This window comes from Dipodomys merriami, unplaced genomic scaffold, assembly GCF_024711535.1.
Source record: "Dipodomys merriami isolate MVZ:Mamm:240054 unplaced genomic scaffold, mDipMer1.0.p SCAF_12, whole genome shotgun sequence".
NCBI classification, from domain to species: domain Eukaryota; kingdom Metazoa; phylum Chordata; class Mammalia; order Rodentia; family Heteromyidae; genus Dipodomys; species Dipodomys merriami.
Genome location: NW_027202493.1, coordinates 22353938 through 22426026, shown reverse-complemented (window position 1 = coordinate 22426026; position 72089 = coordinate 22353938). Strand labels below are relative to the sequence as shown.

The following is a 72089-nucleotide window of genomic DNA, read 5'->3' as shown; positions in this document are numbered from 1 at the left end:
GTGGCTCAAGCAGTAGAACACTCACCTTAAACTGAGGAGCTGAGGGATAGTGCCCAAGCCCAGAGTTCAAGCCCCACAACCAACCGAAGGAAAAAAAAAAAAAAAAGAATGAAACCTGATTGAGTCAAATGTGCAATCACCTGTCATCTTAGCCACTTGGGAGGCTGCGATAGAGAGAATGGTGGGTGAGGGAAGCCTGGGGAGAAAAAAAAAAAAGTTCTCTAGAGCCCCATCTCAACTAATGAAAAGCTTGATTCTATAGTTTCCTATCATCCAGCTATTCAGCTATTCTGAATAGGAGGATCAAGTTCCAGGCTACCAAGTGCATAAACCCAAGAGAGGGTTCGAGGCTAACATAAGGCCTTAAGTTCAAATCTCAGTAGTGCCAAGAAGATGACAGAGGAAATGGAGGATGAAGAGGAGAGGGAGGAGGAGAAGGAGGAGGAAGAGGAGAAAAGGGAAAAGAAACTGTTCTACTAATTACCATGATACTCTGATTTGATCTTGTATAGTATGTACATGTGCTGAAGATATCACACTGTACTCCATGAATAAGTAAAATTACCATATGCCAATTTACAATTGTGCAACAGACATAAAATAAAAATTAAAGGTGTCACACTGTATCCATAAATATACATACTCACCATGTGCCCATTGAATTGTTTTAAAATAACTGAATAAAAATTTTTAAAAGAGTCCAAAGCCTGTATCAGAGGTCAAATTGCTAAACTTGAACTCCTGATTTAACCCATTCACTTCCCACTGGACCAGACTACCCTCAAGTCTTTAGTTCTAGTCAACTAATCCCTTTATTCTAAGGCTCAGAGGGTAACCCAAAGCTACAGGAGAGAAAACTCTCCTTTTCCAGAACTGATGCTCTGGGAGCATCAGAGAGGGAGCTGTAAAGATGAAGGGGCAGTTTCTTCCCATAGAGTGTTCACTACAAGTGGCTTTTCTGAAGTCTTTTGTGCTTACCCACCTCCCATAGCTCCTCCCATCCACAGGCCCCAAGCTGCAGCCTGAGGCCTCACCCAGGCTGCTGTCCCAGCAGGAAGTCCAGGCCTCACAGCTGGAGAGATCACTTCAGTGTTCAAGAGTGCCATCTTGGTTGAGGTCCACATCTGTTTGCTGGAGAATGACCTGCATGGTGTGGACTTCTATGAATTTCCAGGTTCTTATCAGGAGGTTCATGGTTTTATGATCAAGACACATTGTTGTCATAAGATACATTGTATTCATAAACCTCTCGAATGGCAACTCCTTTGTACAATTACTTAATGATAATAAAAATAAAATACTAAAAAAAACGAGAGAGATGAGCTCCGTGTGAGATTGGACATGAATTACCTGTGGTCCAGCTCTCCCAGGGCTTCTCCCTGCTTGGAAATGCTCCTTCCTTGGGCTATGGAGACATTTTTAAGCTTATTTTGCTTCTGTTGCTGGTTATGATTATTTCCTACCTCTCCTCTTACCCAACTATCCTCCCTCACACACAGATGAAGATGACACGGTGGCTGGGTAGAGAGTGGAGCTCTGCAGAATGGCCCACTTTGCTCTGGCCCCAGTTCTCATAGTAATGGCCTCTACTTCCTCTTTTCTTCATCCCTTGTCTCCGGACTTCCTCGCCCCACTCCCTGTCAAATTGCTTGCACTTCTCCCTTGGCTTCTCATAGCCATGGCTTGCCACACAGTCAGATTTAATGAGAGTGTCAAAATTTACTGTGCATTGTGCTTCCCTACACATTAGCTTTCTTGCCCCGAATGCATTTTGAGTTCATTCTCCTCCTTTAGGGTCTTTTGGAGAAGACTCTATGAACACACTTACACCTGACTGGTAGCATATTAATATATCACTCCTCCTAGAGATCACTGAAAGGGTGCCTAGTCAGCTGTTACGATAGGAGGGCAAATGCTGAAGGGTCTCTCCTGTTGGAGACAGTTTGTATATATTTGGTGAGGCTCTAGGTTAGGCTGAGATTCACAAATCAAGTTATACAATACAGTAGAAAACTAATTTCTCTATTTGGAGCTCCAAGAATGAGAAAGAGACACGGAATGAAAAAGGAAGAGTTTAAGGAGAAACTCTTGCCTTAAAAGGGGGTGTGGGGTGGGAGGGAGAGGAGAGCATGGACAAGAGGGAGAGCAAGTATGAGGCCTTTGTGATAGGATTCTCGCTCTCATATTTGAAGTTGTAAGGTCCATTCCTGCATGGCGAGCAGACCCGGCCCAGTACCTGCGTTACCTAGGCAACTGGGACACCTGGAAGAGGTCACATCTGCATCCGCTGAGGTCACATCTTAATCTGATGTGGCCACACCTTTCTCCCACCTGGTCCCACCACTTACCTGGTCCCACTTCCCTTTACCTGGACACACCTTTACCTGCCCCTACCCTATATAAGGCCTAACCCAGGGCCAGACACTCTCTTTTGCCAGCCGCATGGAGTGCCAACCTTGCCTGGTCCCAGCAGGTCTACTAAATAAACCTACACCTTACCTGAATACCACATGCGTGGTGCTGTTCTTACTCGGCTACCTCTTTTTAAAAACCTAACAGAAGTCATAGTAACAAAATCCTACTTGCAAAGTAGGTATTCTGACAGGTTAATGAAATTTTTTGCATGTAAACCTTTCCCAGGGACCTGAGAGAAGACATAGGTACTGCTAAGTCTACCCACAAGTAAAGCTGCTCCTGTTCCTGGGTCATAATCCTGTTTTGATGGTGAAGACTCCTTGCCAGGACATCGAGTACTTGGGGGAAGAGGAGGTTAAGCTACACAGTTCCATAGGTCATAGAATTTCCAAGTATAAAGACATGGCCAAATTTTGTAGAGTACCATTCCTCCTAGGAGACTTAACATTCCTGCTGACAGGGAAGCAAAAGCCACCACAGTATGCTTTGTTGTAAAAAGCAGCAGATCAAAGCTAAGTGCTAACCTGGGGCAGAGTGGCAGGTCACAGGATAGAAGAAGCAATCTGACTTTGGGTGAAAGGAGACAAGAAGAAGGAGAGGGGCAGCTGGAAACAGGGGAAACAATGCTTGGGAGGAGGAGATTATTCCTGAAAGCAACAGGAGGAATTCTAGACAATTAAGCACTTATGCAAAGTAAGCAAATCTGTAACATAAGCATGTGGTGTGTCCTTTCAGGATCTCTAGGGCAAAGTGAAGAAGAATGAAATCCACGAGGGTTGGAGGGGTTGAAGAGAACTTTCTGGGCAAAAGAAAGTTTCAGCTGGCCTCCAAACACGTGGCTAGAGGTGTTCTTGAAGTTGGTGATGAAGACCAGATTAAGATGGTGTAAGTTGCTTACCACCTGGGTGAAGGAAGAAAATCATGATCACAGCACCATAAGCATAACCAAAACATGGGCATAACAAATACACATGTATGTGAATATCATGTGCAACCCTTTGTACAGGTGATTTATGTTAATAAACATCTAAGTCTGTACCAGTGGCTCACTCCTGCAGTACTAGCTATTCAGTAGGCTGAGATCTGAGGATCACAGTTTGAAGCCAACCTTTGGCAGGAAATTCTGGGAGACTCTTATCTCCAGTTAACCACCAAAAGCTGAAAGTGGAGCTGTGGCTCTGGTGGTAAAGTGCTAGTCTTGAACAGAACAGCTCAGGGATAGAACCCAGGCCCGGAGTTCAAGCCCCAGGATTGGCACATATATATATACACAAAGGTTTTTTGGGGTTTTTTTGTTTTTGTTTTTTAAAAAAGCAATAAAAATAAAGTGTTTGAAGTTGGAGTGAACAATAAGAGTCAGACATGAGTTATCTTATGGCCTTAATGATAGAAAGGCTTTATGAGAGAAAACTTGAGAATGTCTGTCCGCATTCTGGACAAGTTGCAGAGAGAAGGGAGGGGGGAGCATCTTACACTGACCTAGGGGTAATTTGGGAGAGTGAACAAAGGTGAGGGACGGGGCTGTTGCAGATTGGTACGTCTGAAAGTCATCAGTCAGTCCAGGAGACGGAAACTTGGGTCTGGCTATGATGACTGAAATCTCAAGCAGTGCTAGCTAGGGTGGTGAGGTCTGGTGGCAAAAGTTGTCTCTTTGTTCCCATCAGAGAGGAAGTGGTACCTGTCATCTTTCTGTTCTTAAACATCTGTGGTGAGAAAGTGATGTCAGACACATAGATGAATATGTGAGTATCTTTCCACAATGGTAAAATTAATAACAACAAATTCACAAGTTGCATCACTTTCCTTGGCTTTAAATGATCAAGTACTACAGGTTTCCTGTGGAGTTGTGACAGCAGTTTTTTTTCTTGGAATATTAGTATTCATATCACTTTCGATCACATATTATGCTTTCTACAATATTATAATATACTAAAAAATAAAATAAAAATACTATAATATACTTGTATACATGTATGTGTGGATACATACACAGTGTGCTTGGAGATGGTTGTTGTTTAGCTGTGTAAGCAAGAGATAAAGTCATTCTATTTTGGTGACTCAAAATGGGGTAACTTGGGTCAAAACCATTACTATGTAAGATGGAGAAACTCAAAGGCAGTCACAGTCCTAAAGTCCTATGTTCAAGATAACATAGTGCAAACCCAGCATGCTTGCCTCTGAACTTTCACCTGAACTAAGATGCTGAAATGTAAAGTTTTCTGTGAGTGGCTCATGGAAAAATGGTGATCTTTCTATTACTCAAAGACTTCCCAAACCTTGAGATATTTGATCATCCAAAGGAAAGAAAGGCAAAGCCAAAATCAACCAGAAAGCAGTGCTGGTAGTTAACAGTTTAGAACCTGAGAACTAGTGTTGCCAGTAACAACTTATTCTAGCTTTTCCTGGAATCCTGTTATCAGATTGTTAATGTATTAATGGTTAATTAATGTCAAAATATTAGTAGTTCCACAACTGACCTACATAGGTAAGAGCAAATGGAGGTTAAATATTTGGGTTTGGTTTTCTTTCTCTAATGACAGACTTTTTCCAACAGCAAAGGCTGTCAGGGACCCACCTAAGTCGGTTTCTTTTGGAACCACAGGTTGAAGGACTTGCCTTCCTGGTAAGCAAGGAGTGGCCATGCCCCAGGGACAGGGCAGGTTCTGGGAACAAGGGAATAGGTTATTACAGGGTAATGAAGAGCAATTATTGAAACAAGTCTTGGCACTAGTAGCTGCCAAGTATGTACAAGTGAAGGTGGTCTCCAGGTAATGGGGAAAAGGGTTGTTCTGGCTTACAATTTCAGAATAGGGTTTAATGTTCCATTGTATGAGTCTATCACTAAATGTTTATTTTTGTATTTCCAAGAATGTTTGCAGCTATTACCAAAGACTTCCTTGAGATCACCAGAGCAAAGATGTCAGATCTAGTTCCTGCCCTATGAGCAAGGTCAGCTTTCAGCCCTCTCTCCTACTGTGCAGTCTTGAGCACATAAGTACCTTCCTGTATTCCTTGGAGTATGTTTACAGGCCTGAGTGAATCTGGCATCAACAATCTGATCAAGTATCTCTGGCCAATGACTCAGGAGTATTACTACAAAAAGGAGATTTCTGAATCCATGTACTATATATCTTCTGCAGGTGGTTATGAGTTTGCCCTCTGCCCCCAACAAAGAGAAGAATCAAGGAAACTAAACATTCTGCCTGTGACAGAATTAAAGCTAACAACAGATTGCCCTTTTTTCTAATTTGACCTTGAGCCATATCCATTTCCAGCTAAGTAACTGAAGTCAAACCATACATTCTTTTTACGTTCTTCTCCTTCTCATTTATTAGTAATAACATTGCTCTTGTCCTCAGTTAATAGAGGACGAATATTGGATTGTACATCGCTTTTGTCCTGAGTTAATAGAGGAGAATATTGGATTGTCTTAGTCAGAGTTAACAAAGTATAAGTATTTAAATCTCAGTGGCTTGATTCAACAAAAGATTATGTCTTGCTCTTGTAGGTCAAGTAGCACTCCTTCATGATACTCTTTCTAAAGTCATTCAAGGTCATTTTCTTTCCTATGGTTCCTCCATATAATCCTGTGTGTAGAAGAGCCAGAAAGCGAAGAAGTACCTGGATATATAAATGTCCCTGGATTGGAAACAGTATTTCACTTCTGTTCACATTCCATTGGTGAGAACTGGCCATGAAACACTGAGATGCAAAGGGAAAGGACTAGGAAATGTGTTCTTCCCTGTGTTCCCAGGGGAAAAAAAATGATTTGATGATCACATAGTCTCTTTGCTAACGTAACAGCATAGATAGCTTTCTCTTAGTCATCCAACTAGTGAGGTCTTCAGTCAGTTCCTTGTCTAGAGCCAGGTGTGGTGCTGTACTCTTGGAATCCCAGCAGATGGAAAGCGAAGGCAGGAGAATCTCAAGTTTGAAGCGAGCACAGACTTCATCAGGAAACCTATATCAAGGTAACAACATTCTCAATTTAAAAGGGTGGAAAGCTTATTTTGGTTCACAGTTTCACAACTTTCAGTCCACGATTTGCTGGCTCCATCATTTCTGGATCTGTACTGAAAAAAAAAGAGCATGTTGGCAGAAGGACACGGCAGAGCAGAGCTGTTCAACTCATGGTGGACAGGAAGTAGAGAGGAAGAGACTGGGACCAGGTGTAACATTTAAAGCTATACCTCCAGGGACCTATTTCTTCTAGATAGGCCTCACTCTCCAATATTTCCACCACCTCCTGAAATAATGTCACCAGCTGGGGACCAGGCCTTCGGTGCCTGAGCCTATGGGAGACATTTCATACAAACCCACCAACTGCGGGTTGTCTGAGTACTTTAGATGTATCATTTCACTTAATTATCTAAATACTTTCACATATGATCATAATTACTTTACATGTGGGAAAAATGTTTTTGAATCCGTGAGTTGGTTTTCTAGGATTGCCATTTAAGAAGTACCACAGACTTGGGGTTTTACACAACAACAATTGTTTTCTCACAGTGCTGGAGGCTACATGTCTGAGCTCAGGACAGCTGCAGGATTTCTTCTAAGACTTGTTTCCTTAACCTGTAGGTGGCTGCCTTATTTCTGTGCTTCTACACAGTGTGTAAGCAGACCTGTGTCTAAGGTCTCCTTCCCCCCTGAAAAGGGATCCAGGAGCCAGGTTAGGTTAGGGCTACCCTGAAGACTGCATTTTAACCTTTTTTTTTTTAAGTCAGTTATGGGGCTTGAATTGAGGACCGGGAAGCACTGTCCCAGGGATTTTGTGCTCAAGGCTAGCTATCACTCTACTGCTTTGAGCCACAGTGCCACTTCTGGGGGGTTTTGGTGGTTAATTGGAGATAAGAGCCTCACATACTTTCCTGCCCAGGCTGGCTTTAAACTGCAAGCCTCAGATCTCAGCCTCCTGAGTAGCTAGGATTAGAGGCATGAGCCACCAGAGCCCAGCCTTAGTTACTTGTTGAAAGATTCCCCAACTCTAGTTGCAGTCTAAAATACTAGAGGGTTAAGATTTCAACATGCAAACTTAGTGGGGGTATAATTCAGTCTCTTACATGTCCTAATTTGTCTTATGTGAATGTATCTAATAAAAGTGATGAAAGATATGTACAAATATTTCATCATAAGTTATGTATTGTAATAATAATAATAATAATAATAATGATAATGGTTAAGAATAGGTTCAGCTCTAATGAGCCAAAAACTCAAACATAACAGGATGTTTGATATAGGTGGTTATGGATACTGGCTCAATGACCCTCTGAAAGTCTCTTTCTTGTTGTCCCATGCCTCTCACCTCATAGGTATAAAGTAGCTGCTGCAGCTCCAGACATCATATCACGTTTAAGGTAGGTGAAAGGAGAAAGAACAATTGCATCTTCTTTTTATCAAGAAAGGAAAAACTTCCCCAAAGCTTTCCACAGAAAACCTTTTCTAAGTCTCATGGCTAACAATTGAATTCTATTCAGCTCCAGTTTTACAACTTAGTTGAACAAAATAGTAAAACTTAGGGTGTATTTTAGGGTGTCGAAAGCTCTGGAAAATGGTGTGGTAGAGAGGGAAAATCTGTATAGGGGGCATTGATGCTATTCTAAGGAATAACATTATTAGAACTTCTGGGTAAATCAAGCTTGGCCCATTTAAAGGGAGAAGTCAGAAGGTGTGATGTGGAATTAGCAAATGAATCCAAGATCCACATCTACCTTCCAGGCTTTCTGCTCCTAGAAGAAGGTTAATTTCCCCTAAATTGAACCCCCAAAAAGCTCACACTTTTCAGGGAATACCAACTTTCCACCCACTTCTGTGACATCACCTCATTGCTTGAGAATGCACCTATCACCTCAAAAGATGGGCCATGCCCAAGTCAGGGGTGGATGGGCATGGTCAAGGACTGTTTTCTACGTTACCTCGGTTTTCCACCCTGCCTCTCTACACTTTGGCATTGCTGTTCTGCCTTCTCAGACATCAGCTGAGCTGAGTGAAAATGACATACATACATATCCAGGAATTTTGAGTTCTCTGATGGACAGGAACATAACTGGGGCAGGAAAAGGAACAAGACATTTGTTCTTCCCGAGTACATTCTCCCAAAATGGTAATCCTAGAGATAATATGCTTCCAGCTGAAATGGAGAAAGGTATTACCAGGATCCAGACTAGGGGCATGACACGTGTTTTAGAGTACTTGTGCATGAGATCCTGAGCTCAATCCCCAGTTACCCAAAATAGTAATATAATAATAATAATAACTTCAGTTTAGCTACATTTATCTCTTAAAAGAGAGAGACAACTGATTTTCCAGTTACAGGAGACTCCAGGATGTTCATGGGGAAACTGAGATGTGGAAGTTTCTAGGACACTGCTCAGCCTTCCTCTGATGATTCAGAGTTTGGGCCACCTGTTGAGCCTCAGTCCTCATAGCCCCAGATGTCACCAGCAGCCCCTTGATTTTGCCATGAGGTACTCTAGAAACGAGTTCTGTTCACTTCAGTTCCATGGGAATGGATCCAATACAAGTCAAATGTGAAGTTCTCTGAACTGTAAGGTCTAAATTGGGGTTGAATAGCAATGTTTGAGATCAGTTGAAGGACGTCCATCAGCCACGTAAAGCAGATGGTTCATCTTGTTCTGTGGATCATCTGGTGTCCTTTATTACACCTTGCCAAGAAGAGTGAAGATCTGGTGGGCAGTTCAGACTTTAATTAACTCACCCAGTACCCCAAAGCCCTGAGTGGTTAGGCTCTTTTAAGTTATCACAAGAGCTCCAGCAACTTTCCAGCTTCCCTACCCCTTCCCTCCCAGAGCCTGTCTGCATTCCACCTCTGCATTGCCACAACAGTCTGGATAGCCCACATGGATTTTCCACATGCACCTCCACTCAGCTGCTTCAGCAGAGACTCCCAGCTCCCCGAGGAACACATGCTTTTGTTCAAGCTGATAAACCGGAAGGCATCCTCTCTCCTTGGCTCCCCTTCCTGTCCAGCCAAATTGTTCTTTGAGGTCTAGGTCAGAAATTCTACTCAAGTGTAATCCTGAGTTTACCTGAGATTTCTGCCTACTTGCCTGATTTACTACAACAGTCTACCAACTGGTCTCCCTAGTGATATCCAGTCTCCATCCCTCCCACCCTCAACTCTGCCCCAGGGTCACTTGCTTGTGACCAGTCTGTTTGAAAGTCTGCCACAGATTAAATTCCAACTTTCCAGCTGGGCAAGCAAAGCATTTCAGTGTTTGATCTCATGTTAACTCTGCAATGTGTTCTCCCACCTGCCTACCTGTTGCCAACTTTTAGCCACACAGAGAACATCTTCAAACCAGACCACATGTACACTGCACCCTCTGTGCCTTTGTACATCCTGCTCTTTCTGTCTCTCATATCAAGTTCCTTACCCAGTGGGTAAACTCACCCTTCCTTGGTGACTCACCTACTCTGCCAAGTCTTAAAGTTCTTGACCAATGCTTGTTTCTGCAAGTGTGTGTGTGTGTGTGTGTGTGTGTGTGTGTGTGTGTGTGTGTGTGTGTGTGTGTGTGTGTGTGCCTTCCACCTGCCTCTGAGCTTCTAGAAGGCAGGAAGCTGTTCCTAAGGAAGGAAGTCATACACATAGATAGATGACCGGGACCTGATCTGACACTCTCTGCTCTCATCCAGGCAAATCTGGACAGTTCCATTGAACAGGTACAAAGGAAATGCCCCCCTTCCTAGGCCAAAGAACTCACTACAGTAGATAGCATGGACCAAGCATAGTAGTGGTCGTGCATTTGCCAAATCCTCGCTCAGCGTGGTACAGCAGTAGTATTATCCAGAGCTCATGGGAAACCTGACTTTATAGCAGACTGATCCTCACAGAGGCTAAGTCACTTACCCAGGCCCCAAAGCCTGGACTCTGATCTACTGTACTGCCAGAGGAAAGGGTCAAGATGGTGTCCTTTTATACCCAACAGTGGTAGCTAAGGGCTGTGCTCCACACAAGGTATTCCTGGGGAACTTGCTATGGTTTAGGGTTGGCTGTGGGAAGGGGAAAGATATTGTCAGGTAAAGACATTCAATTTTCATTTTAGTTGGTTGAATGTGGAATCTTTCCACCGTGGGCTTGATCTTCTGATGTCATGTACATTCTGAGTGCCCTCAGAATCCACCAACAAAGCAGCAACTCCAAGATCCTGGTGATCCAGCAGCTGAATAGTAATGAAGTAAAGCTGGTATCCTTGGTCATGGCACCCATAAATTCCTGCTTAGGCAGGAACTCACCCAAAGTGAGAGGTACTACCCGACCTCTGCCATCACCTAACCAGGGCATCTTTCCCATGTTTGCTCCTCGCAGGACCTGTTTCAGCTCATCCTTCCTTCACAGACAGGCCCTGTCTGCAGTTTAATCATGTTCTCTGTCTATTCTGAGCCACACTCATTTCCTGGGGGAGGGGAGAATTGGATGTTGACAGCATTCCTCTCACATTTCATCTCCTCATTCTAATTACCATCAGGCCACAGCTCAGTGAGTACTCCTTGAGGACTCCTTCTGGATGTTAGACTAATGTTTCTGCCAAGCCCAAGGTCCCATCTTCATTCTTCCTGTTTGTGGTTGACTAGTCCTTTTACTTCCACTCCAATAAAGCCTGGCCAGATAGAATTTGCTAAACAAAGGGACTCTTGGTAACAAAAGTGATTAACAAAGAGACTGGGAAAATGTTGTCACTCCTTTTCCTTCCTTCCTTTTCTATGGTTTGTTGGATGAAGAGAATACTGCATATAATATTTCACTTAACTCTGTGTGTGTGTGTGTGTGTGTGTGTGTGTGTGTGTGTGTGTGTGTCTGTCTGTCTGTCTGTCTGTCTGTCTGTGTGTGTCTGTGTGTCTATCTATCTGTACTGGGGCATAAACTCAGAGCCTGAGTGCTGTCCCTTAGCTTATTTGCTCAAAGCTGGCACTCTGTCACTTGAACAACAGATCCTCTTCCAGCTTTTGGTTAATTGGAGATAAGAGTCTCCCAGACCTTTCTGCCCTTTCCGGCTTCAAACCCAGATCCTCAGATCTCAGCTTCCTGGGTAGTTAGCCACTAGTGCCTGGCTTTACATTACATTTTTGATTTGTCATTTTCATGAACTTAGCTTTGATCATCCTTTCTCCTGCATTGGGTCTGGAATGTGTAGTAAAATGAATAATAACTGGAGACTATTGTGTTCAATGGAATAAGGCCGTCCCACAAAGATAGGAACTGCATGTTTTCACTTATTTGTAGAAGCTACAAGACAAAGTAAAATACCCAGGTTATGAAAGCAAGTTGCAAAGGACTACTAGTGAAAGGGAAAGGGAAAAAAGCTAGGGAGAAGGGGGTAACAGAGAATAATGGATGGATGAGTATGATCAAAGTGCATTAGATGCATTGTGGAAGTGTCATGAAATCCTCTACTATATGTTATTTAATATATGCCAATAAACAACAACAATAAGAATAAAATTCTTACTTTCAAAGTTCTCTGTTATCATCCCCCAAAGTATTTTCAGGCACAGTAATCATCTGGCAAAATAGAAGCCACAAGAAGTAGGAGAAGAGTCTCAATCATCAGTCACTGGATTTCCAGTCCTGCTTTGTCCACAGTGAGCCTGCTCCGTGGTCTTGGGAAAGTCATTGACCCCCCCGAGCCTCAGTTTCCTTAGTTGTCAGATGAGGATATTAAACTACAGAAGCTAAGATTGTATAAATTATGATGTATAAGCATGAAATTGGTTGACATTTAGACTTCCTAAGGTCTGGTAGAGGGACCAAACATGGAAGAAAACCAGTCTGTCCTTGGAAGGCTTTCTGGAATGTGAGCCCTAGGCATGTAAGGCTCCAGAGACTGGGCTCAAGGACACTCTGTTCCCACCTGTAAATTATTCATGTCTTACATTCAGGCATAAAGGATGGATAATGGCTAGTTTGACCTCTGAGAGAAGATACACTGGGTTCTTTGCTAGAGGGGGTAGAATATGAGCTTTTCAGATGGAAAGGGACTTCAGAGATTGTTTACCAGATCTATGAGATTGGTTTCAGTGGTTGGCCAAGAACATATGGGTAGTCAACTGTGCAGTCAGAAACATCCATTGAGAGGAAAAGTCATTTTAAAGAGCAAGAAAAAGTTATATTTATAATCCAAATTATCCAATGGAGGAGTGTAACTAATGGGTACTAATTTTTAAAAAGGCATCCTAAAAGTAATTAAGCAGGAATTATGACTTCCTCAGGGCTCCTAACAATGAATATTTCCTGGTTTGCTCATCAGTATATTTTCACACTTTTAAATAGGAATGTTCTATGATTTTATGTGTGTGCGTGTGTATGCTGGTCCTGGGGCTTGAACTCAGGACCTGTGTGCTATCTCTGAACATTTTTGTTCAAGGTTACTACTCTACCACTTAAGCCACAGCTCCAATTTTGGCTTTTTGGGGGGGCAGTTAATTGGAGATAAGCATCTCATGGGCTTTCCTGCCTAGGCTGGCTTTGAACTCCAATCCTCAAATCTCAGCCTCCTGAGTAGCTAGGATTAAAGGCATTAGCCACTGGAGCTTGGCATATATCCTGTGATTTTAAAAGAATTCACAGAATAGTAGGTTAAATGTAACCCAACACACAGCTGCAGAACTATGCAAACCTTCTGTTAGGCCTACCTGAACCATGGCTCCCAAATAGGGATGAAGGGGGTACACACACTGAAATGTTTTTCCAACGTATTATCCTTTTGTTCATTGAAAGGCTCTTACTCTGAGTACTTCACATAGCACATCTTGGGGGGAAGATATTTCTGACAAACTTAATCATGTTAGAGCTACAAAGCTGAGCCCAGAGAGAGGCTAGGTAGCCTAGCCAAGGTCACCTAGCTAGTTGATGGCAGAACCAGGGCTATGATCCAGCATTCTGTTGTTTCTCTCCATACAACATTAAGGTCAACAGAAGCCGTCCAATCAGACCAGCTGTACTGAGAAATCCTGCTGCAAACTGGAAGTAAACTGACATGCAATATATTAAATAATATGCTTTCTAGAGATCAAAACAAAAGTGTGTGTGTATGTGTGTGTGTGTGTGTGTGTGTGTGTGTGTGTGTGTGTGTGTGTGTGTGTGTTCTAGTCACAATACCATTGAAAGACAAATTCCTACCAAAGATAGTTGAATGAATCTTGCAAGTCCCATGTCAACCAGTGATGGTCTCCAAGCTCTCCTCTGGCTCCTGGGAATGTGTTCTTTTCAACACATTGAGCTTTCATCACACTCTGGCCTGGGATGTCCCCAAACCTGGGGATGTTACTTTACATGAAAAAAAAAAACTTTGCCACCATAAGGCTTTTGCAATAGAAAGATTGTCCAGATGGGCAAGGTAATCCTAAGTCCATACTAACAGGAAGGCAGAATGAAGTTGATTGTAAGACAAGAAATATATTGTGATGATGGTGAGGATGATAATAGTGATGAAGATGATGGAGGAGGAGGAGGAAGGAGGAGGGGGGAGGAGAAGGAGGAGGAGGGAGAAGAGATGATGATGATGATAGTGATGATAATGATGTGCTCTGAGGATGAGAATAGGGCCCTAGTAAACACTAGAACTGGCTGGTAGAATTTGAAAAAGGGGCAAAGACATGAATTCCCAGGTGCCTTCAGAGGAAATCAGCTCTGGAGATGTTGCAACATAGCCCAATGAAACAGATTTTGGATTTCTGAGTAAACTGGCATTCTTTGAAACCATTGTGTTTATAATCATCTTCCACAGAAGCAATGGCAACTTAAGGTTTCTAGTGTGCTGAGATCATCCCAATTCAATCTTCGCAGGTTGGGCCACCAGATAAGGTGAGAGTGGTATGACTGGTTGGCATGAGCAGCTAGGTCACCCCACACTGCCTGGAACCACCCAGAGGTCTCTAAGTACCATTTCATACTGAAGGAGTTGGGCCACGCCAGGTCTCCCGCTCAGAGATAAGGGTAGCTGTCTCTTCTGCAGAGCTGCACGAAGCAGGCAGTGATGGATTTATGACACCACACCTTACCCATATGCTTTTCAATGATTGTTTTCTTTGGCAACATCACAAGTGTACCAGTGCTGGAATTCGAGTCAAGCAGGTTAGGGCTGCTTGGAACTCATAGGTATACTTATTATAAAACATTGCCGCATTTCCAAGGGTGTCTTTTTCTCCTACAAGTCTGAAACAATTTATGTCAATTTCATTAGCATGCCTATCTGGTGTTTGGGCAACTTGACCAGAGCCTGACTATCTCTTTTCATGTTACATCCTCCTCAAACACCTACCTTGGGCTGGCACAGGACAGAACATCATATAACAGTGGAATAACAGAGCAGTGGTGCATAAGAGTTTGAATCAAATGTCACCCCATAATCTTCAACAAATGAAAGAGCCACTAAGCCAGAGACACTGTATTCAGAACCTCTAGCCTGTAAGATCTTTATTTGGACTTAAGACATGGTTTGTAATTTTAGGGGAAATACCTATCAGGGTCTCGGAATTGGTAGTGAGGTATTATGGACTACCTGATGAAGTGGCAGGGCAACACACATAGAAATGATAATGAATTGATACACTGGACTTCTCTCTTCCAACAAGCTATTTTTAACTTAACCTATTGCCTTTTGATACCTACTTCACAAATTTGTTAATACACCAGCAAATGAATTTTGCTTATGAATCTTACTTAGTGAATTGCTTAATGAATTTTGTTTATGTTTTAGGAAAAAGAAGAGAACTTAGAGTGGAAATGAGGAAAGGGAGAAAATGATTCTCAGGGGCTGGGAAGGTGGCTCAGTGGTAGAGTGCTTGCCTTGCATGCATGAGACCCTGGGTTTGATTCCTCAGCACCACATAAGCAGAAAATGCTGATGCTGTGGCTCAAGTGATAGAGCGCTAGCCTTGAGCTGAAGTGCTGAGGGACAGCGCCTAGGCCCAGAGTTCAGGTCTCACGACCAGCAAAAAGAAAAAAAGAAAAGGAAAGAAAGAAAGAAAGAAAGAAAGAAAGAAAGAAAGAAAGAAAGAAAGAAAGAAAGAAAGAAAGAAAGAAAGAAAAGGAGGAAGGAAGGAAGGAAGGAAGGAAGGAAGGAAGGAAGGAAGGAAGGAAGGAAGGAAGGAAGGAAGGAAGGAGAAAAAAATGATTCTCAGTGAACAGGCTAAACATGTCTGATACAAAACAGTTCTAAATGACACCAGAATTACCATGACTGAAACTATACAATAACCTCATAATTGTTGAAAATGTCAAAAACAGCACAATTCATTGTTAGCCTAGTAAACAACTGTATCTATTCTACATTTTGTGGAAATGTCTGTCTTCAGAAGTGCTAGCATGTTGGGTTTTGCTTTGCAGAAAGATTCAATGTGAACAGGTAAGCCCTTCCAGAGAGGTGATGCCCTGATCTATTACTGCAAAATATGGCATGATTAGTGTTTCACATTTAATATATCTATTCCATAATTACCAATAAATTAATTTTAAAAAAGAGGATAAAAAGCAACATAGCAAACACTTTTAGAAGTTAAAATGCACAAATAAAGATAGAAGTGACAGGGGAAAAAAAACTATGTCATACTAAAATTTGCAATACTAGTGGTTAGAAATTGCCCATGTGGGATAGTTTGGAAATTCAAAAACATGTCCTACAAATGCTATCCAAGTGAGTCAAATTCTTGGATATTCTGTCAAAGTTTTCCATATAAAACACCAAGTTGTAGATTCTTAATATACTCATTCATAAGAGACCAATAACACCCTAAGACTGGTAGCTTTCAAGAAATAGAAGCTTACAGGGAAAAAAAAGCTTAAGTGAAAACATCTAAACAGAGGGAAGAGATAGTAGGATAAAAACAAAGGAGGGGGTAACAATGCTCAATAAGAAATGTACTCGTTACCTTACTCACATAATTGTACAACATCATTACAATAAAATAATTTTTTTGTCGGTTGTGGAGTTGAACTCTGGGCTTGGGCACTGTCCCTGCACTCTTCAGCTCAAGGCAAGCACTCTACCACTTGAGCTACAGTGCTACTTCCGGTTTTCTGGTGGTTTATTAGAAATAAGAGTCTCATAGACTTTCCTGCCCGGGCTGGCTTTGAACTGTGATCCTCAGATCTCAGCCTCCTGAGTAGCTAGGATTACAGGCTGAGCCACCCAGCTATAAAATAAAATTTTTTTTAAATCTAAATAGTTTTTTTTTGGTGCTGGTACTGGGGCTTGGACTCAGGGCCTCTTGGATTTTTCTGCTCAAGGTTGGCATTCTATCACTTGAGCCAGGCATCTAGTTCCTTAAAGCCATCTTATTGATCATGAATGATCAATTCAATAAATCATACAATGTGTGATCATGTCAGTTAATCTTATTACTGAACATGTAATTTTAGTAAATTGGCTTTAATCAAATTGACTTAAAATTAACTAAAATTCACCACGTCTTTGTGCACACGATCAATGCTCAATTATACGGTGGCATCAGAAAAAAATTTTTTTCATGCACTGACCACAATTTTCAAGCAACGCCAATTCTCCCATCTCAGTCTTGAGCTCTTGTGTATCAGTGGTTACTGTTTTGGTTTGGTTTGGTTTGGTTTTGGTGTGTGTCGGGGTGGGAGGGACTACTGGATTGTGAGCAAAACCACAAACAAGAATAAGCCTCAAGGTTTATCCTTACTAGAAAAAGCACATGGCCTTGGACAATGTTAGTTTCTTGTGATTTCCATAACAAATTGAGTAAAACAATGGAAATCCATTCTCTCCAGTTCTGGAGGCTGAGAGTGAAGTCCAGCAGGGGGGCAAGCCAGTCTCTGGTCCACTCCTTGATCTTCCCTGCTGGCCTTGATGTTTCTTCTTGCCTTCATTGCCTCACTCCAGCCCCTCTCTTTGTTTGTCATATGGTGTCCTGTCTCTCCCTTCACATGGCCTTTAAAAAGCCTCAGCCGTACTGGATTTGTGGCTCACCTACTCCAGTACGATCTCATGTGACCTAGCTCCCTCTGCAATAGCCTACTTTCAATTAACCTAGCACTGGGAAGGACTGCAGTGTATCATTTTGGGGGACACAATTCAACATGGCCCTTAACTTACAATGCTCTTATGGTTAGTAAATGCTATTTGGGCCAATTCCCTCTCAGGTCTTACACCATTTCTCTTTTTCTAAGTTGCTTTAATGTTATTTTTATTTTACAGTGCTAGGGATGAAACCTAGGGCCCCCAAGAATGCCAGGCAAGTACCACTGAGCTATATCTCCAGGCCTTAAAAGCTGTTTTTAACGGATAGATCATGCTATTTACACCACTCAATGAATGTAAAAACAGTTTGAGCTGGATTTATCTTTGGAAAGTTTCTTGCTGAAAAATCGGGCTAAAATCAGGTATACCATTCCCTTCCTTGTCTTTTTAATCCTCTTTGAATCTGATCTTTGAATCCACATTTCAAAAATAAAATTGAGGGCTGGGAAGGTGGCTCAGTGGTAGAGCACTTGCCTTGCATGCATGAGGCCCTGGGTTCGATTCCTCAGCACCACATAAGCAAGGGGGGGAAAAGCCAGAAGTGGCGCTGTGGCTCAGGTGGTAGAGCATTAGCCTTGAGGTGAAGAGCTAAGGGACAGTGCCCAGGCCCAGAGTTCAGGCCCATGACTAGACCCAAAAGATAATAAATAAATAAATAAAATCGAATATAGTGTCACTTTATTTCTTTTCAATGAAATTCATATAACAATCCCATAAATGCAATGTAAATATGTTTTTCAAGGCTTATTACACAGCTAATTCACAAGAAAGAAAACCTCCCGAGTGTTTCAATTTTTGGATCAGAATGTTTTCAGTACTGGAGACAAGAAGGAAGAGGCCCCATACACAGCTGGGCAGAGGGAGGTGGGACTCTGCCACTGGCAGACATCTGGTAGGAGGGGAAAACAGGAATGGGCAGAAGGAACCTCCAATCTGTGTTCCAGGAGCTGCCATCCTGCCGGCAGGAAGGACAGATTCACGAAATTCACAGGAAATTGAGACATTTCTTCATAGAAAAGAAACAATGAAAATAGATCTTTCTATGACAATATGTTCTCCCTTCTTTTCTTCCTGGTAATTTAATGTCAGAAGACACCTACAGCCAAGACTAGCAAAGGAAATAGGCCAGTTGTTGGCACTGGCAAAGCAAAAGGCCCGTTAACTGGGCTGAAGCCATAGAAGAGGGTGGAAGCAGGCCAGGGAATTTACCCAATTGCGTACCAGCTTCTCTTCTGCCCTGTTATCAGAGCAGGGACCTGGATTCAGGATTCCAGAATCCATTTTTGCAGAACAAGCTAAGTGCTGACACAACTGAAAGCTAAGAAAAATGCAAGCTATAACATGAGCAAGGAGAATTTTCTCTCAAATTCTCAGTACTGAAGAATAGAGAAGAGCAATGAACCATCCCCCACCCCCACCCCCAGGGACTCTGAGAGGAAAGGAGAGTGTGGAACAGAAAAAAAAAAGACAGAACAGCTAATAACAAGTTGGGGTATCAGTATTCCTCTAGGAAACATCAACTGGGCATGAGCAAGGTACTGCATTAGCACCTGTATTGGGATTATGAAAAGATACTATCAGAGTATAAATTAATGACATTACTGTCATCTTAGAGTGATCACCAAAGGGCCTGGGCTTGTCTGAGCTGTGTTTCTTTTCTTTCTTTCCTGGGGCTACACTGTGACTTGAACATGGGGCCTCAGGCTTCTTGTACAGCTCTACTGCTGAGCCACCACACGTCCAGCCCATTTTTGTACTGGTTATTTCTTTTTCAAGATAATAGCTCACTTCCTGCTCAGGGCTGCTTGGAGCATACTTTGCCTGTTTTAGGCTTTCTTTCCTAGCTGGGATGATGGGCTCACACAATGCCCAGCAGCTTTCTGTTGAGATGGAGCTTCATAGGCTTTTCTTCTCAGGCTGACCTGGAAGCTCAATCCTCCTGATCTCAACCTCCCCACAAAGCGTAGGATGCTGAGCATGTGCTACCATACCTGGTTGAGAAGTGCTGTTGTGAACTTCTCTGCCCAAGCTGGCTTTGAACCACAATCGTCCTGTTCTGGTACTAGTAGCTGGGTTGAGTCTTCATGGAAGAGGAAACATTGCCAGAACAGAGGAAAGCATTATCCACTGAAGGCAATCGCCCTGGGCAGAGATGGTGGAATTAAGAGCAACCAAGCAGCCATGTCAAGGAGAATTTGCAGCACAGAAAAAGGATTTTAAACTTGTTCTACTTTGGCATAGAAGAGGAGAGAATAGCCACAGCAGGCTTGGAATAAGCCCACTGCCTCACTACCTCTGGATTGAGGTTTTGGCAGTAGTGGGACCAGGGCAGGGAGAGAAGTCAGTTAGTAAACAAAGGTAAAGTCATTTAAGAAAAATAGTATAGTAGTACACACCTGTTCTCCCAGCATTCAGGAGGAAGAGATGGGGAATCATGAGGCAAGTGGAGGAAAGGAAGCCCCTTATTGTCACTGTCTCTGGGCAGCTGCAGGCAGTATTGCAATCACTGAGATGTGAACTACAGGATGTGATTGTGGAGCAGAGCTATGTATAGAGAGAAGGTTGCTGGGTCCTCTCCCATATGCACAGTGTGACTAATCTGCCTAAGGCCCAACCAAGGAGAAATCTCTGTCCAGCAGTGGGGAGGAAGGGATGGAGAGAGTTAGCTTAGTATAAGGAGCATGTAGATGACAATTGAAAATAGGTTGTGAACAAGACATTCACGCTGATGCAATATCTGGGAACAGAACCCTGGGAGCACAAATTTAAGAGATAAGCAAACTGGGCATGGGTGGCTGAGCTGAGGCAGGGAAGTCCAAGAGACTCAATTCACTATTTCACTATAAAAAAAGCTAGGCTAGTGGGGCTGGGAAGGTGACTCAGTGGTAACGCTTGCCTTGCATGCCTGAGGCCCTGGGTCCGATTCCTCAGCACCACATAAGCAAAAAGAAAAAAGCCAGAAATGGCGCTGTGGCTCAAGTGGTAGAGCACTAGCCTTGAGCTGAAGAGCTGAGGGTCAGCATCAAAGCCCTGAGTTCAAGCCCCACAACTGACAAAAAAAAAAAAAAGAGCTGGGCGCTGGTGGCTCATGCCTGTAATCCTAGCTACTCAGGAGGCTGAGATCTGAGGATTGCAGTTCAAAGCCAGCCTGAGGAGGAAAGTCCATGAGACCCTTATCTCCAATAAACCACCAGAAAACCGGAAGTGCGCTGTAGCTCAAGTGGTAGAGCGCTCTCCTTGAGCTTAAGAGCTGAGGGACAGCGCCCAGGCCCAGAGTTTAAGCCCCACGACTGACAAAAAAAAAAAAAGAAAGAAAGAGAGAGAGAGAGAGAGAGAGAGAGAGAGAGAGAGAGAGAGAAAGAGAGAGAGAGAGAGAGAGAAAGACAGAAAGAAAGAAAGAAAGACAGACAGAAAGAAAGAAAGAAAGAAAGAAAGAAAGAAAGAAAGAAAGAAAGAAAGAAAGAAAAAAAGAAAGAAAGTGAAAGAGAGAGAGAGAGAAAGAAAGGTGAATGAGGGTAAGAGGCCCTGAATTAAATATCCCGTACACAAACACACACACACACACACACACACACACACACACACACACACACACACACACACACACACACATACAAAATAAGCAGAGGTTGGAAGCAGCAACTCATGCCTGTAACCCCAGATATTTGAGAGGGAAAGATGGGGAGGATTGGTAGGCCAGCTCAGGCAAGAAGCAATCAAGACCCCATCTCAGCAAATAAGCAGTGCCCAGCTATGAAAGATCATAACAAAGAGAACTGCAGTCCAGGGCAGCCCCAAGGAAAAATGTGAGACCCTATCTGAAAACAAATAACTAACACAAAAAAGTGTTAGAGCATGACTAATGTGGTATAGCACCTCCCTGGCAAGTGTAAGACCCTGAGTTCAAAGCCTAGGACCACTACCAAAAAAGTAAGCAGTGGGGGGAAAAAAGAAGATCCACAAAAAAGACTTTGAAGAGGCCAAAAGGCTAGGAAAGAGGTGTCACAGAAACTAGTCAAGTGAGGAGCGTGGAGTAGGGGCAGCTGGATCTCATGTGAAACTACATTAAGTGTCCATTGGACTTGGCTTCAGAGATGTCTAGGACAGTTTTAATGGTAGATGAAATGGAACAGGACATGTGGAACTAGGGAATGGAGGCAGACGAGGGAACACATATTTTTATTGCTGCTAGATGTTGGGCAAGGATTTTGCCTAGAGTAATAGAGCTAGGAGTAACAGCAGACACAAGAAAGGGATTTCTACTGTTGGTTGTTTCGGTGTGTGAAAAATTCAAGTATATATATTCTCACTGAGAATGGAGAGAGATGCTCATATGGAAAAAGCAGGTGTCTAATGGAATGAATTCTTAGAAGAGGGAAGTGAACAGGATCCAGGAGGCGGGTAGGGGGGTAGTGGGAGGAGAAGGCCTAAGAGAGCAGAGGGCCTCCTCCCTTTCAGAGGGGAGAAGGAAGTGGAATGAGTACAAGCAGACATGTGTGTGGGTAGAGTAGGAGAGCGAGCCATTTATGGTGATGGATTCATATAGCTGTCTGTATTAGAAGCAACTATTCTCTTTGCAGAGTAAGACACCAAGACATCTGGAAAGAGGGATGTTGGATCCTATGGAGGTAGTGTAGAGCAGAAAGCTTGGAATCACCACTGCTGAAATTGTGAAGTACATGCATGAGCATTGGGAAGAAGTCTTGAACGCAACTCTGTGTTGTAAAAGTGAAGGAACCCATGCTTGCTGATCTGTACTTAGGGCCCTGATTTAAAGGCGAGAAGCTGTAAAGTTGAATTTGTTCCGTGTTTACTATCCACCAAACAAGAATTGGGGCTGTCAAGGGAGCTGGTGTAGAGTGGTGGAAATTATGTACTGTGGGATCTGGGCTTAGAATGAAAAGAAGTAAAAGAAAGGGACTTGTCACACCTGGTGAACGGGGAAGAAATCAGAATCCCTGCTCACCGTGAAAGGACAATAATGCTTTTATTCCCAGCATGTGTGCTTCCATATGGAAACCTTTCATTATCTGGCCATTCTCCTGCACTAAGTGGGAGCTCTACATGAAATGGGACCCGAGGCCCATCAATGCATTCCAGTCTTAACACATAGAAGGTGCTATGTGTAGTCTCTAACACATAGTAGGTGTTAGTTAGGGTTTTCTTCTGAATATTTAATATAGGTCTAAAAGAGACTTGATTGTGGCCACTCAGGTATCTCTCGTGGGTGCACTGGTTCCAAGGAATGAGAAAACTCAAAGAGGGACTGGCTAACATATAGTGGAGACAGAGAGCTATGCAAGAGGTAACCTGTGGATGCATGGACAGGCCCCTAGCTCACATATGAAGGTTAAGTTAGGTAACTTGGAGGCAAAAATCACAGAGCTAAGACTAGGTGGACACTTCCTCTTGCCTTATGGTATGTGAATCACAAGATATGAGACCACCAGCAAGTTCAACGTGAGGACAAGGAAATTGCTCAGGACTTAAGGAATACAGAAGAATGGAAACGTTGATGGTAAAGTTTACAGAGTCATGGTGGACTGAGGAGAAGCAGCTCAGAGCAGCAAGAATGAAGAGCAAAGGAATCAGTGTTTGGTGATGAGAGACTAAAATCAGCTGCTTTCACATGTCTGATTAGAACTTGTTTTGTGTCTCAGCAAGGCAAAAGTTACTTCTGCAGAAGCATACAACATCGGCCAAAAATCTGGAAAGCACAGAGAAAGCAGGCAGGCAGGCTGCTGACCTATTTAATCCCTAATATAGCAGGCCCCGCCCCTCTGCTCAGATTGGTTGAGCTAAGGTTCACAATCTGCTCTCAACTGGCTAGTTTGAATAGGGTAAATGTACTTATATATGGTGACTTTGAAATAAGAGTAACAGTATACAATTAGTCTCAATTTAGTCTCAATGTTAGTTCTTGAACAATCTGAGGTGTGTCTTCTCAGGAAGGTCTTAATTCCATCTTGCAAATAAACCAGTTTAAGACAAAATCCCTACATTTCAAAAATCCTTCCTAATCCCAAAACAGTTCCTCTTTCCCTTGACAAAGCAAGAACTTTTAAGCAACACACTTGAATAGAACGGAGAGTTTTCTCACAATTTCCCCCTTTTATTTTCTATTCTTTTCTTCAAACTTTTCTTTAATATCAGTTTCCATATGAATTCTGACTAGAACTTTTTTTTAAGTAGACTTTGGCTGTGCAGGAATCTTTAATTGTTAATTGTATCTGCTTCTGGTACTTTCTTGAAAACCAATAGGAAGCAACTGAAAGCTTTGAAGTATTTAGAAAAATCACCCTAGAAAGAAGATATAAACAGATCGCTTGCTAATGACAAAGAGTTGTCAGTATCCAGGGGAGAAATGATAGAAATGGTCAACCCTTTAATGCAAGAGAGAGGTGACCTGATCTCTCTCTACTGGACAGTGTGTTTCTTGTGGGCAGGTCTGTTTGCTACTCTCTCCAGCAGTGAATGCAACAGTAGGCATGTTACGGTTCTGCACAGATCAAGAACCTGTAAGAGACAAAAGACACACACACACACACACACACATGCGTGCACAGGTACATGCACACAAACACACATATGGATGGAATAGATAGACAGATGACAGATAGATAGCCAGGCAGGCAGGCAGACAGAAAGACAGACAGATAAGGGGAGGATTTATTTTCAGGAATAGGCTCATGTGAAAGCTGTGGAGTATGAAGTCTTCAGGGCAGGTGTGCTGTGTCGAGACCCAGGGAAGAGTGAGTGAGAATAAGACAGCATGGAGGTAGAATTCCCTCTCTTTTTAAATATTATTTTTCTCTTAAAGCTTTCGGTTGGTTGGATAACGCCTGCCCATGTTATGAAGGCCCAAGTGCTCTGTTCAAAGAACACCAAACAAAATGTTTAGAAAACTCCTTCACCATCACATCTAGCCTAGTGTTTAACCAAGTCACTGGGCACCAAACAAACCACCATCACACCAAGTGAAAACAAGGGCCTGAGAAATGTGTGCAGAGCAAACTGATGAACCTTGCTCATCTTGAGTTGCTCTAGTCTTCTTTTGTTCACCCCTATTTCTGCCTCACCTTCCATGCTTTTCTGATTTCCTTCCGCTTTTCCTTCCTTTTCCTCGTGTGTCTTTCTCCAGGCACACCAGGTGTGAGGGTGGGAGTCTCAATGGAGGAGATACAAAGGGAAGGGAAAGGGAGCAGGTAACCACGTGGACCCTCAGAGAAAAGAAACCACATGGAAAAGATCTGACAAACGACACCAGTAGACAACCAGTCCCAGTGCCCAAGCCTCTTATCACCCAGCACCCATTCCACTCGCTGTAACCAAAGCGCCCTTGCAGGAGAACTTATTCCCACATCCTGCTCCTCCAGAGCCTGTGGCACACCAACCCCTGCCCTCCTCCCACAAGCAGAAAACAACTCACTTCTGGTAGTCAAAGAGTTTAGATGGGCACCAAATGTCTAGCATCAGAAGCTAGGGTTTTCTCAACCTCAGAGAGTCAGGTGATTGGTTGTTTTCGAAGCAGAGGCTTGCAGGCTAAGCTCCATTCCACAAGCCTTTGTTCTTTCCTGACTCTTCTGGAGCAAATGTAATCAAGGCAAATCCACCTTGCCCTTCTGCCTTCCTCCATTTCAATATGAACAGTGATTGAATCCTTTCTCCATGCCAAACCCTAGCAAGGCAAAGATGGATAGGGTCCCAAGCTTGGAGGGCCTGCATGCCAGTAGAAGGCACAGTTTGTGTGACATGACAGCTGTGACAGGCAACATGCACAGGACATTTCTGTTCAGGTTTCACCTTACAACTATCTCCCAGGAAGCCCTTGGATGCCCTGACTTCTGTTTCAGACACCTTCGTTCACCCTTCCTGATGCATACACAAAATCCTGCAGCCAGAGAGGGTAGGTGTCCTGTTTCCAAACAGGTTTCCAAACAGCTAGCTCCAAGAGGAAGTCAGTATCTTTGATTTTATTTTTAGTTTTTGGTATTTTGTCCTGGGGCTTGAACTCAGGGCCTGAGTAATGTCCTTGAACTTCTTTTGTTCCAGGCTAGTGCTCTACAACTTGAGTCAGAGCTCCATTTCTGTTTTTTTTTCCCTTGGGGGTGGGTTGTTTATTGGGGATAAGAGTCTAATAAACTTTTATGCTGGAACTGGTTTTGAACTGCAATCTTCAGATCTCAGCCTCTGAGTAGTTAGGCTTGCAGGTATGAGTCACTGCCTCAGCACCAAAGTTAATATCTTTTTTTAACGCAGCCTCAAATGACCATAACTTTTCCTAGAAAGGGTTGAATAGATGGAGAGGGTGAATCAAGGTAAATATGGTCAAAATACTTTATGTGCATGTGTGACAATAGATTAATGAAATCTGTTGAAATTGTTTTAAGAAGATGGGAGGTGGTTAAGGGAGAAACAGGTGAGTTTGATTGAGACATATTGTAAGTAGGTAAGGAAATGTCACAATTATTTCTCTTTTGTATACACATACACACACACACATATAATTTTAAAAAATGTTAAAAGTAAAAGTTGTTGAATAAGTTTCAACCACTAGAGGGCAGCAACCAACCCTCCAATAGTTCCAAATCCTTGCACATCTTCAAGTAGTCTCAGTCTTAAATAGCTCTGCACCCAGATGGGTGATAACACTTCCATCTTTTTAGCTGGTGTTCAAATGGACCTTGCAACTCAGACGAATGTTAAATTGACTTTATGGCGTTTACTCCTGAGGCAATAAGAAGTGGGGGAGTAAGGTTGTACTAACATAAAAAAAAAAAAAGGCCAGGGGCTGGGAAGGTAGCTCAGTGGTAGAGCACTTGCCTTGCATGCTCGAGGCCCTGGGTTCGATTCCTCAGCACCACATAAGCAAAAAAAAAAAAAGAAAAAAGAAAAAGAAAGAAAAAAAAGGCCAAAGACATCAAAACCAAGGATAAACATCAGAACAAAGGAAATAAAAGATCTTTAAAAATATCACCACCAGATTCATCTGCCAGCATCTAATGTGAATATGAAAACTACAACATAACCTTCAACAATAGTTTAAGCCACCATATATATATATATATATATGTATATATGTATATATGTATATATGTATATGTATGTATGTATGTATGTATGTATATGTATATGTATATGGTGGCTTAAACTATTGTTGAAGGTTATATATATATGTATATATATATATATATATATATGTCCATGGTATTGAATTAATTCCCATCCATGACCTCAGAATCACATGAAGGTATTTTTTTCTCCCTCCCTCCTTCCCTCCCCCCCTCCTCTATCTCTCTCTCCCCCCTTTCCTCTCCTCTCCTTCCTTGCTATATAAATTTCAAAGTCATACTGCAGAGATTATTTTTAATAGTCCTGGGTCTGGGGTGGGATCTAGGAATGTGTGTTCTTCAAAGACATATGAGATGTCAGATTTCAGAATCCATTACCATAAAACTGGAGCCTCAGAAATGAGCTTTACGTACGTGGCTGGGGAGAGGTATGCTGAGAACTCATCAATACACATATTGTCACGTTTTCTACTACTGAGATCTGAAGCATCAAAACTGTGAAGAAGAGTGACAGAATGAGATTCAAATACTTGCTGAGTTTTTATGAACTTGTACCTCTTGAGAGCTGTACTGGCCCCTGGGCTGGTAACAATGTAAACCTTTCTTTGTGACAGTTTGTTGTTGAAAAGTAAGAGTGTGTCTCTTAGCTAAGAAGGCTCTCCAGTGGCATCTAACTTCTGGGATCTAGCAAGGGCACTGGTTTGGGAGCCAGACCAACTTTAGCATGTGCCCAGCTCTACCAGCTGAAGGCCCTGTGCCCTTGAACCAAGTGTCCTTGAGTTTCCCAAGTCTCAGTTTTCTTACCAATAAGATGAGACACATATTCATCCCATTCTGAGGATTAAATGGAGAAAGATCACACACACAGAGAATGCTGGGTAGGAGGCAGGAGAAAGCATCTGCATGTTGAATGTGGTCATTATTAGGTTATGAGGAAGAAAAGCAGGGTGGGGCCACCACGGATGCTCTGTGAGGTACCCACAGCCACAGCTGGCTCACATCTGTGTCACACACTGTAATTACCTGTTGCCATTTCCTGTAATTTCACGTTCGCAGACTTCAGTGATCCTCTGTCTGAATATTGTTGGAAATAAATAATTCCTAGCTTTTAATTCATATGCTGTTCCAATTCGAATGATGAAAATCTGCTGCTGGCCAGTTCCATCCTACTGGAGACATGAGGAAAATCCTTCCCTTGCCCAGAGCACTTGCACTTTACTCATTGCTGGCCACTTAGGAACTGCAGGTTGCAGATTGACTGCTGGGGACCATAGCGCTTGTGCAATCCTTCCTGTACTTTCTAATGGCTTCAGAGCTCAGCGTTAGCAAGGCCTGGTCACAATGCTGGCAATTTTATTCTCATAACAGTATATTGTTATAATTGTCCTACTGTATTACTAGTTATTGTTAATCGCTTATTGTATCTAATTGATAAATCAGTCTTTACCTGCTATACAGGGGACTCAGTATTATTCCTGGTTTCAGGTGTCCCTGGATCTTGGAATGTATCCCCACAGATAAGGGAGATGCTGTACAAGATACACTGGAACGGATTCACCAGCAGCTGAGCTATTTTCCAGCATGTCCTCTGAATCCATCACCTGAGAGGCATGAGAGTATGAGTATACCCTCAAAATTCAAGTTGAGTGTTGGACATGGTAGTTCAAACCTGCGATCCCAGCTGCATGGGAGGCAGAGTTTAGGAGAATCGAGGTTCCAGGCTAGCCCAGGCAAAATTTTAGTGAGACCCCTATCTCAATCAATTAGCCAGATGGAGTGATACATTTGTGTGATTCCAATTACATAGGAGGCTCGATAGGAAGATCACCATCAGACTCTGAATGTAAAAATGTAAGAACGCAAAAACGTAAGACCCTACATGAAAAGTAACTAAAAGTGAAAAGGACTGGGGATGTAGCTTATATGGTAGCTCACTTATTCAAACACCAATAGGACTGAAAGAAAGTGAGCCGGGCGCTGGTGGCTCACGCCTGTAATCCTAGCTACTCAGGAGGCTGAGATCTGAGGATCGCGGTTCAAAGCCAGCCCGGGCAGGAGAGACCATGAGACTCCTATCTCCAATAAACCACCAGAAAACCGGAAGTGGCGCTGTAGCTCAAGTGGTAGAGCGCTCGCCTTGAGCTGAAGAGCTGAGGGACAGCACCCAGGCCCAGAGTTCAAGCCCCATGACCGACCAAAAAAAAAAAAAAAAAAGAAAGCGAGTTGGGACAGGGGAATCAAGAGATCAAGGAGGGGCTGTGACTCCCTTCTATTTCTACCATTCTTAAGAAACATGAAGAGTTTAATAACAACTTGCGAGATGAATCCGATGGGCCTTGAAAGTTTCCTGCCTCCCCTGCATTGGATCTGCCAAGCACTTCCTTCCTGGAGCCAGCTGCACCTTTACATCTGAGAACACTAGGAGCACCTCCAGTCTTCCTCTTCTCCTTCCATCTACCTAATTGCTCCCTCTCCTCACCTACAGCTTCCCCTGGGACTCTCTGCTGACCCCTGCTGTACTTTAAACCCTGCCTAGGGGTCTTCACTCACTCTCAATGTCCCTCTGTATCTGCAGGCTGATGCTTCCCTTCCTATCCCTTAGTTTCATCCTTCATCCCTCTTCTGGGCATTCATACACAGTGTCCACATACACTCTGAAATCAATAAGTCCTCCCTCAATCCCCAAACGTTCCCACCTGCAAATGACCTCTCTTCCCCTTTATTACCAAACTTCATAAATGGAATCACTATCTTGTCAGTTCTCAGAGCAGAAACCCAGCAGCTGTTTTTCTATTCTTCTTCCACCTGCTATCCCTATCCCAGCTGGCAAACATGTTCAGCCCATCCCCAGTCTTCATTTAGAACCTCATCTGAACCATGGTAATATAAAGATGTTCAACTCCGTGGTGGCAAGTTTATGTGACCCATGACTGGACTCTCCATCCACTGTCTACCACATTCTTCTTTATAATTCACGACCTAGTAAAATCAGGAAAGATCAGAAAGCTATTGCATGCCCTTGTGCCTTTCTTTGTGCCTCCTCCTGTTGAGAGGACCCTTTGTGCCTGTCTTTGCTTGGCTACCTCTAACTGTATGAGTTGAAATGGGTCCCACTTGCCCCCAAAGAAATCTTGAACGTGACCACCTGAAACCTTGGATGTCATTTCATTTGGAAAAGGATCTCACAAATGTAATTGAGTTGAAGATCTTGAGATTAAATCATCCTGGATTATCCAGGCAGATTCTAAATCTAATGACAAGTGTTCACTTAAAAGATACCAGGCATAGTAGTAAACATCTATAATCTCAGTAGTCAGGAGACTGAGGCAGTATGATACTGAGTTTGAAGCCAAGTGGAGCTACATTTTTCCCTCAAAAAAAAAAAAAAAAAAAGGAGGAGGGAAATAGTGCTGTGGCTCAAAGTAGTAGAGCATTAGCCAAGAGTGAAAAAGCTCAGAGATAGCACCCAGATCTTGAATTCAAGCCCCACAACTGATTTTTTTTTAAATGGAGGAAGTGGCACTGTGGTTCAGGTGGTAGAGGGCTAGCCTTGAGCTGAAGAGCTGAGGGACAATGCCCAGGCCCAGAGTTCAAGCCTCACCACCAACCCCAACCCCCCAAAAAATGGAGGATAATAAAGAAGAGAAGGAAGAGGAGAAGGAGAGAAGACACAGAAGGAGAGACACATAGAGAAAGTGTCTGTGTATAGACAGGTATATAGAAGTGCTGCAGTCACAAAGGAATACTTTGAGCTACCTTAAGCTGAAAGAGAGAAGGAACAAGTAATAGAGCCTCCCCAAAACCTAAAAGGGAGGGTAGGTTAGCTGACATCTTAGTTTTGGACTGTGAGAATAAATTTCCATGTTTTGGAAATGACCAACTTGGTAATCATTTCTTATTCAGCCCTAGAAAAAGAATACATGGACTCCTCAGCACACATTCCACCCAGCCTCTCCTCCAAGAAGTCATCCTTCCCTCCTCCCATCCGCTCCTATTTACCCCTTCCTAGGGTCTATGCCTCTCTATAAACTCCAGGTGCTTGGCCCCAATCTAAAGTCTACTATGACCCACTGGAGATGGGAGGTAGAAGGAAGATCTGAAAGCTACGAGCCCAAACATTTAGTCTGAGAACAATTTAGCCTGCAATGACCACATAACCCATGCATTCTTCTTTTCCTTTCATCTCCTTCTTTTCTTTTTCAAAAGACACAAATAGTTCATGTCTAAAATCAGAAACACAAAAGAATCCATCTCTCAGGGTTTGGAAACTATAGAAATAGTAAAATGTAACCATTATTTTTTTTTAATTCTTCTGTTTGTGTTTTCTGTATGTTTTTAACAGAGGTCTTGAGATGCCAGGAAACTAAGCACAGGATAATATTTCATTAGCTCTTCAGCTGAAAATGAGGGCTCTATCACTGGAGCCACAGAGCCCCTTCCAATTTTCTGGTGGTTAATTAGAGATCAGTCTCACTGACTTTCCTTGCCTGGGCTGGCTTTGAACCATGATCCTCAGATCTCAGCATCCTGAGTAGCTAGGATAACAGGCGTGAGCCACTGGTGCCTGGCTTTAATTCTTATTTTTAATGACATACAATTGTACATACTTATTATGTACAACATCAAATCAGCCAGCTTTTCATTGCTATACCTAAATACCAGAGGCGGTTAACTTGTTCAAAAAGAAGTTTACTTAACTCAGTTTTGTAAGCTGAAGAGCTGGTGAGTGCTCTTCCAGAGGCAGCACACCATTTTCCATGCCACAGTGGGAGTGTGTAGAGGAGGAAGAGATTACATCTGGATAAAGGAGGCTAGAGGGCTCGGTGGGGCCAAGCTCAGGCTTTACCAATAAACCTTTCCATAGAACCACCCTCATCTCCTCTGAGGGTCAAGCCCCCAATAAGCTCAGACCTTCCTCTTCATTCCACCTCTTAAATTGCCACTGCCTCCCAGTGGTACGATTCTGGGGCACAAGACTACACTCACATGGACCCTGGGAGGAGAAACCACATCCAAACCACAGCAAGCAGGATGTTTGAAGTCCACCGTTGTCTCTCAGCATGCATACTGTAGTAATAGTTGCATATACCTACACATACCCTTCTTCATACTTATATCTCCAGGTGACTTATAATACAATGTATATGCTGTGGAAATTGTCGTTAAACTCCATGGGGAGGGGGGTAATGGCCCCCTCCACAAAACCTAGAATGTTTAGTACATCTACAGTTTGTCCTAATGAGTTCAATCCATGATTGTCCAAGTCTGTAGATGCACAGCTCCTAGATACAGAAAGCCAGTGGGATATCCATTATGGAGGGTTAATGCCACATGCCTTTTCTCATATGGTTATCATTCTGTGGGATGAACATAGCCCTTGCCTCCACTCCTGGCATTTCCAGAACACATATGTCTATATTAACCATGACTGAGCACTTGAACTCACTCCTCCTAACTGTAGATATGCATCTTCTCCAACACCTCCCCTCCCTAGCTTTGATTTCAGTGCTAATCCTTGAATTGTTGGTGGTCAAGGTGCTGCTGCACTTTGCAGCCACATTGGGAAAGCACAGCTAGACAGACAGCAAGCACAGGGTGATGGCACCTGTCACATCTCTGCCACAAGATGCTCATTCATTAGCCTGGTTTGCACCAACTTAACAAAATGCAGGGCAATCACTGTGACTTTTCCAGAGAGCAACTCTTTTTCAGTAATGAGAAAAATAGGAAATGAGAGAAAAATAGATAATTATAACTATAATCATATATAATAGCATGCCTGTGTTTCCTTATTTCACCCTAGAAACCACCTTGTGACATAATAGACACAATTCTTATCCCCATTTGGCAGAAGAGGAGTTGGAGGCAAAGCAGAGCACTAACTCTCCTGGGTCTGGTGATGGGGCTGGATTTTGAAGTGGCTATTTGGCTCTAGAGACCTTGTATTCTTCTATTTGGCTCTCTTTTTTGGATGGAAGCCAAGTCGGGACCCAGGGACACTTGATCCTCATCCCTACAAAGAGTAAGGAGAGGAGACCACGTGAGCAACTCGAATTTCAGCTGTTGTGATTCAGGTAAGAAGGGATAAAATAAAGCACAAACCTGTCCCCCAACTCCTAGATGGAGATCCTGGAGCCGCAAATGACAAGGTGAGCTTGCGTCTTTGTGTTCCCCAGCTGCACCCACGCGCACACACGCACCCCACCTCGCCCAGTTCCACCCAACACAGCAGCTTTGAGTCCTGGGCAAGCCTTGAGCCCAGCACCACCATCAAACCCGAGAAAATTAACCAGTAGGCATGGAATGAAGTGAGCTTGTGGAAGATGCCTGCAGCTGGTGGTTAACACCAGCAGTAAGAGGATCAACCCTTAGTCCACTGGCTTAAAAAAAAAAAAAAAAGAGGGGTGTGCACACTCCCTTTTACCCATTCATGTTAGTTAATTTGGATGATAAGGATTCTGTTTAATCCTTTTGTATGCGGGTGAATATACTGAAATCGACAACCCCGAGAAGGCACCGCTGCAGGCCGGGCAACCTGCAGGAGAGTGCCCGTCCGGCTCAATCTGGCGTGAAGGAGCAAAGAAACAACTGGGGGCAAAACTGCGAGGGACACCCTGGAGTCGGTGAAGCAAACAGAGCCCCGCACCTCCCAGGCCACGGCAGCTGGGCGGCTGTTTCTCTGAGGGCCCTGCACCCCACACCTGGCTCTGCGCCCTAGAGTCCCCCCTGGCCTCACCGGCAAGCAGGGCTCTGCCCTGCCCATCGGTGCCACCCACTAGCACCACCCACCGGGAGAGCCCGGCCGGGTCAGCGCCTAGCAAAGTAGAGAGGATTTACCCGAGGATGGGGAGAGTGGGGGGAAATTGATGGTTAAAGAGAAGTCTTCCACGTTGGCCCATGGAAAATTAGAAAAAGCTGAGAATCCGGAGGCTCTAGGTCAGACAGGAAAGATCGTTCTTTAAAAATTCCATCTGCAAGAAAGTTCACCCACCACCCACACCCCGCAAGGCCGAAGCACGTCGAGCGAGGGTTCCGAGGCAGCGAACGTGAATGAGGACAGGCGGGGAAGGCCTCGGACCCCGGCCCGCTGCCCGCCGAGGCGCAGGCGGCCAAGCGAGTTCCCAGGCGTCACCACCTCCCCCTCCTTCCCTTTGGCTCTCTCCAGCCAATTTCCTCCCTCGTTTCTCTTCGTGCCTTCCCTCCCTCCTCCTCCCCCCGATATTTTCGCTTTCTAAAACCATAAAAAAGAGATCAACTTCCCTAACTTCACGGGGCCTTTTCCGTGACAAATATTGATGCCCAGAGTGTCCGCGCTCTCCCGCCCCCAAACGTTAAAGAAAAGGCACCCGCGAAAGGGGGACATAAAAAGTTAACAATGCTGTGAAAATATGTTTGCAGAAAATAGACAATCGTTGGATTAAACGTATTCAAGTATGAAATAATGCCTTTTTGTGTCAAAACTTGGGCGAGGGGCGGGTACAAAAGTTCACTGTGGCAGTTACTTGCTCCCTTTGTGAGCCGTGCGCTTTGGCGTCTCCACTAGGGCGCATTACCCAGAGCCTCTAAGCGCGATTGTTTCTCCCTTTCTAATGACATTTACCGGATCAAAACATGCTGTTAATTCGATCAGAAGGCTTCACCCTCCCTGACAAAGCCACAATAATTTCTCCTGAAGTTTGTTAAATTGACCAAAATTAGGCAAATGAATAGGGGGTCTGTAAGCGCCCCTCACGCAGGTGACGTCGCATAATGCTCGCCTGCGCCAGCTGCATTCCCCCTTTTCTTCTCGGCCCACTCTTCTCCGTGTTGCCCCCCCCCCAGTCCTCCCACCCCACCCCCCCTACACTCTCACACGTACACACGCCCGCCTCCCTCTCCTCCCCCACCCTCTGGCATTATTAAAATTTAGCCCAATGAAAACTATTCATACTTTTCAATGGACATTTTCGTATAGGATAATAGGCTACAAATTGAGCCTCTTCCCCCCGCCAAGAGAGAGCCCGAAAGGGGGGGGGGGAGGGAGAAAAGAAAGCAGGCGACTTGGTCAGAGAGTTAAGGGGGAGCGTCGCGTGCCAAAGGCCCGCGGGAGGGGCGAGGCGAGGCGGGAGCCTCGTGTGCCAGCCGCAGCCCCACACCTGCCGGGATGTCCGGACAAATAAAGCGCTGTAAACAAAAAAGGGGGAGATGGACGTGTCACCAAGTCTTGTGAGAAAAGCCTGGGAACAAACGGGGCGCCTCCGTCTCCAAGAGCTCTCCCTTGAACCCGGCGGAACAGCCTATTAAAGGCTTACTTAATTACTTTAATGACTCTGGACAGGCTTTAAAACGCACTCGGTGCTGGGACGGCGGGCTTGCTGGGATTTGTAAACAGGCGATCGTGTGAGACTCAGCGGTGGGACTAAAGGAGGCGACACTGTTTTGTGAGGGTCCTCGCCCCCCGGTGCCTATGGCCACTGCGCCCCTGCGCTCCGCGCCCCGCGACTGCTGCAGGCGCTCGCTCGCCCGCCGGCCCCAGTTTACCGCCTCCTTTTCCCGCCGGGGCGGTTGCCATGCAAATGTTATTCCTCAGCCGATCACGTGTCCTTTGAAGGGCCACGTGGATTAACAAAGCTGATCTGCCCCCAGCTCGCCCCCCTCGGCTGCTAATTTTTTTTTTCTCTTAACTTCTTTAAAACTGATCTTCAATGCATACATCCTCCAAACCCAGATCCCCTAATCCTATGGAATAATTCAACTCGTGAATGCCCTTGGAGCCCTAGATGACCGCTTTATAAGGCAGCCCCTTGGAGTTGGGAGGCCTGCAGTCTACCTGGGACCATCCGAGAGGCACACGAGGTGGAGAGTGGACGGGTGCCCGGCGCCACCGCCTCTCTCCGAGGGCGCGTACTGAGCAGGATGTCAGACAAGCTCAAGGAACGCAGAGTGAGTCCTTGCGCCCTGGCAATGGAGGCCTGGGACTCATTGACCTGCCACCTGGCTGGACCGACCTCTAAGATGTAGCCACGCGAAACATTGAGTGTGGAGGAATCCTACGTGCTTTAGAAAGGGGATAGAGATAGAAAGGGCGCGTGCTCAGCCCCGGAGAAGTTCATTCTCGGAGGCTGGCGGCGATCTCCCCAAAGTCACACGCTTAGCGTGCCTCAGTGGTCAGATTGGGTTGGATGGTTTAAAGTGGGACACACCTGTGCGGACCGGCGGGGAGAAAGCTCCTCGGCCTGAGTGTGGCCAGGCAGAGGTCCTTTCCAGGGATTCGCCTCTGAGCGCGCAGCTATTATTAGCTCTTGCCTGGGGAAGGCAAGACACCCTAAACGTAAAAACAGAAAAAAAAAACTCTCTGTTTACAGAGAACTCCGGTTTCCCATAAAGTGATAGAAAAGAGAAGGAGAGATCGAATCAACCGCTGCTTGAATGAGCTGGGCAAAACGGTGCCCATGGCCTTGGCAAAGCAGGTAACATCCACAGACTTGGGTGTCAGACGCTGGGAGCCCTGCGCGGCCCTCCGGACCCAGAGGCGGTGGGCCTGTGTGGTGGACCTCTCTCCACGGGCGCAGATCCCCAGGGGCCCGACGCGGGGTCACCTGAAGCCTGCTGGGGTTGCACTGGGATGGCTGAGCCGCCACAAGTAGCCTTTTCTCCTTTGGCAGAGTTCCGGGAAGCTGGAGAAGGCGGAGATCCTGGAGATGACGGTTCAGTACCTGAGAGCCCTGCACTCCGCCGATTTTCCCCGGGGAAGGGAAAAAGGTGGGTGAGGAGAAGGGAAGGAGTGGGGAGCCACAAAGACTTGGGGCGGGGTGGGGGGAGGAGGGGGAATGATGAGTGTAAGATCGTCGCCGAGAAATGCATCCTTGAGAACCTGCGAGATCGGGGAAAGGAAAGAGTCTTGCCAAAGCAAAGCCCCTCTCCAGCCGGAGCGCTGGCGGAGCCGTAATGGAGAAGATTTTTGCTGGTTTTCTGGATCTCCCTCAGGGAAGGATGGAGGAAGGAAGTACGGCTTTTGCCGGGGGAGGAGGGAAGAGGGGGGGCAGGTTGTTTGCTGGAGCAGACCGAAAAGAAGAGGTCAGCCCTCAAGAGGGACCTTGGGCCAGGAAATGTGATAGCAGACGATCGACCCGCCCTAGCCCGCAGCCTCCCGGTGGGGAAGGGACCGCTCACGGTTTTCTTCTTCCTTACCATCTTTGCTGCCTCTCCAGCAGAACTTCTAGCGGAGTTTGCTAACTATTTCCACTACGGCTACCACGAATGCATGAAGAATCTGGTGCATTATCTCACCACCGTGGAGCGGATGGAGACCAAGGACACGAAGTACGCGCGTATCCTCGCCTTTTTGCAGTCCAAGGCCCGCCTGGGCGCAGAGCCCCCCTTCCCGGCCCTGACTTCGCTCCCAGAGCCGGATTTCTCTTATCAGCTGCACCCGGCGGGACCGGAATTTGCGGGCCACACCCCGGGCGAGGCCTCCGTGTTCCCGCAGGGTGCAGCCCCGGGGTCTTTCTCCTGGCCACCTGGCACAGCCCGAAGCCCAGCGCTCTCCTATCTGCCCAGCGCACCGGTGCCAATCTCGAGCCCCGCGCAGCAGCACAGTCCCTTCCTGTCGCAGGTCCAGGGCCTGGATAGGCATTACCTCAACCTGATCGGCCACGCCCACCCCAACGCCCTCAACCTGCACGCGCCCCAGCACCCCCAGGTGCTCTGACACCCGCCAGATGGCCTTCCGCTCTGGGCGCGGTTTAGGGGAAATGTATATATTGTGATTGTACAGGTGTAAATATTATGCCCACTACACTGGGTGGGAGCAGGCCGCGAGCGAATTAGTCTTCAAAGGATTGTCCTCTGGCAATAAACGTTTTGTAATTAAGACCCCAAGACGTGGATTCCTTTGTTACCTTCTATCCTCTCCGAGACGCCAAGGGTACAAGAGGAGGCCCTTAGATGACTCTAAAAGAGAGGAAGGCTAAATGGAGGCTTAAGCGGCTATCATTGGAGCCATAGCTTAGGGGTGGAACTGTTTTCGGTTGCTCCAATCCGCGTCGGTCAGCAGCCAGCGCGTCTTTGCCTAGGCCTCAGAAGGAAGCTGAAGCTAGGAAAGAGGTTCTGGGCCCTGAGAACAGGCAAACGGAAGGACTCCAGGAGAAGAGGCTTTGAAGAACTTCTCTCCTGCCGCGGGACTTGGGTGTCCTTTCTCCCTCCAGGCAATTGTGACCCGGGGCGCACGCACGGGCTGGCGCGCAGGTCTGGAACGCAGCAAAACCCGGGCCTGCGGGACACCGAGCTGTGCACGACCTTAACACAACCCTGGGGGGCACGGAGGAGAAAGTATACGGGTGTGTAGGAGAAGTAAGGTTCTGATACGAGACATAGAAACAACATCCATCCAAGTTTTCCTGTTTTCGGACACTAGAGAGTTCAGGGAAGGCGGCATTGCGTTTTTTACGCACAGATCAGCCCAGCTGCAGCAGTGCAAGGTGACTGGGTAGGCACTGTACTGGTTGGAAGATGTATTCCTTCCCCAGGGAATTGTATGTGTGTGTCCCCCCCCTCACACCCCATCCAGCGAGTGCCCCCTTCCCTCCTCCTCCCCCTGCCACCCTCCCCCCCCCCATCACGTAGACGGAGCTGGGGTTCAAGTTGTCGGGCCTGGAGACAAAGGTTCATCCTCCACCCCCAATTCGCAGCAGAATTTTAAAAAATTGTTCGCTTTCCAGTCAGGGCATTTAGGGAAGTAGACTCTAGATAAAACTTGTCTCTTAAGGGATGATGACCGTCGATCCCAGCACATCTGTGCTTTTCCACAAAATACTGAGAACATTTTCAATAGCAAGCTACAATCACTTTTTCTGAGACCCACATCGCCAAGTGGAACTCCATATTGCTTTACGTGAATGGGTAAAGTAAACTAGCTAGCTATCTAAATGTTTCCCCTGATCATTGATTGTTTTCTTGGAAATTCTATCTTTGGTACCTTTGAAATAAATAATTCGAAATGAGATTGAACCATTTTCCTGTCCCCAGGAGTCATCAAGCTGAAGATGCAGGAGGCCAGACCATAGTAAATTAACTTCTTCTTTTTCTCTGGACAGGATTTAAGAGAACTCTGACCTACTTTGTTTACTGAGGTCAGAGAATGGGATGTCCTGCAATTTGTAAACCAACAAACTTCATTGCACAGAGACAGACAAACAAACAAAACTTTTCCTTGTGCCGTCCATAAAAAATGACACTTGTAATTGCATATATTGTGTGTGGGGGAGCTATACATTGTAGTAAAGTTCTTGCATTTAAAGGATTCTTGAAATAACATTGACAACATGGGACCTAGCACCTTCTTTATGAACTGATAGTGTGGACATGGACATGAACATCAGACCAGACGGCCTTTGTGGCTAGCAAATATACATGGAGCGATGTGGGATAAGAGCAAATTATTCAGGGAAGGGAGAGTGGAAGGTGCCCATTATTGAAACACATGTCTTACACCCATTTCATCAGTACTGGATACAGAATATGAAGAAGGCCTTTCAAGGATTTTTCCCCCCTCTGAGCATTAAGCCAATCTGAATTCCCTTTGGCAGTGAAGCATTAAAGATATAGTGTTACCCTGGAAATATAAATTATTAATATATTCAGCATTTTCGTCGCTTCTCAACTGTTAACCAAATTAGACAAAACTTTCTTTTGCTAAGTAGATTTTCTCTCTGGGATTAGCTTTGGGTCACCATAGTAAAAAAAACTTTGCTCATTTACATATAATTTTACAAACTTCACTGGTCCACCACAGTCTTTGTACCTCAAATGTTGGTATTCTTGATTTTTTTTTCTTTCTCATTTAACTGTGGAGGATAAAACCCTGCTTTGGATTTACAATGACTTTAGGATAAAAGTTTCCCTCCCCCTTTCTCTCCTTCCTCATGCGTGTCTGTGTGTGTGTGTGTGTGTGTGTGTGTGTGTGTGTGTGTGTGTATGTGTGTGTGTTGTGTCTTTTTTCTTTTTTTCTGAAACCTTCATCCAAATACCCAACTCTCTAGGCTTGGCCAAAAGTCAAACTTGGAATAGTTTAACTTTGTAAAAGATTAAAAATGTCACTACAAAATGGAATTGATTCAAATCTCATTGTGACTTTAATATGTCCTTCCTGCACTTTCTCCAGCCTTCTGCTTCAGCCCCCATCTCCCCCCCCCCCCACACACACACCCCTACTCCCCATCTGAATCTCTTATGGCCAGTCCCTCCACTCTTTCTTTAAGTAAGTTGTATAGTAATGGTTTCCAAGAGAGGCCCGACCAAACCCAGAAATAACACAAAACAAAACCCAGTGGGTTTGGCTGGAGGTAAGCCATTGTGACGCCTCTGAAAAGGAAAACCTCTTGTTCCTTGAGCTTCATCCTTGAGTGGGCAAGAATAAAAATAATCATCCGCATGAAATCAAAGGTTTTCTCCCGAGGCTTGAGGAACAAAGCTCATGGCTGGTGCTTTGGGCCTGCCCCCTGGCTCTGCAAGGCTAGAACTAGTAGCTTCCAGGCACTCCAGCCACTTCTGGGGAAAGGCCAGTAATACAGAGCTCACTTGTGCTTCGAAGCGTTATTAAACAAAGACAGCTCCATGGAGAGTAGGGGCCCCTCTAGTCTGGGTCTCTAGATGCCAGGAAAGGAAGGCAAGAAGCTGCCATCTAAGTGCCTGAGCTTACCAACATTGGGAATTCCGAGGAAGTCTGAAATAGATGTCTTCAGGAAGTCACACAATTAGAAAATGAGCCAATACTGGGCATGTAGTAGAAGCTCAATAAATATTTGTGGAATGATCGAATGAGCTGCCTCATAGGACTGAATTTCTTGGAATTCTGCATTAGCTCTTCCCTAAACCTCTGGACTCTGACATCAGTCCCTTCCTATGTCATCTGTGACAAGAAAGTCATTGTACACCCAACCAGTCAACTGTGGCATAATCCACCCACATTCTGAAGATGACAACCAAGAACAACTACCCCGCTTTTGCCTATGAAGTCAACTTTATGTCCATCAGCTTGAACTCAAGTCCTTGATGCTGTACCTTAGTTTTTTCATTCAAGGTTAGTGCTTTACCACTTGAGCTACAGCTTCACTTCTAGCTTTGTTTGTTTGGTTGTTGTTGTAGACCTTGAACTCGGGGCATGGTGCTGTCCCTGACATTTTTCACTCAAGGTTAGAACATTACCACTTTAAACCACAGCCCCACTTCTGTTTTCTAGTGGTTTGTTGGAGATCTCAGCCTCATGAGTTGTTAGGATTACCGGTGTGAGCCACCAGTGCTCAGCTTATCTCTAGCTTATACATGGAAATGAGTCTCATGGAATTTCTTCCCCAGGCTGGTTTCAAACTACGATTCGCAGATCTCTGCCTCCCGAGGAGCTTGTTTTTAATACTAATTTTAATTGTACAGGTAATATGCATATTTATGGGAAAGCATAACATTTTAAGACATGTATACAATGTGTAATGATCAGATGGAAGTAACTGGCATATCTTTCACCTCAAACAAATATATCTTTGAATTAGAAACATTTTTAAATACTCTTTGGGCTAGAGGGTGTGGCTCAAATAATAAAGCACCCACCTAGTAAACACAGGATCTGAGTTTGCATCCTAGTACCAGCCCCCCAAATCATCTCTACTAACTATTTTGAAATACACAAGTAATTATTGTCGATCATGGTTACCTTGCTATACTTGAGGAACATTATTTATCCTATCCAACTGCACTCTTGTAACTGTCTTCTCTCTGTTCCCCCGCCCTTCTTCCTAGCCCCCAGTAACTACCATTCTACTCTTATTTTGTGTGTGTGTGTGTGTGTGTGTGTGAGTCATGAGGCTTGAACTCAAGGCCTGGGCACTGTCCTTGAGCTTTTTTGCTCAAGGCTAGTGCTCTACCACTTTGAGCCACAGTGTCATTTTTTGATTTCTGGTGGTTAATTGGAGGTAGGAGTCTCATGGCCTTTCCTCAGACTGAGTAGCTAGAATTCTTGGTAAGTGTGAGCCACCAGCAGCCAACTGCCATTTTACTCTTTATAATAGGGAAAATAGCAACTCATGAGAGTTGAAAAAAGTCACCCAGTGGGAGAAGAACTAGATGAGGTTTCTGGTCATTACATTTATATGATAGAAACACTTGGAGTGATCTCAGTGGAGCTGTTGTGCATTAAGAGGTTGAATCTCTTGACAGTGTGCCTTGCTGCCTCTCCTGACCTGACATGGTGCTGGATGCTTTATACTGCCACTCCCGCCGTCTCACAATAACCTCTGCGTAGGTTTGACTCCCCACAACTTGCTGATGGCTAGCTTGAAGAATTTCTCTTAGGCTACACATGAATTTTACAGCAGAATTGGATTTGAACTGCACTGTATGTATTTCCTATTTGTTAAAGTAAAGGAAGCTCTTGATTCTAGACAGTAGCTGCCACAATCAAGAACATTCTCCCACTTTCTTAGTGGGAGAATCAAGACTATTCTCCCACTTTCTTAGAATAGAATGAGCAGAGCCTAGGTTTAGGAATTCTTTTTATTCCTTGTGTAAAGTTTGGTCCCCTATGAGATTGGACAGCTGAAGGTTTTAATGTACAATCAGTTGTCCAAAAATCTATGGGTTGACCCATGAGTCAAAATCTTAGAGAAAACAATTGTATTTGTTCAGACATGATTTTTTCTTGTCAATATTACGTAACAACTATATAACCACTGTAACAATAACTGTTAAAATAATAATAATTATAACAATATAACAACTAGACACACAGCATTTGCATTATCCCCATAACCACATAAATGAATGGTTAAGTCTTTGTATTTAAAAGGGGGACTGAGGGTGGGGATGGGAAGGAAAAACTGAGAGAGTACAAGGGAAGGGGTGACATTGCCCAAAAAGAAACGTACCCTTATGTAACTGTAATCCTTCTGTATATCGCTTTTATAATAACAATTTTTTATTTAAAAATAGGGGACTGTAGTCATGCTGAGAAGTAGAATGCCTGCCTAGCAAACACAAGGCCAAGTTCAATCTGTGGTACTGCCACAAAAATAACCCATGCACTCTGGGCATGGTTCCAGCTTTTACCCTCCGCTCCCTCATTGCCTTCTACTCTCCACATCACTCTCTAGGCAACAACGACCCTGGTCTTCCCTCAGCTGCCCTGAAATGCTCAAGTTCTCATCTGCATGGGGACCTTCAAAGGTTCCTCCCCAACCCCATCTGTCATGATCAAGGCTTAGCAGTGCCTTCTCAGACACCTTGCATCAAGTAGACTCTCCTTCATTGACGTGCTGAATTCCCAATGGTAGAAGCCTGTTGCATTTCTTTCCCTTCAAATTACTTATCATAATTACGTAGTAGTAAAACATGCATAATTTAATATTGACCATGTCAACCATTTTTTAAAATTTTGCTGTTTTGTGCCATTACATTCATGTAACCCTCACCCTTACCCTTGCCAGAACTTTTAATCTTCTCTAAATGAAATTCTACCCCTTAACCTTGTATTTTACCCTCACCCCCCAGCTCCTGGTAACCACTTTCTATTTTTCTAATATAATGAACTTGGTTACTCTTGGCACTTCATACATGTGGAATCAGTCAATATTTGCCCTTTTCTGAGCTGCTAGGGAAGACAAGGACCTGGAAGAATAAAACCCTACATGAAGACACCTCTAAAATATTCTTTTCATTTCCAGCTAAAACTGGAATGCCTTAGCATATTCTCAAGCATGCCCTGAGATATTTCTGTCTGCAATTTAAAAAAATTATAGTTAATGTTCATGATAAAGTTTAATGGAGTGAAATTAACAGGGCCACTCAAGTTAAAGTGACAAAACATAGAATTAAACATTTCATATGAAGATTCAAAGTTCTAGTCAACCTTGTTTCCATCACTCAGTAATATTCTGGGCTGCCAAATACTTGGCCAAAAGGTTGATATCACTCAACTGCTACTGATAGGAAGATATTAACTAACAAAACCAGGATGAGCCTTATCCCAACCTTGCTGATAAATCAAGAGACACTGGTGAGAAATCAGTCTGAACTTTTAGGATCTGCACAATTCTGCCACTTCTAAATGGACCCTTTTAATTTTCTTATCACAGAATGGAATGTGTTAAACATAAATAAGAAAATAAAGCTATCCACAATTCCACCATCCAAATTTGAGTAGCCAATATTAACATTTTGATGTAGGGAGAAACGATCACTTACTAAAGCTTCTTTTCCTTAAAGACATTCTTCCCTCCTACACATTTAGTGCTGATTTATTTGGACAACTGCTAAACGCATTGCCAAGAAACACTCTTCTGAAAAAGCTAAGCACAGTGTATTCAGAAAGAGTCCCTGTTGCACTCTGGATAGAGGCATAGCTCACACACAGGTACGACCTGCCCCCATCTGGGACTGGCCAGGTGTGCGGCATAACCTGCTTCTAATCCTGGGTGCCTCCAGTAGCATATCACTTACTGTGCCCCGCATGAGACTTTTCTCCATCTCATTCTGAGAGCTGCCATTTTTGAGCAGCTTCTTTTTTTTTTGGCTGTTTCTTTGCGTTCTTTCTATTTATTTTGCACTTCTATCAGGATGGAATAAAGCTGTTAATTTTTTTAATATAGTCATTGCTTGACACATGTTATGGCAACCCCTAGGTACATCACCTTTATTATAACAATAAGAAATACTTAAAGTTTTAAATTTAAAAATAAAAAATTATCTTTAAGTAGTTGTTTTCCATTCAACCAATCAGTTTATAAGTACAATGTGTCTTGATCAATAGCACCCCTTCCATGATCTCTCCCCACTTTCCCATCTTCCATTTTTTATAATGAAAGACCCAGGAATGCTCCTGTCCACTATCTTTATAAGGCAAACTGAGCATGTCCCAAAATGTTCTCTACAGTGCTTTCCTATATAAATACACATCAGCTCCTCAAATAAAATCCCCATGCTTCTTTTGTTTGAAGAAGACATTGCTTTGGAATTAACTCCTATGCTTTTCTTGCCTGTAGCAGGTAATAAAATGGTCTCCTCTCTTATTTCTTGATCATGCTTGTCTCTGGTTTTATACTCGCTAGTATGTGAAAACATTGCATTCTGTTACATTTCAGTAACTAGTTTATTTAACATCATGTGTTCAGGGTTCATCTGTGTATAGTATGTGTTGGAATTTCCTTTCTTTCACTTCCAAGAATTGAAGTTGTTTGGTCAGGAGGTTATTCTATGTTTAACTAGTTGAGAAACATCACACCATTGTCCACAGAGACTGCACTGTTTTACATTCCTATAATTCACTAGGGTTCTAATTTCTCTTTATCTCACACACATTTACTTTCTTTCTGTACTTTTTAAGTAACAGCTATTCTAATGTGTGTGAGGTTGTTTTCCAACTGCAATAATTTTTTTTGGGGGGGGGTCTGGTTGTGGGGCCTGAACTCTGGGCCTGGGCACTGTCCCTCAGCTCTTCAGCTCAAGGCTAGTGCTCTACCACTTGAGCCACAGCACCACTTCCGGCTTTTTTCTTTTTGCTTATGTGGTGCTGAGGAATCAGGGCCTCATGCGTGCAAGGCAAGCACTCTACCATTGAGGCATCTTCCCAGCCCTACAACTGCAATTTTTGACTTGAGTTTCTCTAATGTAAAGCAAATGTTCAATCAATGTTGAACATCTTTTCCTGTGTTTATTGGTCATTTGTAAATGTTTGGAGAAAGGTCTATTCAAGTTCAATTCTTAATTGTGCTGGTTTTATTCTTGCTGTTGAATTTTTGAGGTTTTTTATGTATTCTGGCTTTTGTTTGGATATATGATTTGTAAATATTTCCCCTTGTTCCATGTTTTGTTTTTCACTCTATTGATAGTAACCTTGGATCCGCAAAGATTTTTTTTTTAATTTTGATGCAGTTCAACTTACCCACTTTTTATTTCATCGCTTTCACTTTGGTTTTCTATACAAGGAATCATTTGCCATTTTAATTATAAATTTATATTTTATTTTATGATAGACTATAGAAGCACAAAGGCATCAACTTCTGTTTGATTACTATTAAATTTCCAGGACTTATATTGGGGTGATGAATTGTCATGTTCCAATATATGTGCCTTTAATCTGATGGGTACATATCTTTTGATGTATCTGTTTGAACTCAGGGCCTTCCACTTGCCTGGCTTTTTTGCTGTTCTGGTGCTTTGTAACAAACCACACCTCTAGCCTGACCTTTTGCTAGTTATTTTGAAGATAAAATCTTATGGACTTTGCCTAGGCTGGTTTCAAACTATCATCTTCCAGAACCCAGCCTTCTGAGTAGCTAGGACTTATAGGCATGAGCCACAAGCACCTGGCTCTTTTAATGTTTCTAATCTGTGATACAGTATAGTACTATAGACAGTTGCGTATTTACACAAGGAATATCAGTTAATAAAGGTAATTGTGTGTGATAGTCACACTAAATTAAGGAATATGGATGTTAAGTCAACCCACTTGTAGTTTAGACATGTTTAGGGAAATAAATACAACAGGAAATATGTCAATGTACATTTTTAAAACATTGACTTTATGATACAAATGTGACTCTATATTTCTTTATTCACTAGAAGCTTTTTCAAAACATTCTTAGATCCAAGATAATGAGTCCCTTCACCAGCTAGAGCGAACAAAGCCTTCCTTTGTCTTCTGATTTTGTAAAACTTCAGAGAAGGTTAACAAATATTAATCTTCCTTTTAAATCAAGTAAATCTGCAGGGATTTTCTTTCATTCTTGTTTCAGGGAGTTGTAATGTTGTCAGAAAAACGGTAGAGGGAGCACATGAGTTTTTGGCAGCTATTACTAACTACCCCTCCTCCAACAACCAACATTGCATTTCAGAATAGATTTACCAGTACAAAAGAGAAATCTGAAGGAAGGAAAGAAGAAAAAAGCCTACCAATGAGAAAATTAAAATTGCTCAAATCAATTTAATAATAAAGGATTTGTACAAACAGTCGAGACTTTCAAGCCCACCTATCAGATAGATAGTTTTTATCCCCCCACCCCCACCCCAAACTCAATGTGAACTTTATGTCCCATATCCATCACTGTTCTCAGTTCTTGAAAATCATTCCCGTGTGTCAAAACAAAATTATTACTGGGTGCTGGTGGCTCAGCCTTTCAGGAGGCTGAGATCTGAGGATTGCAGTTTGAAGCCAACCCAGGCAGAAAAGTCTGTGAGACTCTTAGCTCTAACCATCAAAAAGCTGGAAGTGGAGCTATGGCTCAAGAGAAAGTGCTAGACTTGAACAAAAACAAAACAAAATAGCTCAGGGACCAGTCCCTGAGTTCAAGCCCCAGGACCTTCCTGACCCTCCACAAAACCCCAATTACTAGGCAAGTAGCTTTAAATGTACTGTGCATTAGTTTTCTACACATATTTAAAGAATAATCAGTGAAATTATCTGGGGAAAACTACTTACATAGTGCAAAAAATAAAGATTGCAAAGCACAGAATACAGAATATAGGAAATACAGGCTTTATTCATTGAAAGTGGTGAGAAGAGCCACAAGCCACACCCCACGTTGTAGGAGCATGAGAAGGGCCCTCCCTGTGAGAGGTATGAGGTGTCTGAGACGAGCAAGACACTATTTCCTACCTGAAAGAAATGGTGCGTAACATTGACACTGCTTGCCTTATTCTACATTGAACCTTGGCGTCAGGCTCGAGTTCATCAACATCTTCTAGTCAGACCTAACAGTACACTGAGCTGTGAAGCAAGCCACCCATGACTTGTCAGGGACTTAGGCCTTTCTTGGGCCTCCCTAGGGTGGGTTGCCCAGAAAAGGGCTGTGCCAGGGATGAAGGTTTTACCTCTGTTTATAACTCTGTTTACAACTGAGCATCTGAGAACACATCTCAAAGTAACTGTTACTTTTTGAGAGGAGGGGTGACTGCTTTTGGCCTTGGGAAAAATGCAGATTTTGATGGGTGTGCATGATCTCTTACTTGAAGTTCAGAATTCTGTGTTTGTTTGTTTGTTTTTTATCAGTAGTTCACTGAGAATATAGACCTCCCTTTGTTATTTCAGAATGAATATCGAATCTCTGGGTAAAAGATGAGTTGTAATTCTATTGGCAACTTGAGGGACTGAATTTTGAAATGAACTGGGATAAATATATGACAATGGGTTATGTCTTGACATTATTTACAGGGCTTTACAGAAAAGTAAATCACTGCATTATAAGGTGGTTGTTTTCAATCACTTTGCTCAAATGAGTTATGTAAGATTACTAACTGCAACAAGTGATTTTCTCTTTAAAAAAAAAAAAACTTACTTTTTTCTCCCGAGTTAGATGATAATTTAGTTTTTGCTTAAGAGTACATTTAGAAAAGAAAGGAAACAGCAGGAGAGAAGGGCAGTGTAATGGCATGACCTTAAAAAAAAATCTCTCTTAAGTAGAGTGCTAGTAGCTCACACCTATAACTAGCTACTCAGGAAGCCAAGATCTGAGGATCACAGTTTGAAGTCAGCCTGGGCAGGAAAGTCTGTGAGTCTCTTAATGCCACTAAACTATCAGTAAAAGCCAAGGGTGGAGCTGTAACTCTAGTGGTAGAGCTCTAGCCTTGAGCAAAAAGATCTCAGGGACAACGTCCAGTCCCTGAGTTCAAGTCACAGACCTAGCAAAAATAAATACCTTTTAGCAAAATTAGGTTAAAAAAAAATATATACTGCCTGATAATGTTTAGAAACCAAAATTTTAAGCAACTTTTGGAATAAAAAAATGATAACGAGAGCTTTATTTTCTAAACACAGATTTAATTCATTTAGAATAAGAAGACTTTAGAACTAGATGTCAATTTTTATACAGGCTACATAAAATGTTAGAATTGACCAGAACCTCCAAATTATAGTAATGTTGAGGACTCATAGGACAACCCAATTAGTCCACATAGCTTCAGGATAAATTTTAGATTTAACTATCGGGCAGAAGATAGAATATATGCTCCTTTCCTTGCAGTATTTGTTCAATTAATTGTTAAAAGAAGTAAGGAAGAGCTAAGTGTCATGCCAATTCTTAGGGACTTCCTTTCCTCTTTAGAAAAATAAGGGATCTAGATTCAGTAAGATACTTAGTTGTCTCATGGGGCTGGGAAGATGGCTCATTGGTAGAGTGCTTGCCTTGCATGCCTGAGGCCCTGGGTTCGATTCCTCAGCACCACATAAGTGAAAAGAAAAAAGCCGGAAGTGGCACTGTGGTTCAAGTAGTAGAACGCTAGCCTTGAGCTGAAGAGCTGAGGGACAGCGTCCAGGCCCAGAGTTCAGGCCCCATGACCGGACCCCCCCCCCCCCCCGCCAAAAAAAAAAAAAAAGATTCTTAGGTGTCTTTTAAGATCTCACACTCTAGGCTTCTGATGATATAAGCATTCACCCCCAGAAGTTCTGTTAAACTACATGAAACACACAGGATGTACCTGCTTAAAGACTCTATATTACTACCTCATCTTAGGAATGAATGGATCACATTAGATGGTCTTATCCTTTATAGAAACTGTGCTAGTGAAGAGAGAGATGAGAACTAAAATTTCCCCTTGGTGACAGAAACTCAGCAGCAAAAAATAAAGGGAGGAAGGAAGGACGGAAGGAAGGACGAAGGAAGGAAGGATAGGAGGGAGGGAGGGAGGAAAGAAGGAAGGAAGGAAGGAAGGAAGGAAGGAAGGAAGGAAGGAAGGAAGGAAGGAAGGAAGGAAGGAAGGAAGGAAGGAAGGAAGGAAGGAAGGAAGAAAAAGTTATATTAAATAGGTAGGTTTCATTAAGTAGCCCATGAAGAGAACACCATGGGCTATTCAGGCAGGAAAAGAACTTTATTTACCGAACTGCCCAACTGCTGCCCCTGCAGGGCATGGTGGAGAGGCTTGGTTGGAAAGGAAGGGGCGACCCACCCCTGAGCCAGTCCTATCTAGGCCAGGGACAGGAAGAGGTGTGGCCAGGTGGGGGGGGGAAGGTGTGGCCACACTGGATCTGGATGTGACCTCAGGGTCTAGGACCCTCCTAAGGTCAGATGGGAGGCATGTGACCAGAGGTGGCCCAAGATGTGACCTAACAGGAGGGGAAGGTGACTGCTTCCAGATCTGCCAGTTACCTAGGTAACAGATACTGGGTGGAAACTTAGCCAAGAGGTAGGGAGGTGTCCCTGTGCAGACCTTAAAGGAAGGAGGGAAGGAAGGAAGGAAGGAAGGGAGGAAGGAAGGAAGGAAGGAAGGAAGGAAGGAAGGAAGGAAGGAAGGAAGGAAGGAAGGAAGGAGAGGGAGGGAGAGGGAGAGGGGAAGGGAGAGGGAGGAAGGAAGGCGAGACAATAAAACCTGAAGGATAGCTGAAAGTTGGTGGCTCACTCCTGTATTACTATCTATTCAGGAGGATGGAATCTGAGAATGGCAATTGAAGCTAGCCTAGACAGGAAAGTCTCTGAGACTCTTATTTCCAGTTAACCAAAAAAAAAAAACCTGAAAGTAGAGTTGTGGCTCAATTAGTAGAGAGCTAGCCTTGAATGAAAAATGCTCAGGAATCAGGGACAGTGCCCCAGGCCCTGAATTCAAGCCCTAGGACCTGCACAAAGACAACAGAAACAGAAGGAACAGTACCCCAACTTTTACAAGTGTGAAGTCTTACACTCCCTGGGTCAGTAGCTCAGGAACTGGCCCTGCATCTGATGAAGAGGGCCTTTCTCAGGCTCTTCTTATGGGCTAAACAAACATCTTTAGGACTGACTCCACCAAGTACCAGTTGAACTACAAGTCTAAAGATTATCTCAGAGGTAAGAAGCCTATAGCCTATACAGAATGATTCTTCACGGGTCAGGTGGGATTTTAGTCTGTGTTAGTCAGTTAGTATAACAAATAACTGAGCTAACTTGGCTTTGAAAGAGGAAAGGTTTACTTCAGTTTTAGAGATTTTGGTCCATGAATGGTTGGTCCCATTGTATGGTGGGAGTGGGTAGAGGAAGATGCTCATCTTTTGGTAACCATGAAGCAGAAGAGACAGAAGGAGCTGGGGTCCCAGTGTGCCGTTCAGGGGCCCACTTTCAATGACCCAATTTCCTTCAACTAGACCCCATCTCCTAAGGTGCCACCACCTCCAATAGCAGCACAGGCTGAGAACCAGGCCTTGAATACATGAGCCTTTGGGAGAACAACTAAGACCCAAACTATATTCAAGGCTGAAACTACAACACGGCCAAAGGCATGCCTATGGTTCCCTTTTGAGACTCAAATATGGACTCTCCAGTTCAGAGGGAGTTGCTGGCCTTTGGAGGTGTCTAGAGTCTTTCCTTATCCCACTCACAGGTCCTTTGGGAAGACAGTTCAGGACATCATTTTTCTTTCCTCTTCCTAAGGATAAGGAGGACCATTGTGCACTTGAAGAATAGATGAAATACTCCTGCTCTTGAGTTCAAAAATCTAGAAGCCATGTCAGCCTGATTCAGTGCTCACTGACTCTGACAGATGTTGAGATGTTGGGATAGGTCAAGATTGTTATGAGAAAAAAGAGTATCCAAATCTTTTTGACTCTTTGTTTTCAAGGGATTCTGAAGGAAGGCTGGGGACCTGGCTCAGGTGATAGCATCACCTGCCTGCAAAGAAGTTCAAAATCCTGAATTCAAACCCTGTTATGGCGGCAGGCAGTAGGGGAGAAGTTCTGAGGGAGATGTGACAAAGTGCTACATCAAAAATAAACATTTTAATTAAAATTTACCTGTTATTTAGATTTAAAATAAATCATGCAAAATTAATTTTCTTCACCACCATCCCCAGAAATCTTTTTTTTTTTTTTTGACGTCAGCCATGGAGCTTGAACTCTGGGCTTGGGCATGGTCCCTCAGCTCTTCAGCTCAAGGCGAGCACTCTACCACTTGAGCCACAGCACCACTTCTGGTTTTCTAGTGGTTTATTGGAGATAAGAGTCTCATGGACCTTCTTGCCCAGACTGGCTTTGATCCTCAGATCTCAGCCTTCTGAGTAGCTAGGATTACTGGCTTGAGCCACTGAAATCTTTCAGCTCCCAGAAATCTTTTCTGTATTCTATGTAGATAAACCACATGGCATTTATGTTTGTAGGATTTGCTTATAGACCCAGAAAAGGCATTAGATACAATTATAGAAATACATATGGAGACAGACAAATCAGCTGCCTGTACAGATGATGTTGGATTTAGTCTCGACCATGAAGTGCAAGTGTACAACATTTGCCAGCTGAAATGCTTAGGAAAATGTAGGTTGCATGATAGAATATAAACAGCAACAGGGCAACTTGGATCAAGAAAGGCAGGCTCTTCCACTCAAGACTTCAACTATTGCTTGATCTTTTGAAACTTGTTTGATGAACTCACAAACTTCTCTCTGTTAATTTCCTTAATTGTCCAATATGGACTTTTTCCTTTTCTTCACCTACCTGCCCCATGCTGAATATTGAACAACAGAGCTTCATGCATCTAGGCATGCACTTTACCATTCAGCTACATCCCAGCCCCATCTTTGTGAGACAGGATCTCACTTTGTAGCCCTGGCTGGACTTGAACTCAAGCTCCTCTTTCCCCTGACTTTCCATTCCCTCAGTGTTTCTATACCAGGGTCTTGACATTATACCTGAAACTTGTGCTAATCAGAAGTCAATGGTGGTCTAGGCTCACTGACAAATCAATAGTTGGCCTAAATGTAACATTTTATGAAACATATCCCTTTCTTCCATGCTTTTTCAAAGTTTATTTCATTAATACATTGGCAATAGGCTGGTGGCCACCAAAAACAAACAAAAAGGAAAACCTCCAAATTCTAAAGACTTGGCAGTCAGAAAACATGAAACATTTAACAGAGTCACTGAGATGTACTTTCAATTGATTTAAACAACCACTATAAGTTTACGATAAAAATAGAAATGAGGAATGTGGTTCCCATTAAGTAAGACTATTATTCTATTTGGACAACAAGAGGCCTCCATTTTTTACCACTCAAAGAGCTGGCCTTTTGACAGAAAAGAGAATGCCCAGGGTGTGAGCATTCAAAACAGTGCAAGGAAGCCTCAACCAACGTTAAAAGTGACTTGGAGACCATAGACATTTGAGACTGGAAAGGATTCCTATCCTGGGGCTTGTGGCCTTCACAGGATGCTCAGAAGAGGTGTAAAATGAGGAACTGCTTGCAACTTCCCAGCTAGCTTTAAAAAATAAACAAACAAACAAACAAAATACAAAACAGCCCTGGTCTTCATCAAGGTCCTTGAAGATCATGGACCTGGTGCCGTCATTGCTTAACTGATTTAAAGGGGAGGTGACCCAGCTCTTCCAAGACCCAGGAGACCTGACATAAGCACCCCCCCCGCAAAGTGCACTAGGTAAAGAGCCTAGAAGAACACAATATCCCTTAATGGGTTGTGCTTGCGCTTGGTTGCATGAGGCATTGCTTCAGGAAGCTAGTGGCTAAAACCTTCCATGCTTTTGTATGAGGCCACAGCAAGTGTTATTTAGCGGAGTCTTCATGAGAGATGTGGATTTTAAGGGCGACCTTAGGTCATACAGAGCTAATCAAGCGCAAACAATAAGAAAAATGAACCTGACAGTCAGCAAGTATCTGAGGACTTTATCAAAAAGAATTAGAAATGGACAAATTCACTGGACACTGCTTCGAGGATGAAATCTGCAAGGTGGCGTTGTGTGGCAGAGATTAAATTATTTATTCATTGTTAATTTATTTATTTATGGATGTGCAAATGTCCTTGCTGCTGCAGGTGCTCTGGGAACTCTGAAAAGACCAGTGCTTTTTTTGTTTTTGTTTTTTTTTCCTCTTAGATCCAAGCCTAGAATATTGGTCCATTTAACCCATTCTTCCCTTAAGGCCAAGAGCACTGACTTTTATCTCAGCAGAGAGGAGGGGAAATACATGGCAGGGAAGGATGGGCACTTGAGCAGACCTAAGCACCCCAGGAGTGCAGCTTTATTCAGGATTCTGGGGAAGCCTCCAAGCAGTTTAAATGTCCAACAAATTAGCAAATGAATGCCTATGTCAATATGTGAAAAATCCTTCGTTAGTCTACACAGATAAAAAGTCTCTGGAGAAGGCTCACAAAACGCAGGCTCTTTTTCTTTGTCTTTTCAATGCATTTAATTTTTAAAGTTGGGTGGCACAGTGCTTCTAGAGTTCTATGAAAACCCACAAAAGTTATACACACACACACACACACACACACACACACACACACACACACACACACACAATTTCTAAAGGGAAATAGCCTCCAAGTGACTCTTGGGAGGAAAAAAGGGATGTGAACCAAGCAGTTTCTGCTATTCAATAGTACCCTCCCCAAAGGGAAAAGCCCACAATCCATCTTCAGGAGTTCTCTACACATGGGGCAAAACAAATAATTACTCTGTGTGTGTGCACAAGGACATCATTTCCACCCTCAGGAAAACCTGAGGGTGAAAGTGATAACAATCTTACTTTCTTAGGGTTAGAGCAACAATGATGAATGAAAAATGGTTGTCCTGTGTTCCTGCTGACCCTGCCCAGTGAGAATGCTATGTAGGATGCGACCTTCAGGAAAGAAGCCTCAGCAAGGCGGATGCAGACATGAAGAGGAACCTCAGAAGGCAGTGCCTGGAGTAAGCAGGAACGAGACCCACTTGTATGAAGTATGGGATGGCTCCAGAGCCCTGGAGCTGAATCTACTTGCTATAACTTGGTAAGGATGCTGAGCAAATAATTTGACTTGGAAAATGCTGCATTTCATAATGTATAGTTGCCTCTTAAGGTGGATTAGAAATTTCTCTTGAATATGGTGGGAAGCCTCCACCAAAGGATGATAACAGAATAGGAATCTCCTTTGAATATAATAGCAAGATTTTATTTCCCATGTTCAGTTATTCTTGATCCTTAAAATGTAATAGATTAGAACCAAAGTACTAAATAAACTAAGAAGTGGTGTGTGTGCTGGGCCTGGGGCTCAGGGCCTGAATATTGTCCTTGACTTTTTTTTTAATCCCTCAAGGCTAGCACTCTACCATTGGAGCCATAGCTCCACATCTAGCTTTTTGATAATTAATTGGAGATAAGAGTCTCATGGACTTCCCTACACAGGCTAGCTTTGAACCATGATCCTCAGCTTCTTGGATAGCTTGGATTACAGACATGAGTCACTGATGCCTGGCTGAAGAAAAAAAAAGCTAATAAGGTTTAAAGGAGAAAAAATATAGATAGGACTTTTCTATATTATTGATCATCACTGTCATTTTAAACTATTTTGATAGCTTCACACTATGTACCAATTTCCTGGAGAAAAAACAATCTCAAAAAAATCTCACCTTATCAGACTTCTTGGATTTGCCTAAGAGTAGAATCTGGTCAGTAACAGGGCTAAACCAGAGTTTAACAAAACTATTAATTCCTTAAGTAGGTTTTCAACTTCTGAATTCCATAATTAATTTTTCCATAATTTAATTTTTTGAAGAGGAATTAAAAGCCCTCCATTATAGAGGAGTTTTCATTCATAACACTGGTGCCCATTTAATTTTTCTCCAAAATAAGAAGGTGAGCCCTTCTTTCTATTATTTTAAGTTAAAAGCTTCTAATTTTAATAAAGGAGAGAATAAAAGGATAAAAGTGCAAATCTAGATGATGTATTTTGATGTATTTTATTTGAAAAAAACTACCTAGGAATACAGTAGTTTACTCTCCTAGTATAAAACAGAACCTATCATTTTGAACAAAAACACAGTTTTGACACTTATGTGTGAATTTGTGCTCAGTAGGGAACTTGCAAACAAGTAGTTTGGGATGGGGGAAAGAAGGGACTTCTTTCACTGTTTACTTTTCTTTTTCTTACTAAAGTTTGATTTCCTGGAAAATGCTAGGGCAGTGCAGTTTCATCACAATGTTTTTTTTTCTGTTTGTGCAGTACAGGAACTTGAACTCAGGGCCTTAATACTTACTGTAGTTTTTTGCTCAAGACTGGTGCTCTATATACTTGAGTCACAGCTCCATTTCCAACTTTTTGCTGGTTAACTGGAGATAAAAGCCTCATATCCTTTTCTACCCTGACTGGTTTCAAACTAAGATCTTCAGATCTCAGCTTCCTGAGTAGCTAGGATTACACCTGTGAGATACCAGCACCTGGATGACTTTGACAGTCCTGTGAGGGTTTCAGTGGAGGGTTTCTTCCTGTCCTCCAGAACCTCTGGCTCCTCCAGCTCCCCAGCTCCCCTCCACCATGAGGCCTCCTAACCATCATCTCCTTCTTTTGCATTTTCTGCTTTATTACCTCTTTATAGTGCTTGGTAATAATAGCACTTCTCTGTGACAAACACTACTTACTGCTTTGCATATACTAACTAGTTATATACTCAAAATACCCTTTCTGGGAAGACTGAATCATTTGTTCTTATTTGCAGATATAGAATGGAGGCTCAGAGAGATCAAGTAATTTACTGTGTTCTGTGCCTAGCTCCTTGGACAGTTTGCATATGTGTTTCTGTCTGCCTCCTGTTCGTTTCCAGAAGATAAGTGGAGAAGAATGCCTGCCTTGCTCATCAATATGTCTACAGTAGTTGCACCAGAGTCTAGCATGCAGTAGGTGTTCAAGAAATGTGGCCAACTAACTGGCAATTTCTTTGCTACCTTTCAGCTTCCAAAGGCATTTTTCGGATCTAGGTATTGCCAGATAGCCTAAGCACTTCATTATGTTCATATGATAATGCACAGAGAAGCAGGTATGATCTTCTGGTCCTCTGGTCCTTCACTCTTTTCAGGTCTGGAGTGAGGTGAGAATTGGCATTTCTGCTATGAAAAATCAAATACACCATATTCTCATAGTGTACAGCTCTCTGAGATGGGAGAAACCTTAGAGATGCAATTCTCTGCCCTCCCTACAGACACCTGTCCCCTGAGCTTTCAGCTTTGGTGCTTCTGGCTTCCAGCTACCTTTGCCAATGAGAGAACACAGCAGGAGATGTGATACACAGCTGCAAGGGAGTACTAACCCCATGGCTTCCTTGATTGGGCATCGTGATTCTGACTCTAGCCATTCCTCTTATAATTATCTCCTGAATGGTTCCTTCCAGATGTGGATGCATCTTTCAGACTCTCTGAAGAGCAGAAGCTTCCTTGTTCTTCCAGGCTGTTACCAGTCCTTAGAGGCCTCAATATCCCTTGTAGAGTGCTTCAATCTGGATCACACCTCTGCAGAGGACTACGTATTGCCTCATTCTTGAGAAACCTGCTAAAATTCCTCCTCCTTCCTGCAGATGCTAATGCAGAGGCCACAGCCTGATTCCTAGCTGATGCCCTAGTTCCTTCCCTCTGCAGCAGGGCCCATGTCTCTTTACCCATCTCCAGTATTCCAAGGGGTCTACTCTACTTATAGACTCCGCTGTTTATTAAAATGCTGTTTGTTGGGCTGTAGGTATAGCGCAGTTGTAGATCACTGGGCTAGTAGGTAAATTACACTTCAATGCATCAGAGTTAATTTTTTAAGTCATGTACCAGAAGACACAACCAAATAATTATATTTTATTTATTTTCATTACTGAAGGTTGAATTTAGTGCCTTGCTCTACCACTCGAGCCCTTTGTAGTGGTGGTCCCTTTGCTTTATTGTTTTAATTTAAATTTTGTTGCAAAGGTGATGTACAGAGTGGTTACAATTACATAAGTAATCAGTTCATTTCTTTTGGAACAGTGTTACCCCTCCCTCATTTTCTCCCACTTTCCCCCCTTCTGACCCTCTTTCTCCACCAAGTTGTAAAGTTCATTTCCAACATAGTGTCTAGCGAGCATCACTGTTGAATTGGTTCATGCTTTGTCCCACCATTTCTGTAATTTTCCTTCCCTTTCCCAAACCACATAAACTTATATTTAAGACAAAAAGCAAAGAAATAAAAAAACAGTGACAACAGAGAATAAAACAAAGGGGCAAAAAAAAGAAATAACTGCAAGTAATACAATAAAAAACCCTTTTTCCATTTCTTAGAATTCATTTCAATAAGCATTTTTATATGGTCATATGCATATAACTATTGAGCCATTGTGATCCTTAAGAATATCCTAGACATATTCTAGTTATTACAAATGAGGAAAACCATACAGCCTTTGTTTCTTTGAGTCTGGCTTACTTCACTTAATATAATCTTTTCCAACTCTTTCCATTTATGAATTTCCATTTTCTTAAGAATGTCATTCTTTCTGATGGAAGCATTGTGTATATATAACACATTTTATTATTTTATTTTATTTATTATGTTTTATTTTTATTATATACCACATATATTATCACATTTTATTGATCCATTCATCTACTGAGGGGCATCTGGGTTGATTCCATATCTTAGCTGTGGTAAACAATACTGCAAGGAACATGATTGTACTGGTGGCTTTAGTGTTGGCTGGTTTGTGGTCATTTGAGTAAATACCCAGGAGTGGGATTGTTGGGTCATAGGAAAGTTCTATGTTTAGTCTTCTGAAGAATCTCCATACTGCTTTCTAGAGTGGTTGAACAAGTTTACATTTCCACCAAAAGTATAGGAGCATTCCTTTTTGGCCACAACCCCACCAGCATCTGTTATTATTAGTTTTCTTAATAATGGTCATTCTAACCGAAGTGAGGTAGAATCTCAATGTGGTTTTGATTTGCATTTCTTTTATGACCAGAGATATTGAACATTTCTTCATGTGTCTATTGGCCATTCTTATTTCTTCTTCAGAGAAGTCTCTTTAAGTCTTTAGCCCATTTATTATGGGGTCATTGAAAGGCTGTATATGACAAGCCTACAGCTAGCATTATACTTAATGGTGAAAAGTTAAAACCATTTCCTCTAAAATCAGGAACAAGACAAGGATGTCCACTCAGTCTCTCCGCTCATCTTCAAGACATTATTGGAATGCCTAGCTAGAGCAATAAGGCAAAAGACAAACATAAGGGAGATCTAAATAAGGAATGAAGAAGTAAAACCCTCCCTCTTTGCAATGACATGATTCTGTATTTAAAGAACCAGTAGATTCCTCTCCCAAGTTACTTGAGTTGATCCAAAATTTTGGCAGAGTAGCAGGATATAAAATTAACCCACAAAAAACAGTAATTTTTCTGTATGCCAACAAAGAGAAGGATGAGAGTGAAATCAGGAAAGCAACTCCTTTTGTAATAGCCTCAGAAACACAAAATACCTAGGAATCAACTTACCTAAAGGTGATGAAAACTTTAACAACCTGAAAAAGGAAATTACTGTAAAGTAGACTTAGGGAAGTAGAAAAACCTCCCATGCTCCTGAATTGGGAGGATTTCCATCATGAAAATGGCAATACTGCCCTAAGCTATCTACAAATTCAATGAAATGCCCATGAAAATCCCAACAACATTCTTCAATGATATCAAAGATGCAATCCAAAAATTCATATGGAATAGAAGACCCCAGTAACAAAAACAATCCTTAGAAGGAAGAACAGTGCCAGGGGAATATCAATACCAAACTTCAAACTCTATTACAATGCTATAGAAATAAAAACAGCTTGGTACTGGCACAGTAACAGACCTGAGGACTGATGGAATAGACTTGAACACCCAAAAATGAACCCACAGACCTATAGCCATCTAATCTTTGATAAGGGAGTCAAAAAAACACAGGATGGAAGAAAGACAGCTTCTTCAACAAATGGTGCTGGCAGATTTGGCTATACATGTGCAGAAAACTGAAGTTAGATCCTTATATATTCACCTTGCACCACAATCAATTCCAAGTGAATCAGACACTTCAATGGAAGACCAGATATGCTGAAAATATTACAGGCAGGGATAAGGGAAACAGTTGGGCTCCTTGGCACAGGTTAAAAGCTCCTAACTAAAGATCCAGATACACAAAAGAAATGCTGTATAAATGGGATTGCATCCAGTTGAAGAGTTTCTGCACAGCAAAGGACATAGATAGCAAGGGAAACAGAAAGCACATATAATGCGAGAAGATCTTTACGAGCTATGTACCAGCAAGGACCTTATATCTAAAATATACTTAAAGGTCAAAAAGTTAAACCCCCAAAATAACTCCTCAAAGTCCCTTTACTTTTCGCAATATTTTTAGGTAGAGTCTCACACTAACTTTGCTAAGGGCAGCTTCAGACCATGAATTTCTTGTCTCCACTTCCCAAGTATCTGGGATTATAGATACCAAGTAAAATGCTGGGCCCTTCTCTAAGTAGACAAATACACAACTATAAATCCTGGTTAGAATCAAGTGTTTGGTAATACTGGGTTCATCCCAGAGCCTTGTACATGCTAGGTAAGTGCTCTACTGCACACCTGCATAAGGCAACAGCATATAATATTGGGAGAAAGTGCTACTGTAAAGTCTCATTTAGAGATAAAACCAATATTTTATCACTATATGGGAGATAGTCAAAAGTGGTAACATAAGTTATTAATGCAGAACTAGATTGTAGTGTTTGGAATTAGACAACCTAATGTCTAATATTCTAACATTTGTTACTCTAAAATTTTGTTGCAAATGTGTCAGGTTGCATTGATTCTATGTCCATTCATTTCTTTAGGCACTTCCATGAAATTTTTAATAATATTTTCTTAACTTTTTTAGGATTAATCAATATAATAAGTTTTATAATATATAATGTTTCAAAACCTTTTTACTTGCCTTAATAGGTTTTCTCTCAGAAAATCTTTCATCGAATTTCACTATTTAAGAATAATCACTATGATCACCAATAAATATACAAATCTGAACTTACTGACTAGTCAATAGATGTCAATGTTCATGTAATACAGCAAGGTTTTTAAAGAATTATCACCAGAGCTAGAAACCAATGGCTCTTATCTATAATCCTAGTTACTCAAGAGGCTGAGATCTGAAGATCACTGTTCAAAGATAGCCCAGGCAGGAAAGTCTGTGAGACTCTTATCTCCAATTAATTACCTACAAGCTGAAAGTAGAACTGTGGGTCATGTGACCGAGTACCAGCCTTGAGCAAAAATGTATGGGGATAGTCACCAGGCCCTTGAGAACAAGCCCCAGCACACACACACACACACACACACACACACACACACACACACACACACACACACACACACACACACACACACAATTATCTCATCAGCCTGTCATATTTCATTCCTTACACTGAAAAGAAAAACTTTATTGCTAAAATCAAAGCATAAGACAAATATTCTGAAATTCTTTTCTTAGATAAGCTAATTGAGCAAATGTGATTAATCTATGAAAATGAAGAAGAAAGTGGTACTAGTAATTTATTCATTTATTTACCAGTAAAATACACTTCTCTATTAAGCCATTCTAAGACTTTTATTCAGACATGAAAAATAAATACATAACTCTCTTGCATCTCTCCTAAAAACAAAAACAAAAAAATAACTGATAAACCTTCTAAAATGATGTTTAAGGATAAATCCACAAGAACCCAGACAACAGTAGTGAACAGCGCCTCCTATGACTTATCAACATGATTTTAATGTTGAAAAGTGGAGACATGAATGAGTCACTGAAGAGCAGAGCTGAAATCCCAGCACATGAAGAGACACATGCAGATAAGAAGGAAGTGAATTTACAAAGGAATTCTCATCTGGAAGCAGGAACCGAATTTGGATGCATTGTCCAAAAAGAAATGCATTTGTCAGGCACTGGTGACTCATCTCTGTAATCCTAGCTACTCAGAAGGCTGAGATCTAAGGAATTTGGTTTGAAGCCAACCCCAGGCAGGAAAGTTGACGAGACTCTCATCTCCAATAAACTATTCAGAAAAAAGCTGAAAGTGGTTCAAGTTGTAGAGCACTAGCCTTGAGCACAAACAGGCTCATGCACAGTGCCCAGGCCCTGAGTTCCAAGGACCAGCAAAAAAAAATTTTTTTTTAAAGAGAAATGCACTCTTTACCTTATGTAACTGTAACCCCACTGTACATCACCTTTATAATACAATAAAACATTTTTAAAAAAGAATTGTGTAAATCAGGCAAAAGAAGAAATGGGAAAGAGGAGAAAGCTTGACTGAAGACTTGTTAGGCTCTCTGCAGACTTGTGATATTCATTTCCCTTCCCATGGAGAGAACAAAAAAAATTCTTTGGAGAAGTTATGGAATGAGGATCTGCATTTGATGATATCAGAGAAACTAGACCTAGCATCAGATGTTTTATTACTGATTTACTAAAATTGAGGATTAAATTAAAGTTTACTCACTCAGTGGTTAACTACTTGATTACCTTGACTCATTTGGCTCCAAATAGTAACAAGGGTTATATTCCAGAAAATGAGAAGATTCTCCATTAAGAAAGGTACGCAAAAGTCAGGCACATTGTTGCATCCCTGTAACTTCAGCACTCTGGAGGTTGAGCTAGGAAGATCATAGGCTCAACCTATGAGAGTTCAAGGATAGTATCAGATACATAGTGAAATCTGGTCTCAAGAAGAAAAGAAAGAAGAGGAGGAGGAAGAGACAGGAGGAGGAAGAAAAGGAGGAAGAGGAGGAAGGGAGGAAGAGAAAGAGCAGCAGAGAAGGATAGGAAGGGGGAAGAAGAAAGTGACACTCAATAAGAGAAAAAAAATTCCAAAGTTGACATTTTGATGTCATCCAATGACAGATATTTATATGCTAGGAATAATGTGTCTTTTGAAAGTAACTCTTTTGTTTTGTGTTTGTTTGTTTGTTTGTTTTGAGTACTTATTCTTTTTGTTGTTGTTGTTGTCCGTTATAGAGCTTGAACTCTGGGCCTGGGAGCTGTCCCCTCAGCTCTACAGCTCAAGGCGAGCACTCTACCACTTGAGCTACCACACCACTTCCTCGAAAGTAACCCTTGCCAGGTGGCTCACACATGTAATCCTAGCTGCTCAGGAGGCTGAAATATGAGGATCGTGGTGACCCGCACACACACCCCAAAAAAGAAACTTACTGGAAGAACTTCTATTTATACTCATGCTATTCAACACAAATTCTGAAATATGCATAGAAATCTTGATTCACCTCTTAGAAAAGTACTAGTTTATCCGCTGAAAGAGGGCAAATGCTTTGACAAAGATAGGCATGATCAAGGTCGGAATAAAGCTGTTTTCCATCATGCTAGTGTATTCCTTCTGTGCTAAGTTCTTCCAGTGCAACATGGAAGACTTAGTAGCCTCATGCACAAATGATATATCTTAAGCATAGATTCATGACATAAGAGCTAAATGAAATTTTCTTTTTTTGGGGAAGGGGGGTTTGTAGGACCTGAACTCTGGGCCTGGGCACTGTCCCTCAGCTCTTCAGCTCAAGGCTAGCACTCTACCACTAGAGCCACAGCGCCACTTCTGGCTTTTTTTTTCTTTTTGCTTATGTGGTGCTGAGGAATCGAACCCAGGGCCTCATGCATGCAAGGCAAGCGCTCTACCACTGAGCCACCTTCCCAGCCCCTAAATGAAATTTTCTGAAGAGTAGCATCACGTGTTTAAGGATCAATATGAACACTTTCGTTAAATACTCTTGGCTTCTTAGCAGTGGTATGTAACCTTTTTCTGCTAAGAGCCATTTGGATACTTACACCATAATTCAAGGACCATATAAAGTTATCAATATAGGCAGATGACTATGGGAAGATGAGGAGAAATTGCATGTGTCTGTCCTGTCATATACTAAATCATTTTATGGACCTCATATGGCCAAAGGGCCGGAGGTTCCTTTACCTTGGCAGAATTGCTAAAGGATTTCAGTGTTTTCCCATTGGCCTAAGAAGTAAGGGTTCCATACCTTTTCCATAACTTTTCAGGCAGCAAAGCTACTTAAAATCTCTGTCTCAACAAGCACTTCTTACAAGAAAAGGTGATAATGATTTCAGATTGGAAGTTAATTTGTGGTCAATGCCTCAAAAAAGGCTAGAAGTTAGGAAAGAGTTTTATAAATAAGCAAGGTACAAAAGACTTGAGTTGTTTCATGTATTTAAGTAAAATATAACAGTCTCAGCATTGGGAAGAATTTAAAACATTTTGACCCAAAGATAATAGTCCAAATGTTTCCCATAAAAGTCAGTTTTGAGTAGATAAAACTTATCGGTGTTTTCTTCTTGCAAAAATAAAATTGTAGTAATTTTAAAATAAAACAAAATGAAATTATTGTTGTTTGATTGTAAGAAGTTATACAAAGGAGTTTCAATTGTACCAGTCAAATTATGAGTACAAATCATAATGCTTTTCTATCTTTCTCAATCCCATTCATATACTCAAGTCACATAATTCAATTTTTATATAATAATGTACATTGGATAAAATGACAAAGTGAAATTATTTTAAGACTAAAACTTTTAAAACTAATGGCCTATGGGGAAATCAAAGTAAAAACTTAATTTCAATTTGGAATATGATTACAAAGGCATAAAATCAGCAATTGAATGCTACGCTTCTTTTATTTATATAAATTTCATTTTTCTTTTTAATTTTCCCAATTACTATAGGTCTAGTTTTTTTTTTACCTCTTCATTTTTATTTTTATTTTTTGCATGTACTGGGGAGGGGGTAATCTTTATGAAAAATGTTTTCTACAATGTCCATTCATCTCTCCCTGTTTCCTGCAACTTGGACTTCTACCAAATGTGACTCACCCAGTTACATTCTTCTGCCAAATTCCCAATATCTATGTGAGTTCACTTAGGTTTCAAGCTACTGTTGAATTTTTCAATTTTTCTTGGTGTTCAGACCCATTGGAAGCAATTGGTTAACAGCACTAATATTTTTGGAGCAAATCCTATTGTTTATTAACCATGTATATACTTTACTACCCAAGTACAAATTTCAAAGTTAAGTGTCTTCACCAGATAGACTAAGAAAAACCCTAGACAGTTAGAAGACACCAGCCAGCCTCATGTTGCCAAAGAAAATAAGAAAGACCTGACAAAACTACAGGCTTAGCATTAGACAGACACATAGATCGAATTAATGTGCTTTTTCTCATGCAAAGGAAAAAAATTAGATGCAAACTTTACATTTAAAACTGTATTGTTCCCTTCTAATCTGGCCACCATCCGAGTGGTGATCTGGATGTAAGAAAGAGATGAATGGGAGACACTGGCAGGGATTGAAGCTTGGGGATGAATGTGGAAATGTAGAATGGATGTTTCTTTCTTTCTTTCTTTTTCTTTCTTTCTTTTTTTTTTTTTTTTTGGCTTTGAGTTGACTGTTGTTTCTGTCTGTGTTTTAGAACTGATCCGAGAGGACAGGGAAGTCAGTGAGGGCGATTCTAAGGAGCCTCCCTCTCTACAGCTGCTGCCGAAAGGATTACCGTGCTTCAACCACAAGGCAACATTGCACAAGTAGCCTTTGAACAAAAGTCATGGATACTATTAATGATATGGTAATCCTTAATCGAGCTACCTCCCAGTAGTGATTATACTGACATGGGAAGAATATCCAAGTCGTGGAGGCAGCCCACAACAACACTGTGTCATTGTTCACCCAAGGCTTGACCAGGACTAACTTTTAACAGCATCTCCAATTCCACCTTTCCCTCTGGAGCCTCCCCCCGCCCACCCCCTTCCACTCCTCACAACTCCTAACTCCTGCTCTCTTATTCCCACCCCATCGTGGTATGAAAAAAAAAAAAAAAGAGTGGCAAAGAAAACCCTGCTCCTAAATCTTTTTTCTTTTTTCCTAGATTTGTTTTTTGCAAGTTCCCACACACATTTAGTGTCTTCTCAAAATTCATGCAGTCCACTGTCTGTAGGAACTATTTCCATGTGAGAGCAAGACCACACAAAGGTTAGTTTGGTGGGTCCCAGTGAAGATGTTTTAATTGTCTCTCAATAGATCCTTCTATCATTTGACTTGCAAATCTTGCACTTTTGCTCTCCGATAACATGTTCAGAATTAGACAATTTGTCAATAAAATTTTGAAAACTCCTTAACCATGATATGGAGAGACCAGTGGTTTCCCATTTGACGTGATTCAAACATTTAAAGGGAGCGAATCTTCTGTCTCTCTTTGCTGTAGGTGTCCCTTAGCACAGAGGATTCCTCTTCACAAGGAAAGTGATCTTCATGAAGAAGAAATATATTTATAATTTTATGATATTATTTATGTGTGATAAATGTGAGTGCATTAACATTTCAAGTGAAATGATAAATGTGCTAATGATAAAGACTAACAATAAACTATCTCCTTACAACCAGCCTAAAATATTCATTTTCTTAGGGCTTACTAAAAGTATAAAATGATGCCATTTCCTTACTGATCCAAAACAAGCCTGTAAACAAAATGCATAACTAATATAGTGCTATGGGTTCTCTCCTATATTCATGAGACCATGTAGATAATCTTTCTAAACCCCTTTATAAGTCATGCTTACGAAATATTGTCATTTTCTTAGGGCTTACTAAAAGTATAAAATGATGCCATTTCCTTACTCATCCAAAACAAGCCTAAACAAAATGCATAACTAATATAGTGCTATGGGTTCTCTCCTATATTCATGAGACCATGTAGATAATCTTTCTAAACCCCTTTATAAGTCATGCTTACCAAATATTGTCATTGAGGTATGAAATAAGAATTTGTGTGTATTTTTAAAAACGAGATATCTCCATTTGATCATACAAAATAATATGTTTCAAAATGGAAACAGGAAATATTTTTCTTTGTTGCTGGTTTTGTTTTCTTTTTGTCTTGTTTGTTCATTTATCTGTCTTTGAGAGGGGAAAGGGACATAGAGATGTAGAGACAAAGAGTGAACAAATGCAGCAGCGGTACTCATTAGATACTATGTTGAAAATGAACTATACAACTTGTAGGTGGGATGGGAGGGAAAAATTGGGAGACAGTGAGGAAAGGGGTGACAATGTCCAAAAGGAAATATACTCTTTACCTGACTTATGTGACATTAACCTCTCTGTATGTCACTTTTATAATAACAATAAAAACTTTAAAGAAAAACAAACAAAAATAGGTATCCCTGGAAACTACCATTATGCCACTTTATCTTTCTTTAGGTGTTTGGAAAAATACTATTTTCTTTTGGAAATTTGCATGTATTTTAGTAGAACTGCCATCTTTAGTAACTATGCATATTTTATTTAATATATGACACACATCACATTGTTGGGGGCGTATTCTATTTAATACAACACAATAAATAGTACAAAAGTTCATATGTCATTGTGACAATTTAGACAGTTCAGAACTAATAAAACTACTGACTTCTAGGCTAGTACTAATCATCAGTTGGTTATTTTTTAATCATTTTTCAGCCTTTTGGCTATGATGAACAACTGGTTGTTTTTGAAGACTGAGCTTGTGGGAAGGGGATGGGAACAGAAAATTCCTCCCTTTTGACTTCATGCACATTTCTACAGTATTTCCATATATACAGTATATTTCAATATATACATGTGTTGCTTTCCTCACTTAAAAGATAATAACAATAAAATTATATTGAGTGAAGTCAGGCTGGGTGAAACTAAGAGCACATGTTTTCTTGTATATGTAGAAGTGAGATGTAAAATATAAATTTACATTAGAACATACACGAGGCTATATGAGTATATATACAAACTAAAGTATGGTATTCACTGTTGTAGATTCCAGTCGTGTAACCCTTTAAACAGTTAACAGACAATTTAAGAAAATAAATACCAGGAAATGGAGACATACTTGGTCTGAGGAGAGTAGGGCCAAAGGAAAGGAGAGTAGACAAATGGAGAGAGAAATGGTGGGCAGCTACAGCCATAAGACTCAGTGACATATGTGGAAATGAAGCCAGGTAACCTGAAGGGATGAGTGGAGTTGGAAGAGATAAGGGATTGAGTGATGGAAAAGGTAACAGTGATCAAGATTATTACTTAAAGGTAATAAAAATTAATTTAATTTACAAAAGTGATAGTAACAATAGGGAGCCAGAAAAGATGAATTGCATGGAATACCTGAACATCTCACTCTTTTTCAATACTTAGGCTTTGTGAAGTTATTTCATTCTGACAGTTTCAGCCACAGCAAAATACAGAGAAATGGCTCTAAAATTCTGGCTCGTGTCAAAATGTGTTATACAAACTAATATGTCAAATAAAAGCATGGAAGCATGTTCAGGATTTGGAAGCAGAAAGATCATAAATTCAAGACCAGCCTGGGCTGCAAAGATTCTGGTACCCCACCCCCGAAAAAAGTTGGAGGTATGACTGAACTATAACATTGTCTACCTAGTAACTAAGAGACCACCAAAAAATAAAAAAATAAAACAACAGCAAACTCAGTATGTGATTTTAATCACCCCCCTTCTTTTTCCCCTTTTCCTGAGAGGAAGTATCTGATCACCACACCTGAAACCTGAAAATCATAAACCATAATTTTATTACCTGGGAAGTATAATGAAAAAAAAAGTTGTCTTTTGCCTAATATTTTGGTCTCTTAACCAAGTGGGTAAAAGGAGCCTCTCTGATTATATACTACCTGTAAAATGGTGATACCTGTTCTTACCACTTCATAGACTCATAGTATAGCAAATTATCATTGTGAAAATAAAACTGTAAAACCAGAAATGACTGTATAACACATCATATAAATATTTTGTCCTTGATTCAATGTCTGGAGTTCAAGATGTATATCTATTCTGTAAAAGACAATGATATGTTAATACCTCAAAATCCTATTTTATCTAAATGGGCTTCCATGAAAAGTTGGCTAGTCTTTCCACAAACATTGGGTAAAATGATTCATAATTACTTTTGTTCAATAGTTAGTTAAATTAAACCTATGGAGGAAATGCAAGCATTCTACCTTTATAAAAAGGACACAGATAGAGACCTAAAGGGAACATGTCATATGACAAGCAGAGACACCAGACTAGAGTTACACAGCTGTAAAACAAGACACACCAGGAACTACCAGTCATCATCTAGTGCTAGCAAGGGCCGAGGAAGCATTCTACCTAGAGTCTCAGAGGAAGCGTGGTCCTAATCATGACTTTAGACTTGGAGCTTCCAGAGCTGCAAGACAACGTATTTCTGTTGTTTTAAGCCATCTAGCTTGTGATATATCATTACAACAGACATAGGGAACAAATACAAGTTCCCCTCCAATTTAAAAAAAAATGCTTTTTCTTATAAGCAGACAAGGTTCTAGATGACTGAGAAACTGGTGATTGTGAAATCTCATGAGGAATCTGAGGAGGTTTTCATAAAACCTGAACAGGCTTACCTTCCAAAGTACTCTTAGGCTGTTCCTCGACTCCGTGTGTGCAATTTGGAGGTATATCCTACCTTTGGACATGGTATTTTGGTGTACTAGCTGCCTGTTGAAAGAATGAACTGAAGCCCAAACCCAGAGAAATAAGTACTGCTGCTTCCTCAGGATTAAACTGGAAAGAACATAGCACAATGTCTGCCACGTGTTTTCCACGGACTTGCTTATTTTCTCTGCTCATTTCTTCCAAATGTTCCAGAATAACCAAAATATTCATTTTAGCTAGATGCATTGACTGGAGCCTGAAGTCTTAGCCACTCGGAAGATGGAGATCAGAGGATCAGGACTTGATCCTAGGCTAAAAAGTGTTGTGAATGTCCAGTTCAACCAATGGTTGAGTGTAAAGTGAGGCCATATTTCAAAAAATAGCCAACACCAAAGGACCGACGAAGTAGCCTAAGTGGTAGAGTGCCTGCCTAAAAAGTATGAGGCCCTAACTTCAAATCCTAATAATATATACATACATATATGCATGTATATATACATACATGCATGCATGCATATGCATATATATAATTACATTATAGAATTATATAAATTATATATTGTTTTAAAATAAATTTTATGTTCTCAAAAATGTGTGTTAAATACACGTGAGATATTCAGAGATGTAAAACAAAAATAACATAAAGTTATATGGATTTTATACTGTAAAAACTTGCAATCTGGAAGTGGCACTATGGCTCAAGTGGTTGAGCGCTCATCTTGAGCTGAAGAGCTCGGGATAGCACCCAGGCCCAGAGTTCAAGCCTCACAACTGACAAAAAAAAAAAAAAAAGATGCAGAAATTTGACATTGTTGCTGGGCTCCAGTGGCTCATGCCTGTAATCCTAGCTATTTAGGAGGCTGAGATCTAAGAATCACGGTTCAAAGACAGCCTGAGCAGGAAAGTCCATGAGACTCTTATCTCCAGTTAACCACCAGAAAACCGAAAGTGGTGCTGTGGCTCAAGGCTAGCGCTCTACCACTTGAGTTACAAGTGGTAGAGCGCTAGCCTTGAGCTGAAGAGCTCAGGGACAGTGCCCAGGCCCAGGGTTCAAGTTCCATGACTGACAAAACAAACAAAAAAACCAACATCAACAACAAAAAAACACCTTGGAATCATTAACCATTCTGTGTATTTCCTCCAATTCTTGATTCCGCTCAGTTATCTTAGTCCAGCTTCCTATGGAGTCATTTGGCCAGCTGTGAGGTGGCCACTACAGTTTTGCAGGAGTTCTAGGTAGGTGAGAAATTCCGATGCCAATAACTTGCTCATTGATCCAAGTAATGTTGACCTTCTTCCTTTTCTTGTTAACTTCTTGACTACCTCACCACCATTTGCTACGATTATCTTTGGAATAAAATATTTGTCTTGGGATCTACTTTTTTCTCTTTTCTTGGAGATTCACAACATACACCAACAATGCAATAGACTCTTTAAGAAGTCTTTCAGGAAATAAAGAAGTTCATTTAATTTTTTATTTATGTATTTATTTTTTGTCAGTAGTGGGGCTAGAATCCTGGGCCTGGGTGCTGTCCCTGAGCTCTTCAGCTCAAGGCAAGCGCCCTACCACTTGAGCCACAGTACCACTTCCAGTTTTCTGATGGTTAATTGGAGATAAGAGTCTCATGGGTGGAGGGGGGTGCTGCAAAGGTGGCTCAGTGGTAGAGTGCTTGCTTGCCTTGCATGCATGAGGCCTTGGGTTTGATTCCTCCTCAGCACATAAATAGAAAAAGCCAGAAGTGGCACTGTGGCTCAAGTGGTAGATCACTAGCCATGAGCTGAAGAGCTGAGGGACAGTGCCCAGGCCCAGAGTTCAAGCCCCATGACCGACAAAAAGAGAGACAGACAGACAGACAGACAGACAGACAGACAGACAGAGTGTCTCACAGACTTTTCTGCCTGGGCTGGCTTTGAACCACGATTCATTAGATCTCAGTCTCCTGATTAGCTAGGCATGAGCCACTGGCACCTGGCTTTATTTAACTTTTATCTTTTAGCAAAGTACTCAGATTTGAATTCCGGGCCTCATGCCTGGTGCTGTGCCACTTGAGCCAGGCCTCCAGTCCTGTGTAACTTTTGCTAAATCATAAATTCTACCTAGTACATTTTCCCTTTGGAGGTGTGATTTGACCAAGAGTGTACTTACTTATAAAATGCAAGGCCCTGAGTTCATACTCCAGAAGTGCAAAAATAAGTAAGTTTCACTAACTTATTCGGCCAGGTGGAGCTTTTCAAGAATGAATTTTAGCCATTTATTGGATCTAGTCTTCCTTGGCTAGACTTAGAGAAATGTTGGAGTATTTATGAGGGACATGTTAATGTACTCATAAACTTCAGGAATCTGAGCATCTTCCCAGCTTTTTCTGCAGAAGACAAGGTCTTTTTGACTGAAAGAACTAGGTTTCCTAATGTGAGGACTCCAGTCTCATGGAAATGATTCTAGAGGGATCTGTCTTACTCAGCCCTTTGAATCAAACTATTTTGTCAAGAGCTGTCAAGAACTAACCTTAGGGTTTTTTTTAATTTTTATTTATTTATTTATTTATTTTTGCTTATGTGGTGCTGAGGAATCGAACCCAGGGTCTCAGGCATGCAAGGCAAGCGTTCTACCACTGAGCCACCTTCCCAGCCCCCTAACCTTAGGTTTTGCAGGCAATATGGAGGATAGACCATGAAGGCTCTTGTTTTCTATGATTACGGTGGTTAAAAAAAGGAAGTATCTAGGGAAGAAGGTGTTCACTCCAAAACACCTGGAATGGCAAAGATGCCTGAAGGAATTTGAGGAAGAAAGTAGTCTGTGCTGATCAGAAGTTTGAAAACTAAACTTCTGAACTACCTTGGGAAACTGGTAAAACAAACAGATTTTGGATGAGTAAAACCTTGGCTTGGACATAGACATATAGATTGTGAACATTTTAGAATGTATTCCTGCCTTGCCTTTAATCCAAGCATTGCCAACAATCACATACTCCACTACACAAGTGGAAGGAAGTACAAAGTATTGTAAGAGAATGGTCCTTGGGCAGCAAATGAGAGGGTGAAATGTCAGTGTGTTTGGAGGGTGCTGTGTTGAATGCAATTTAGGAAAGCTCATCCCCAGATGCTTTTGCCACTTAGAGCAAATTTCTTACCTACTTAGCAAACATTTTGTACTGGTTAATATAAACCAGCACCTGGTTTATAATAAATATTTTCAAATGCACCACTGCAACTCAACATTGAAAATTACTGTACTTTTTTAAAAAATTATCTTTAAGTAGTTGTACAAAGGGGTTTCAATTCCACATATCCATTTGTAAGTACAATGCATCTCTAAGCGATGTTACCCCTTCCATCATTCTCTCCCATCTGTCCCAAATTCACTCATCTCCTCAAGTTATCAGATTCCATTTCACACAC

At 42.2% G+C, this 72089-nt stretch overlaps 1 protein-coding gene and 1 long non-coding RNA gene across 3 annotated transcripts; both read left to right on the top strand.

Annotated features, from left to right (window-relative positions):
* Positions 1–35344: 35344 nt before the first annotated feature.
* Positions 35345–37239, top strand: Helt (helt bHLH transcription factor). Of its 2 annotated transcripts, none has more exons than XM_070015982.1 (4): positions 35345–35413; positions 35836–35940; positions 36136–36232; positions 36685–37239. In XM_070015982.1, exons 1-4 carry the CDS (start codon positions 35387–35389, stop codon positions 37179–37181), a joined length of 726 nt encoding a protein of 241 aa, XP_069872083.1. In that variant the 5' UTR covers positions 35345–35386; the 3' UTR covers positions 37182–37239. The 2 variants fall into 2 exon arrangements, with proteins under 2 accessions (XP_069872083.1, XP_069872082.1); XM_070015981.1 differs by having other exon boundaries at positions 36682–37239.
* Positions 37240–49869: 12630 nt separating this feature from the next.
* On the top strand, positions 49870–67674 carry LOC138823038 (uncharacterized). Its single transcript, XR_011370719.1, has 5 exons — positions 49870–50268; positions 53956–54188; positions 64676–64828; positions 65129–65232; positions 67420–67674. It is a non-coding gene; the product is annotated as an uncharacterized lncRNA (long non-coding RNA).
* The last annotated feature ends 4415 nt before the right edge of the window (positions 67675–72089 follow it).

What these genes read in the sequence shown, in the direction of transcription:
- Helt (XM_070015981.1), top strand. Translation starts at nt 35,387, where the DNA reads ATGTCAGACAAGCTCAAGGAACGCAGA. An exon ending in ACAAGCTCAAGGAACGCAGA is followed by an intron (nt 35,414 to 35,835) that starts GTGAGTCCTTGC and finishes CTCTGTTTACAG; the next exon opens with AGAACTCCGGTTTCCCATAA. An exon ending in TCCCCGGGGAAGGGAAAAAG is followed by an intron (nt 36,233 to 36,681) that starts GTGGGTGAGGAG and finishes CTGCCTCTCCAG; the next exon opens with CAGAACTTCTAGCGGAGTTT.